The sequence below is a fragment of the Trachypithecus francoisi genome, unplaced genomic scaffold (assembly GCF_009764315.1).
Source record: "Trachypithecus francoisi isolate TF-2019V2 unplaced genomic scaffold, Tfra_2.0 Lachesis_group11, whole genome shotgun sequence".
In the NCBI taxonomy this organism is placed as follows: Eukaryota; Metazoa; Chordata; class Mammalia; order Primates; family Cercopithecidae; genus Trachypithecus; species Trachypithecus francoisi.
The window spans coordinates 39,890,581-39,962,669 of NW_022681456.1; the positions used below are offsets into that span (position 1 = coordinate 39,890,581).

At 40.8% G+C, this 72,089-nt stretch overlaps 1 protein-coding gene across 1 annotated transcript; it reads right to left on the reverse strand.

The window, feature by feature from the left end:
- Window positions 1–20,571: 20,571 nt before the first annotated feature.
- MRPL42 (mitochondrial ribosomal protein L42) lies at window positions 20,572–56,538 on the reverse strand. Its single transcript, XM_033221079.1, has 6 exons — window positions 56,458–56,538; window positions 54,338–54,499; window positions 47,974–48,037; window positions 45,386–45,470; window positions 36,574–36,737; window positions 20,572–21,898 (listed from the first exon to the last, which is right to left on the reverse strand). Exons 2-6 carry the CDS (start codon window positions 54,405–54,407, stop codon window positions 21,853–21,855), a joined length of 429 nt encoding a protein of 142 aa, XP_033076970.1. The 5' UTR covers window positions 54,408–54,499; window positions 56,458–56,538; the 3' UTR covers window positions 20,572–21,852.
- Window positions 56,539–72,089: the final 15,551 nt, after the last annotated feature.

Genomic DNA, 72,089 nt, shown 5'->3' on the forward strand with positions numbered 1-72,089 from the left:
ATAAATAAATAAATAAGTAAATAAATAAATCTAACAGACCAAAACTGGCTAATGTAATAGGAAGGCAAAGATTATCTTTAATCCATAGTTGGAAATAACAGAATTAAAATGACATAAAACAGAGGTTATGTCTTCAAAAAGATCATGGGCAAAATTATAGCAATGAAAGAGGATTTGAGGGCAGGAGGGTTAGCTTGTAGAATCACATGTAGGATCCTAAAGGGTCAACAAAATTTCAAAGGCACTTGCTGAAAGTTTAAAGGAAACACAGAATCTAAGCATTTTAGAGCTGGAAAGGACTCTCAGAGAACATTCCAGCCTACGCGTTTCACAGATGACGGGCAGAGGTAACGTAACCAACCAAATCACCCAGGAATATTTATAGCTAATATTTAACTGGCACTTTATCAAGTGTTTCCACATTTATTGCCTCATTTAATCTTCATGAAGTGCTGGCAAATAGCAATGATTAATTCCTCTTTCAAAAGAAGTTGGGGCTCAGAGTGAAGCCAAGCAAGCTAACATTCACCAGTGTTCAAGTTTCTCTTCTTCCAGGGCACACCGCTAGAGCATAGTTCCCAGCTCTCCTGCAGTTGCAGTGGTGAGCTTGCATAAAACTTGGTTCTGACCAATGGGATGTGAGTGGAAGTGATTTGAGTCCCCTCCAGGGCTGGCCACTGAAACCTTGAAACCTGGCGCATGATCCTCTGTTTTCCACATTCTTTTTTCCTTGCCGGCTGGCTGGGTGTCCTCAATCTAGTAGAGGAGCCCATGGTCCCAAAGGATGGGGAAGCCACCACTACTACTTGGAAGGAGGCTGTATCCCTGAATGGCACTGTGGAGCATACACATTTCTCCCCATTCATCGGCCAGAGGGAGACTGTAACAAAGGTGAGAAGTAAACATTTACTGTATGAAGGCACTGTGGTTTTGCTGGTTGTTGCAGCAGTTAGCCTAACTAAGAAAGGATAAGAAACTCATGCAAAATCCATATATAAGTTTATTTAAAGAAAGTTTATTGAGCACCTAGTATATGTGGCAGACACTGTGCTTGGCATTGGTCGTATGTCAATGAATTAAGACAGATCTGGGCCACACCCCGATGGGGCTTACCCTACATCTAGCTTAAGCTACATCTAGTAGTTCTCAGAGTTATGGACAGGGGTAGAATGCAGATGAACCTGCTAATGGTAAATTTCTTCCATTTTCTTCCAGTCCCAGCATAGGAGTTACAGGATGGGGTAAAATAGGTAGTGTTTATTATGTTCTCGAAGACCTAAGAAGGTCCAGCCATGGTAAAAACTCTCTTGTGCAGAGAAGTTTTTGTCAAGAAGGGATTTTCATCAAGAAGGGAAGGCATTGGAAAAACCATTGTTTTCATATATTTAATCTTTTAGTTATTTAAAGATTCAACCCTACATGTGTATTTCTATTATACTGTTGGAAATGGCATTACTAAGCAGTAGGTGATGTAACGCCTCCAGATCTAATACTCTGTAAGACTATGCATCTTTTTCTGATGACTGGCTTTAGCGCATCTCAAGGTCACTATTCAGAACAACTGTTTTATTGTAGTAGATTGTTGCCATAGAGATTGTAAGGGTCTGGGTTAAATCTCTCCAACTCTGGATGTCCCAAGACACTGACTGAATGTCTTAGAAGAAAATGCTCAGAGCCTTGTTTCTCTTTCCAGATAAATAATTATGGCAAACACATAGGTACAAGCTGATATGGCCAATAGATTCTGAGTTTTCATTCCTTTCTCAGATCTTATTCTTTTTAAAAAAAAAAAAACAGATACACATGTATTTATCCACTTTTTCTTCTTAATTGAATTTCACATGATAAGTATAACATCAGTTAAGAATCTTTTGGTTGTAAGTAACAAAGATCCATTTAGCAAAAAAGTCATTTTTTTGGCTTAGGTAATTAGCAAGTAATTAGGACCTGGTTTCCCTTTCTCTACCTCTCAGAAGACTTTTGGGCTGACTTCATTCTCAGATAATCTTTTCATGATCGTAAGATGGCTGCAGAAATGCCAGTCTCACAGTCCCTCAAGGTCATGTCCAGCAGAGAGAAAAAATGTATCTGTTGGTGGCATTCATAAAAGTCTTGAAATGTCCTCTAATTGTGCTGGTTTAGGTCATGTGCCCACTTAAGGAATACATGTGCAGGTTGTCTTGGCCCTGGGCCATGACTCTATTCCTAATGCAGGGGGTTAGAGTACCACTGAGATCTGACAGGAAATGGGGAAAGGGGGAATCCCAGGAGGAAATGGGAGACTGATTCTCTATGAAGGTATAGACAAAACAAAAAAACAAACCAAAAACTATTGGTGCAATGATTAACCCTGCTATTATAAGCAAACCCAGGATTCTTTTCAAAGAACAAAACCACTAACCAGCTTAGATAGCTGTCTTTGAAATTAGCACTTGTCTGGATAAACACAAGGATTAGGGTTTCTGCTTAACCTTAAGGACTTGGAAATCTGAAAGAGCAAATAGGGACAGTCCAATCTATTAAAATAAGTTGTGGTTAGAGATACTATAAGCTTGAGTAGGCATCTGGGAAATTATATGTAACTTAAGAGAAGAAAATAAGAAAGTATATGTACTTTTTCTGACAAATGATTTACTTCTTGTTGCTTTAGAGAAGAAAGTATTTGAATAAAGCGATAATATACATTCAGTGCAATCACGTAATAGGAAGGAGAGAAGTGGAGATACAATTTAGACTAAGGTGATCCACAAGAAAGAGATCCTTGGGGGTTACCTGGATAAATGTTCTAATATATTAGGTATAGATCAAACAAATTATTTTGAACAATTGCTGCTTTTATTAGGAAAAATGCATCAGCCATTTGTGGTCACTTTATTTCTTGGCGTTTGGGGTGGGATATTTGAGATACTTATCAAAAGGAAGTTAGCTTTTGACAATGTAAATTAAAACCAAGCTTATTTGAAGTCACTTTATGAGTGAGGTCTCTCTTTTTTGGTGAAATAAACTCGTGGAGGCCGAAAGGAATCTATGTTGGAACAGAGGTTCACATGATTCTGAGATGGCAAGAGCACACCTGAGCCTCACAGACCAGGAATCAGAGATTCGAACACTGCCTGGAATCTTCTCTCTCCATCTCTGTTTCTCTTGCACTGGCTTCTTCTAGGAACTATGCCACAAACAAACCTCATGTCCCCCGTCTCTCTTGGTTCTAGAAAAGAAATAAGCCTTTTGGGCCAGCTCTGGTTTTTCAAATCCTGAGAAAGGACCCTCACTGGCCTGGGGTGTGAGTCATGTGCTTACCAAGAAACAAAACACCATAAATGGCTCAGCCCTACTTAATGTGGTTACTGACCTCAGTCCGGTCTACCATGGCCAGGAGGAGGGAACGAGATGCATTTACAGTAGGAAAATGGGCATTTTCCAGAGCAAAAAAGGTTGGGGTGTTTCAACCTTCTTTGGAAGATTTTAGTTCAAATACTGGAACTAAAACATTCCATTATTTCCTTAATAATGAGAAATATTAAAGTCAATAAAAATAATTCTCACTTTAGTAAACAAAGTTATAATTGCTTTGTTTATACAAAGCTTATACACCAGGATAACATTCTTGGCACAGGTAGCTTTCCCAAACATTTCAGAGGTGATTTCAGGTTTTGCTTGGTGCCCAGCCTGGGCACATGGCCTCTTTCCTCTGCTGAGATCACTTCATGTGTATTGAGAAGCAGAGCTTCACCCACATTTCTTAAAAAACGAATCCTAACCTTAGGAGCTCTATTCGCTACTCTGGGACTCAAGGTCAAATAATCTTCAGACCTGCTTCTGACCTTAAGCTTCAGTTTGTTGTTGTTGTTGAGACAGCCTGTTGCCCAGGCTAGAGTACAGCAGCACAACGTTGGGTCACTGCAAACTCCGCCTCCCAGGCTCAAGCGATTCTCGTGCCTCGGCCTCCCGAGTAGCTGGGATTAGAGGCGTGCACCACCGTGCCAGGCTAATTTTTATATTTTTAGTAGAGACGGGTTTCACCATGTTGGCCAGACTGGTCTCCAACTCCTGACCTCAGGTGATCCGCCCAATTTGGCCTCCCAAAGTGTTGAGATTACAGAAGTGAGCCACCACGCCTGGCCTTAAGCTTCAGTTCTGATCATACTATCTCTGCTTCGAGTTTTGTTTGTTTGAGGCAGGGTTTCACTCTGTTGCCCCGGCTGAGTGCAGTAGCACACTCATGGGTCACAGCAACCTCAACCTCCCAGGCTGAGGGGATCCTCCCACCTCAGCCTCCTGAGTAGCTGGGACTACAGGTGCCTGCCACCATGCCTGGCTACTTTTTTATTTTTTTGTAGAGACAAGGTCTCTCTATGTTGCCCAGGCTGGTCTCAAACACCTGGGCTGAAGCAATCCTCCCACCTTGGCCTCCCAAAGTGCTGGGAGTACAGGCATGAGCCACCATGCCCAGCAATGTTTTGCTCATCTTTACCTGAGTCAGGTATCCCCTCTGTCCTTCCAGTCCCACGTGTGATCATACAGCCATAATCCTTCACGGACAAGCTTCTTAAAAGGAATACTATACCAGATCTTGTTTTCTAGACACGACTTTCCACTCCTTTGGAGTCCCCCAAAGGATACGGGACTCCTTAGAGAAATGGCTGGTTCCAGGGCTAGGACAGGAAAGTGTAAGAGGAGACTGAACATCTTCTTGTGCCAAAAAATAGAGGTGCTCGAAAAATGATAGGGCTATATATCAAATAGCTTGAAGGGCACTTTATCTTACTTGACTTTTTAGTAGCCTATGAAACTACTAATCTCATCCTCCTTCTTGAAACTCTCTCCTCTAACATCTGGTCTTCTGCTTCTGATCTTCTGCTTCTGATTATCTTTCCTCAATGACGGCTCCTTCTTCTTCTTCTTCTTTTTTTTTTTTTTGAGACGGAGTTATGCACTGTTGCCCAGGCTGGAGTGCAGTGGTGCGATCTCGGCTCACCGCAAGCTCCACCTCCCAGGTTCACGCCATTCTCCTGCCTCAGCCTCTGGAGTAGCAGGACTACAGGCGCCCGCCACCATGCCCAGCTAATTTTTTGTACTTTTAGTAGAGACGGGGTTTCACCGTGTTAGCCAGGATGGTCTCGATCTCCTGACCTCATGATCCGCCCACCTTGGCCTCCCAAAGTGTTGGGATTACAGGTGTGAGCCACTGCACCCGGCCAATGATGGCTCCTTCTAAGAGTCTTCTCTGGGTATCTCATTTTCTGCTCATCCCATAAGTATATGGGATATTCCTTGCTGCTCTGTCCTCAGCCCTTTTCTCATTGTTTTCCTTCTCTGGGTGCTCTTTGCCAGTCCTACAGCTTCAGCTATTATATACACAATGGGCCAGGCGCAGTGGCTCACACCTGTAATCCCAACACTTCGGGAGGCCGCGGCAGGCAGATTGCTTGAGCCCAGGGGTTCGAGACCAGCCTGGGCAACATGGTGAAACTCCATCTCTACTAAAAATACAAAAATCAGCTAGGTGTGATGGTATGTGCCTGTAGTCCCAGCTACTTGGGAAGTTGAGGCAGGAGGATTGCTTGGGCCCAGGAGGTCAAGGCTGCAGTGAGGCAAGATTGAGCCACTGCACTCCAGCCTCAGCAACAGTGTGAGATCCTGCCTCAAAAGAAAAAAAAAAGCTCTCAAATATATATATTTCTGAGTACATTATGTGTAGCTACAAGGTAGGTAGGTAGGTAGGTAGATGGATGATTGATTGATAGATAGACAGATAGATAGATAGATATAGCACAGACATCTCTCTTGAGCCCCCGGAGCCATAAATCCATCCAATTACTTCTTGGATATCTCCACTTGGAGTAACCCACTAATATCTCAAAGGTACCTTGTTAAAAACTGAAGACATTTTCTTCTTCTCCTCCAGTACTCTTTATCTCTGTTACTGGCAGTACTCACACCTGATTGTCCAAGCAAGAAAACTCTGAAATTCTTCTTAATGTCAATGCCCTTTAACCAGAGACCACTAGGAACACACCTCTAGTTAAACAAGTTGAGTTTATTACTCATTGCAGCAAAGAACACACAACATAGGGAACCATGGTGTGTCTCAGCAGGAGTGTTTAGAAGAACCTAGTATAGAATTTGGGATTGGGAGAAGGTCTAAGGAAACAGGGGTTTGCTCCAGATTGGATACTATCAGAAAGAAGAATTTCATGATTATCTCAATACATCTTCTCTACAGGAAAGGCAGACTAGAGCTGGGACAAAGCCGTCACTAGTAAAGTAGCAGTTGCTCATTTTAGCTGAGAGAGGGTGATTTTTGGTATTTTCTGGATGGCACCGTGACCCTCTTTTTGCCTGTGCTTAGACAAAATTACGAAGTGGACTTGTTTTTTCTCACTTTGTTAAGGTCTCAGAGTAATTTTGTTTAATGTTGGTATTCTGTGAGACTTATGCCCAACAGGAAAATAACATAGCCTAGCTGTGAATGCCAAGTCAGCTTTCAGATGTCAAGAGCAGTTTTTCTCCCCTGATTTTTCATTAATCACTCTCTGTCGTTCCATATAAATTAGTTGCCCACCCAGGTGCAGTGGCTCACGGCTGTAATCCCAGCACTTTGGGAGGCCGAGGAGGGCAAATCACTTGAGGTCAGGAGTTCGAGACCAGCCTGGCGAAACTCCATCTCTACTAAAAATACACAAATTACCTTGGAGTGGTGACGCACACCTATAGTCCCAGTTACTCAGGAGGTTGAGGCACGAGAATTGCTTGAACCCAGGAGGCAGAGGTTGCAGTGAGCCGAGATCACACCACTGCACTCCAGCCTGGGCGACACAGCAAGACTCTGTCTCAAAAAAAAAAAAAAAAAAAAATTAGTTGCCAAGGCCTATTAATTTTTACTCTCTATGTATCTCTGGCATCTCTTGGTCCCCTCTTCTCCTTCCTTAATCCAGGCCATTATCATTTCTCAGCTGAATGACTCCATCAGTCACTTAACAGTGTGCCCAGCATGCCATCCCGCTCCCGTTCCAGCCCCTCCTCCATGCTCCCTGTAGCCAGAATGAAGCCTGTGAATGCATCATCCCCTGCCAAAAATCTTCTTTGGTTACATTACCAGCTGTGTTTCTAACATTTAAATAGTAAAATTAAAAATCAGTGAGGTTAGCAATGAAAATAAACTTTTTTCTTTTCTCCCGAAAAGGAATCAAGAAGGGTGGAGAGTGTATTTGCAGAAGGAATCAGCTGAGTTTAGAGACTATTTTGATATCCTGATTCCCTCTTAAGAAATGATGACTCAATGCAAATCAACAGGGTGGCATGACTGCTAAAAAAAATGTAATGCATTATTGGCACCATTCGTAAAAGTATACTGTCCACAGTTTAAAAAAAAAAAAATGTTGTTCCGGGTAATACATTTTAAGAAATATATTATTAAAAGCATGTGCCTAGAGGAGGACAACCAGGATAGGGAGGGTTCTGGAAGCATGTCGTATGGATAATAAGAAAAAATAAAGCTTAAAGAAAAATAAGGAATATGATAAATATTTTTAAATAGGAGTAAATTTATTTCATACAGATTCAGGGGCAGAATCAAGTCTGAGGATTATAAACCATAAGCAGACTGATTTCCACTCAATATAAGGAAAGATTTTCCATTAAAACTGCCCAATAATGGCCAGATGCAGTGGCTCACACCTGTAATCCCAGCACTTTGGGAGGCCAAGGCAGTTGGATCACCTGAGGTCGAGAGTTCAACACCAGCCTGTTCAACATGGTGAAACCCTGTCTCTACCAAAAAAAAAAAATTAGCCAGATGTGGTGGTGTGTGCCTGTAATCCCAGCTACTCAGGAGTCTGAGGCACAAGAATCGCTTGAGCTCGGGAGGCAGAAGTTGCAATGAGCTGAGATCGACAGAGGAGATGCCATCTCAAAAAAAGAGAGAGAGAGAAAACTGTCCAATAATGGAGTTAGGTCCATGGAAACGTAGTGAACTCCTAGTTACTAAAAGAATTCAAGAGAAAGCTGAATAGCATTCCAGAAAGTACACTATAAAACAGGAGCTGGCTGGGCATGGTGGCTCACACCTGTAATCCCAGCACTTTGGGAGGCCAAGGCAGGTGGATCACGAGGTCAGGAGTTCGAGACCAGCCTGACCAACATGGTGAAACCCGGTCTCTACTAAAAATACAAAAATTAGCTGGGTGTGGTGGGGTGCACTTGTAGTCCCAGCTACTTGGGAGGCTGAAGCAGGAAAATCCCTTGAACCTGGGAGGCAGAGGTTGCAGACAGCCAAGGTCGCACCACTGCACTCTAGCTGGGGTGACTGAGCAAGCCTCGATCTAAAAAAAAAAAAAAAAATAGGAGATGTTGAACTATCTGTGATGAAAGGATAGTTCTTTAATCCATTGTGGTCCAGTACTTTTATAAATTATAAAATGAAACCAGTAGAATGAAAAGAGAAAACATTTTTTTAAATGCCCCACTTTTTAATTACCTTAATGGACATAAAATTAAATTTCAATAAATAGAATTGGAACATACATAAAAGGGAAAGAGAAAAAAGTATTAAAAAACGTTTTCACTGAAAATGTGAATTTAAGATTAATATAGAAAATTTCTATGACTCAACTTTTTGTCATTCTTCAATTATAACTGAAGATTATAATTGAAATAGTGATTCTGTTTATTAGACCATTAGATATACTTTGAATAAACACAGTACATATTAATATTTAAAAGTTTTTAGGTCAAGCGAGGTGGCTCACACCTGTAATCCCAACAATTGTGGGGGCCAAGACGGGAGGATCACTTGAGGCCAGGAGTTTGATACCAACCTGGGTAACACAGGGAGACTTGGTCTCTACAATTAATTAGCCAGGCATGATGGTAGACACCTGAAGTTCCAGCTGCAGGCTGAGGTGGGAGGACTGCTTGAGCCCAGAAGTTCAAGGTTACAGTGAGCTACAATTGCACCACCATACTCCAGCCTGGGCAATAAAATGAATGGGACCCTTTCTCAAAAAAAAGAAAAAAAAGTTCTAAAAGTCACAAATGAGCTGGTTTCTTTCTCGTTAAAATATGTAATCCAGGGTAGATTGACAATAATGCTACTCTGATGGATTGATATATATCTAAACTGTTTCCATGTTCTTTTTAAATATTATTCATAAGATGAAACCAGATTTACAAAGGGATAATAGTGGGAATGGGAAAAAAAGTTTTTAAAATAATTTCAGCATATTCAGAATATTCACTTTTAACTTTTATCCAAAATGAAGCAAGTGGTGTGCTATTTTCCAAATTCATTTTTAATTCTTCATTAGTTGCCAGTTAGAACAATGTATCATATAAGCTTACAATTAAATTTTAATTCTCTTTTGATGAAATAAATGGATTCCAGATCTATGAATTTGCCATATGTAGGTATTCTTGTTGGAAAATAAAACTTAAAGCATTCTATCAAATTCATAATAGTTTGATTACTTCTCACAGATGTGCAGTATCAAGATAATCACCAACTTCAATGACAATTGTTAAATTATGGAACATGTAATAACAATCTATAGAAACTCTGGTCTTTCAAGCTTCTACCTTTTGCTTTTGCTCTTTGATTTTATCTGCCATTGAAAAACAAGTTACATTCCTGCCTTGTATGAAAGAATTCTGAAGCTATCAGAACTATCTTCAGATAATTGATGGTAACTCTAGCTGGCCAATATGTATCTTTATTTTATTTTATTATTTTATTTTGAGGCAGAGTTTCACTCTTTTCATCCAGGCTGGAGTGCAGTGGCACAATCTTGGCTCACTGTAACCTCCACTTTCTGGGTTAAAGCTATTCTCCTGCCTCAGCCTCCCGAGTAGCTAGGAATACAGGTGTGCACCACCACACCCAGCTAATTTTTGTATTTTCAATAGAGATGGGGTTTCACCATGTTGGCCAGGCTGGTCTTGAATCTCTGACCTCAGGTGATCCGCCTGCGTTGGCCTCCCAAAGTGCTGGGATTACAGGCATGAGCCACTGTGTCTGGCCCAATGTATATCTTTATAAAGCTGGGACCAAACTGGCTTCTTGCAGCAATAATAAATGTTCAAATATGCTCAACAGAACTTTCCCTCTAGATAACCATCATATCTCTATCACAGTTGTTTAAGTTTTCCAAACTATTACATAATAAACAGAACAACCTCAAACTTACTGCATTAGCCTTTACACAAGTTATAGTCTTTACTAAGTCACTGAGCACACTGTACAGTTCAGTTGATACGCTTTTTCTACCAAGAATTTTTCAAATAAAGATATAGTATGTTGATTTACATTCTAGGGCAAGCTCCTTAACTTAGGTAATTATTCTGGAATGTCTTCTTACCACTGCAGCTATCCATCCAATCGTACTGCTACACAAAGCTTCAAATCACATTTATTGGCAAAGTAATTTATTCCACACTTTTTTATTGTTTAGACTTAGTTGTTCGTTGGCAATGAAGCAGAAAAAAGAGAATTCTTCCTTCATATTACTATCATATTCAAATAGCATATAAACTAATTGCCATATTAGTAATATCTATATATTAATGGCACATCAAACCAATTGCAAGAAAAGGTAATTTATTAGCTTTCTTTGTTCTATGGGTTGATCTTCCTGGATATTTCAAATTGTTGTGTGTTGGTAACTGGTAATTGAGGTACTTTTTTTGCCACACAGTCTCCCAACATTTTCTAAGAATCTTTGATGCAGTTTTTCACCATTGTCTTAATAATTGCATTTTTTTTTTTTTTAGTTTTAGCAATCTAAAGTTGCTTACTTTATAAGATGTCTAAAAAGCATTAATGTTTATTTGTGAAATACTGAATATCTGTGCTTTCAGTTTTTTAATTAGGTTTTTCTTTCAAAGCGATCTTCTGCTTTTGGACTTATCTCTTTACGTTCTGTATTTAAATGTTGATTTAGTTTTCATGATTTTATTGCTTATTTGCCAGAACTTCTCAGCAAATAACATGTTATGGTTTTCCCATGTCTTCATTTATGGCTAAAAAACTGAACTCAGTATATGAAGAATTACATTTATGAGTAAAACCAGAACAATTTCTTTTGGTTTTCATTTATTCAGAATCACTTTTATTGTCACCATTAGGTTTATAATACTGCTTCATTCAGAAAAGGTCTTTTCTTGATTAAAAAAAAAATGCCAATGAAGTTATTTTGCCACCCATAACATGGTGTTAAAGATAAATGAAACAAATTATCCCAAACCTTCACATCGATTGCATTCCCTGCCTGAAACGTGCTCTCCTTTCTCTTTAAACAGATCCAATCAACACTGGTCCCCCATAAAAATATTTCCAGTGCATATATCTGACAAAAGATTTATCCAAAATATTTAAAGAAATATTATAACTTCAATCATAAGAAAAAATAATAAGAGTAAATAGATGTTCCATATCACATATTATCAGGGAAATGCAAATTAAAATAACCATGATGTGGATGAGCTGAGTAGAGAAAAACAACACAAAACAAGTGAGACACCACTGCATACCTATTAGAATGGCCAAAATTCAGAACACTAACACCAAGTGCTGACAGGGATGTTGAGCAATAGGAACCCTTATTCATTGCTGGTGGGAATGCAAAATGGTATAGCCTCTCTGTAGGACAGTTTGGTGGTCTTTTACAAAACTAAACATTCTCTTACCATTCAATCCAACAATTGCGCTCTTTGGTATTTACCCAAAGGAGCTGACAGCTTAAATGCACACAAAAACCTACACATGGATATCTATAGCAATTTTATTCATAATTGCCAAAACTTGGAAGCAATCAACCAAGATGTCCTTCAGCAGGTGAATGGATAAACTGTCGTACACCCAGACAATGGAGTACTCGATGCTAAAAAGAAATGAGCTATCAAACTGTGAAAAGACATAGAGGAAACAAATGCATATTACCAAGTGAAAGAAACTTATGTGAAAAGGCTATATACTTTATTATTCCAACTGTATGGCGTTCTGAAAAAGGAAAAACTTATGGAGACAGTGAAAAGACCAGTGGTAGCCAGGGTTTAGTGGGGAGGACACGACGAACAGGCAGAGCCAAGGATTTTTAGGACAGTGTAGACTCTGCATGACACTATAAAGATGAATACATCGTTATACCTTTGTTCAAACCCATAGATTGTACAACACCAAGAGTGAACCCTAATGGAAACAATAAACTTTGGGTGATAATGATGTGTCACTGTAGGTTTATCAATTGTAACCAATGTGCCACTCTGCTGGGGGATGGTGATTAGGGAGGTTACGTATGGGGGAAGGGAGCATTGAGGATATATGTTATTTCTGTACCTTCCTCTCAATTTTGCTCAGAACCTAAAACTGCTTTTAAAATCTAAAGTAGTTTTTTTTTTTTTAAAGAGATGAGGGTCTCACTATGTTGCCCAGGCCACAGTGCAGTGGCTATTCACAGGTGTGATCTCACTACTGATCAGCACAGGAGTTTTGACCTCCATTTCTTTTTTTTTTTTTTTTGAGGCGGTGTCTCGCTCTGTGGCCCGGACTGGAGTGCAGTGGCCGGATCTCAGCTCACTGCAAGCTCCGCCTCCCGGGTTCACGCCATTCTCCTGCCTCAGCCTCCCAAGCAGCTGGGACTACAGGCGCCCGCCACCTCGCCCAGCTAGTTTTTTGTATTTTTAGTAGAGACGGGGTTTCACCGTGTTAGCCAGGATGGTCTCGATCTCCTGACCTCGTGATCCGCCCGTCTCGGCCTCCCAAAGTGCTGGGATTACAGGCTTGAGCCACCGCGCCCGGCCTGACCTCCATTTCTGACGTAGGCCAGTTCCCCCCTCCTTAGGCAACCCTGGGTCCCAGTGACCCAGGAGGTCACTATATTTATGCTGAACTTAGTGCAAACACCTGATTGGCATAGCTCACTACAAGCCAGAACTGGACTCAAGTGATCCTCCTGTCTTAGCCTCCTGAGTAGCTAGGTCTACAGGCATGTGCCACTATGCCTGGCAAAAAGTCTTTTTTAAGTGCTAAGAAAAAAAAAAAAATAAGAGCAAATGATTTGAATAGATATTTCACCAAAGATATGAGTGCCCAACATGAATCAAAACATAATGTTATTGATCAACAGAGAAATGCAAATTAAAACCATCAAATTATTACTATATATCCATTAGAATGGCTAAAACTAAAAATATTATTAAATGAGGACAAGAATATAGCAATTGGAACTTTCATTCATGGTGGTGAGAATATAAAATGGTACAACCACTTTGCAAAAAGCAGTTTGGCCGTTTTTTTGTTTTTTTTTTTTTTGAGATGGAATCTCATTTTGTCACCCAGGCTGGAGTGCCGTGGTGTGATCTTGGCCCACTGCAACCTCTGCCTCCCAGGTTCAAGGGATTCTCCTGCCTCAGCCTCCTGAGTAGCTAGGATTACAGATGCCCGCCACTACACCCAGCTAATTTTTGTATTTTTAGTAGAGACGGGATTTCACCATGTTGGCTAGGCTGGTCTTAAACTCTTGACCTCAAGTGATCCGCCCACCTCTGCCTCCTAGTTCTGGGATTACAGGTGTGAGCTACCACACCCAGCCCCCCAGCTCATTCTTAGCTATGTGTGTGAAAAAGAGACAGTGTTTTTAACTGATAAGGAAATGATCAGTGATTGAGCTTATCAATGAGTGCTCATTCAGGTAGAGATGGCTTATAAGTAAAAGTGTTTGGGGCTGCTTATGGGAAGAAAAAATAAAAGTTAGGGATTTCCTTTGGATGCTGGGAAACAAAACTCCAACTGGGTTCTGACAAACATACCATGTGCATTGTCCTATGGAGACATGACAATCTAAACCCATAAACAAATCAATTACGTTTTGCTGACTCCTATTATGAAGAGAATGGTCATAGTATTTGCTGCTTCTCCAATAGGTAGCATCTCTCCTCTCACTCCCTTGAATCTGAGATAGCCTTATGAAGTGATGTTGTGCCAGTTCTGAGACGAAGCCTCAAGAAGCCTTGAAGCTCCAATCTTGCACTTTTTGTTTTGATACAGGTGCTTGTTCTGTTGCCCAGCCTAGAGTGCAGTGGCACAATCATGGCTCACTACAGCCTCAATCTCCTGGGCTCAAGCAATCTTCCCATCTCAGCCTCCCAAATAGCCAGGACTACAGGCATGCAGCACCATTGCCCCACCCTCCCCACCCCCAGCTAATATTTTAAAATTTTTTTGTAGAAGACCAGGTGTGGTGGCTCACACCTGTAATCCCAGCACTTTGGGAAGCTGAGGCAGGCGGATCACCAGAGGTGAGGAATTCGAGACCAGCCTGACCAACATGGAGAAATCCTGTCTCTACTAAAAATACAAATTAGCCAGGCATGGTGGCCACGTGCCTGTAATCCCAGCTACTCAGGAGACTAAAGCAGGAGAATCGCTCAAACCCAAGAGGCGAAGGTTCCGGTGAGCTGAGATCATGCCATTGCACTCCAGCCTGGGTAACAAGAGCGAAACTCCATCCCCCAAAAAAAAAAAAAAAAAAAATTTTTTTTTTTTTTACAAATGGGCTCTCACTATGTTGCCCAGGCTGGTCTTGAACTCCTGGGCTCAAGAAATCCCCCAACCTTGGCCTCCCAAAGTTCTAGGATTACCAGTGTGAGTCATCATGCCCAGCCCTAATCTTATACTCTCGAAACCCTAAAGCCATGTGAATAATCCAGGCCTAGTTTGCTGGATGATGACACACAGTCCCCCTAATGCCCCAGCTGACAGTCACTCAATACCAGACATACAAGTGATGCCACCTAGGACCAGCCAGCCTCAACAACCCAACTAATGACCTCAGCTGCATGGGCAAGTTCAGCCAAGATAAGCTGAGCTGGATCCAGACAAGAATTACCTGGAAGAACACAAACTAATGAAAGATTGTTGTTTTAAGCCAATGAACTTTGGGGTGATTTATTAATTAGCAACAGATAACTGATATTCAAGGATTCATCCAAAGTTCCCTTAAAAGATAGAACCCATTAAGTCATTTTTAACACTTATTAACAAGTTATTAAATCCTTAAAAGAAACTGAAAGTTTCTAAGGTATAGTGGGTTGGAAAAAGGAACAGAAAAAGAAACTAAAAGTGAAGGTTGAGACTGACAAGTAAGGAGTTATTTCTCCCTGCAAATGTAATCAGAAAATAAGGTAAAGTGTCTCTGAATGCATAACTAGAACAAGTAAGGAAACGATCTAATGGTTTTAGTAGTAAATATATGATTTCAGGGGCACATCCAGTGGAATGGTGGTGTCAGTGCACACCGACTTGTAAGATCCAGTCATGGAAACTGGCAAACATTACAAGTTAGAACCAGTTGTTAAACCTTTATTAGTACATCACTGGAGACATCTATTGCTAAAGGCACATTTCATCAGTATGTATATGCATAAATATATATACAAAATATTCTTAATGTTTAAAAAAGACATTGGTTGGTTCTGCCACAATCTGTGATCTTGGGCAAGTCAATTAGTCTCTTTGGATCTGTTTCCATATCAGTGCCCAAAAATCATCTTTAAGATGCCTTTCAGCTTTACCATTCACCTTTTATGCTCTTATGGTAATTACACCTGGATGCAGCAATTGAAAAGTCCAATGGGATCAATCCAAATTGCCACACTTACCATGTTACTGACTACATACGTTACTCATCAGGACTATTATTCAAGTAGGTGGTATAATAGTAATTCAATGTACTTTGCATTACGAGTGAGGAAGAGATTAATTTTCACTAGAGGGGAAAAAAGGGATGGTCTGGGCAAGATATTTTGTCAATCAGGAATGAGGAGGGCTCATCTTTGAACCTACAGTGGCTTGAACTCTATAGGCGCTTAATAAAATTTGCCAAAAATATTACATGCTTGGAGACAATATTATAAAGAAGAGACATTCTTGGCCAGATGCGGTGGCTCATGCTTGTAACCCCAGCACTTCAGGAGGCCAAAGCGGGTGGATCACCTGAGGTCAGGAGTTCAAGACATGACCAGCGTGACCAACATGGAGAAACCCCGTCTCTACTAAATACAAAAATTAGCCGGATGTGGTGTTGCACGCCTGTAGTCCCAGCTACTTGGGAGGCTGAGGCAGGAGAATCGTTTGAACCCGGGAGGCGGAGGCTGCAGTGAGCTGAGATTGCGCCATTGCACTCCATCCAGGGCAACAACAGCAAGACTCTCTCAAAAAAATAAAAAGAGAGACATTCTTGCTGAAGACTCAGAAGAGGCTGGGCGTGGTGGCTCACCCTTGTAATCCTGGCATTTTGGGGGGCCAAGGTGGGCAGATGACCTAAGGTCAGGAGTTCGAGACCAGGCTGGCCAACATGGTGAAACCCCATCTCTACTAAAAATACAAAAAATTAGCCAGGCATGCTGGTGCATGCTCATAATCCCAGCTACTCAGGAGGCTGAGGCAGGAGAATCGCTTGAGCCCATGAGGCGGAGGTTGCAGTAGGCCGAGATCGTGCCACTGCACTGCACTCCAGCCAGGGTGACAAAAGTGAAATTCCAGCTCGAAAAAAAAAAAAAGACTCAGAAGTAATCATAAGGTTTCTACTTGCTATTCTCATATATAATTGTGAGACTCTGCCTCCATTTCTCCATCTAAAAACAGGAGCTCATTTACAAGCAACATGACAAGAATTCAAGCAGTCATGACTGTGAAGCATTTCTGCAGGAGGATATGCTTTATAAGTATGAGGTTGTTACTAAATCAAAATGAATGCCTTTGTGCAAAACGAGAAAGCACATTACATATTGTTCCTGAGTATTCCTTCCCAGTGCATTCAAAGTATTCTCACATTCAGAAGGTTAAATAGCACATTAAAAAATAGTAGGAGGCTGGCCCAGCGCGGTGGCTCAAGCCTGTAATTCTAGCACTTTGGGAGGCTGAGACGGGTGGATCACGAGGTCAGGAGATCGAGACCATCCTGGCTAACATGGTGAAACCCCGTCTCTACTAAAAAATACAAAAAAAAACCAGCCGGGCGAGGTGGCGGGCGCCTGTAGTCCCAGCCACTCGGGAGGCTGAGGCAGGAGAATGGCATGAACCCGGGAGGCAGAGCTTGCAGTGAGCTGAGATCCGGCCACTGCACTCCAGCCTGGGCAACAGAGCGAGACTCCGTCTCAAAAAAAAAAAAAAAACAGTAGGAGGCTGATGGCTGAGCTCAATTGGGAAGATCTTTCTTTGGTGTTAGAATGTTTGAAAATTATTTTGGGAAGACTACGAGCAAGTTATTTTGAACTTCTGGGGGAAAAAAATCTGCCTAAAAGCAACGGAGACATTTATTTATGCCTTTAGCAAATAAAAGTTTACTTACTACCAGTGTTTGTGGGCTGATATTCAACTTATCTTCTGGAAATTTTAAAAATACACACTGAACCTGAAAAAGTATTATTTGAGTAAGGGTTTACCTGAAGTGCCCAGAACCATTCAAAATGATGGCACATCATATCTTTTTTTTTTTTCTTAAAAATTTTTGGAATCTAATTGAAGATGCCTCTTAGAATATGTGGAAACCACATGTGCTATCTTGCATATCACTATCATTTCAGTTCTAATGTTATTAGGTGTTTAGCTACAGGCAAGTAGAATTACGGCATGATGTGATAGACTAATCAGTTGCTGAGAAACTACATACTCTATCCCCAGGAAAACACATATTCTCAAAAGTCTATATAATTTCAGGAATTTCATAGATACCTCCACCCCAAATCCCATTCATGAAATCCTTAGCTTAAAATCCTGTGCACTAGAGCAATGTATTTTACAAAACCATATTCGGATGCCTGTGAAGCAATGAATGTGCTAGGCAATGTTAGGCGGTAGGAACAGTGATACACCTAATCAGACAGGGTCCCTAGAAGTCATGGAGCTTATAGTCTAGTAGGGGAGATGGACATTTATCAAATAATCACACAAAAAGATGCCTAATTACAAACTCTGATTAAGTGCTATGGAGAGATATATAGTCTTGCATGTAACAATGGAATCTAAAGAAGTTACATTTTAGGGGGCATATAAAGAATGTTGTGCAGGGAAGGTAGAGGAAACACATTATGGTAAAGTGCTGCAAAGGAAATAAACCCATAATAAGGCCTCTTATAGGTTTAAGTTAGGACCTGAAACTTGTATACTTTATATACTTTGAAATGAGACATATACTAAATTTAAAGTGGCTGATCGAATTAAAATATTTTCCATTCCTTGCCTACTAAATTGATAAAGATTTTTTAAAATTTCAATAGAAGTAAAGAGAAAATATTTCCATCTACTGCTGTTAGGAGTATGCAGTTTAGGCTGGGCACGGAGGCTCACACCTATAATCCCACCCAGCACTTTAGGAGGCCGAGGTGGGTGGATCACTTAAGGTCAGGAGTTTGAGACCAGCCTGACCAACATGGTGAAACCCTGTCTCTACTAAAAATACAAAATTACCTGAGTATGGTGGTGCACACCTGTAATTCCAACTACTTAGGAGGCTGAGGCAGGGGAATCGCTTGAACCCAGGAGGCGGAGGTTGCAGTGAGCCAAGATCGCGCCATTGCATTCCAGCCTGGGCAGAGCAAACCTCCATCTCCAAAACCCAAAAAAGACACAGTTTAAACCACTGACTTTAAAAATGTACGTAAACATGGATGCCTTCTGATTCAATGATTGCACTTACAGAAACAAATCTAAGAAAATAGTAATGATCTTACCAGCTTCTGATGAGATTATAAGAAAAAAAAAGAAATTTAAAAAATAATAAAAAAAAAAACGGTAATAATCCACCAGGATGTTAATAACAGCATTATTTACAAGATGGAACAAACAGAAACAATGATTACGTCTAACAGCAGGGAGTTAATTAAATTATGACAAGCTAGATTATAGAAGAATATGCACCCATTAAATCAGAGTACTTACGGAAAAAATTCCTATTAAGTGAAAAAAGCATTCCAAAACGGCATACATTATAAGCTCTATTTTTATTTTTGAAATATATTTATGCGAGAAATACAAAGAAAGAAGGTATACAAAATGTTAATATTATCTTAAAAAGAATAATAAGGCTGGGCACAGTGGCTCACACCTGTAATCCCACACTTTTGGAGGCCAAGGCAGGTGGATTGCTTTGAGCCCAGGAGTTCAAGACCAGCCTGGGCAACATGGCAAAACCCCATCTCTATAAAAAAATTAAAACAATTAGCCAGGCGTGGCAGCACACATGTGTAGTGCCAGCAGCTCGGGAGGCTGCGGTAGGAGGATTGCTTGAGCCCAGGATATTGAGGTTGCACTGCAATGTGATTGTGCCACTGCACTCCATCCTGGACGACACAGCAAGATCTTCTCTTTAAAAAAAAAAAAAATCAGTTTTTGCTATTGGCCTACTCAGAATATTCCAGCACTTAATTTCACCATTACCATTTATTCTACTAGTCATTCTCAACTAATGAACATCCAAATTCTATGCTAATTAAGTGCGTTTTTTTTCTTTTTTTTTTTTTTTGAGGCAGAGTCTTGCTCTGTCGCCCGGACTAGAGTGCAGTGGCCGGATCTCAGCTCCTCTCCTGCCTCAGCCTCCCGAGTAGCTGGGACTACAGGAGCCCGCCACCTCGCCCGGCTAGTTTTTGTATTTTTAGTAGAGACGGGGTTTCACCATGTTAGCCAGGATGGTCTCGATCTCCTGACCTCGTGATCCGCCCGTCTCGGCCTCCCAAAGTGCTGGGATTACAGGCTTGAGCCACCGCGCCCGGCCTAATTAAGTGCTTTTAAAAGTCACTTTTGGGTGAGATGTTCAAATGAAGCCCTAGGTGAGAGTGCCCTCTGGTGGTTTCCAATAATGCTTGAACAATAACTGTGCAGTGAGTTTTCATGAAGCTAAATGTATTTAATTTAAAGAAGCATCCCATTTTACGAATTTTAAAAAGTCTGCAAAACAGAAATAAGTAGATCTTTCATAAAATGTTAGTGATGGTGGATAACAGGTTCTTATCCCTGGGGGGCAGGGGAGGAACAGAGGGCAAGTGATGCTGGTGATGGAATATGTGCTTATTTAGCAAAATTAAAAATCAGCAAACCATGAAAAGCAAAATCCCAGAAAGCACAGTGTTAATCTATACTTCCAGTACAATAAAGTCAAAGTTAATTCTCCAAAGCATTGACACATAAGTATGTGGATTTAGACGTCTTGGATAAATCCCTAATTTAGTAGAGCTTTCTACTTGGAAGAGAAGAAAATCTTCGTCATTATATTTTGATTTGTTTTTCACTTCTTTCTACATTTATAACATAGCTAAAAATGTGTAGGATTCTGGATATAAGTCAACCTGAAAGAAAACCAAACATTTTTCAAGAATACACCATCGACAAAGCTGGTAAATATTTCTGATGTATCAAGCTCAATCAAACTTTTGTTTTTTAATCTTTCCAAATGAAATTTACATTAACGGAAAAAGTAAACCACTTAAAAATATTTCCTTTGGGTAACAGAGGGTCAACATTATTATTTCTTTTACTCTCTCCTAGTCACTATTCCTCACACTTCACTGGCCACTTGAAACTTCAACTAGAGTTCCTTTATTAAAAGAACTAGATCAAACAATAGACTTTGAATGAGAAATTATTTTTCACATCAATTTTACAAATACTGTATCACAAACATTCTACAGTACAAATTTAAATAAAGCAAGCTTTCTACCTTATTAAAAGATTCCTGACTTCCTAAATAGACACTGAAGGGGAAGCAATGCTATTAAGGATCACATATAAGCTAATAGAGGCAGCAGAATTACCTATTAACATTCTCATAACACCAGTCTGGTGACCTTAACGTTTTAATCACAGAGCTGCAGCTGTTCGCATGTGTTCTAAAGCTAGCATAATCTTTAAGACAGCCAGGGAAAAAAACCCTCAAAACAAATTACATAATATTCTATCTAGAAAAATTTCTAGGAAAGCACATTCTTGGGTGAAAGAAAACCACCCCTTTGTCATTGTAATGCACTGAAAAAAAGCTTTGGAGCCTGATAGTTTGGCTCCTGGCTCTCCCACTTTTTTGGTAGGGTTCAAGTCACTGTAAAATGTAATTATACTCCTTCAAAGGATTATTTTGAGAATTTAATAAGAATGGATGGAAGGGGCCTAGCAGATAGTAAAACCTGATTAAAATATCACTAATTTAATTATTTCCTAGAAGACAACTGAAACATTACAACATTTATTTTCTTGGTAGACCGTATGAGTTTATTCTCAAAAGCAATTTAAAAATCTCCTTCATGAAAGCTATGCACCTTTTTATTAATCATATTTACACTACTAACAACGTTTTGCTGATGATTAAAAATACTTAAATCACAGTAGACACCCAAAAAGAGATGTTTCTCAACTTATGGTAGGGTTACATCCCAATAAACCTACTATCAGTTGAAAATATTGTAAATTGAAAATGCTAGCCTGTCTTAAATATGCTCAGAACACTTACAGTAGCCTACAGTTGAGCAAAATTATCTAACACAAAGCCCGTTTTATAGTAAAGTGTTGAATTTCTGATGTAATTTATTGAAATTCTACTGAACATGTATGGCTTTGGCACTACGGAAAAGTCCTAAATTGGAGACCGTACATAAATGAAAGACTAAAATCGAAAAAGAAAAAAAGAAAATAGGTTTCTCTAAATAAGAATGTCAAATCCAGAATTACTTTATATATAAGTACACATTCTAATATATGAAAAGATATTTTATCATTATTACTTTACTGTATATTAGTGAATACACCAGACTACATTTTCTCAAATGGCAAATGAGGCACATTTCTCTTTGATTCCCCCAGGAACCTCAGCATCATCTGTCTTTTGGAGGATTCAGATTCTTACGACGTCTGTGATACCTTGAAAAGAAGAAAATACTTGGAATAAGATGATTTTAATAAAAATCATTCCTGATAAAAATCTAACTTCTATGATTATTTTGCTATTGGAACTATTTTTTAAAAATCAATGAAACTATGTATCAGGCATTTCTTAATAATAAGCCACATTCTCCCACTGTGAAAATTTGTTTTCCTTTTTTTTTTTTTTTTTTTTTTTGAGGCGGAGTCTCGCTCTGTCGCCCGGACTGGAGTGCAGTGGCCAGATCTCAGCTCACTGCAAGCTCCGCCTCCCGGGTTTACGCCATTCTCCTGCCTCAGCCTCCCGAGCTGGGACTACAGGCGCCCGCCACCTCGCCCGGCTAGTTTTTTTTTTTTGTATTTTTAGTAGAGACGGGGTTTCACCGTGTTAGCCAGGATGGTCTCGATCTCCTGACCTCGTGATCTGCCCGTCTCGGCCTCCCAAAGTGCTGGGATTACAGGCTTGAGCCACCGCGCCCGGCCTTGTTTTCCTTTTTATACGTAATCATTTTTTTTTCTTTTCTAGAGACTGGGTCTTGCTTTATTGCCCAGGCTGAAGTGCAGAGGTTATTCATAAGTTCAACAATAGGGTACTACAGCCTCAAACTCCTGGCACAAGAGCTCCTCCTACCTTACCCTGCCTAGTAGCTGGGACTACAGGTACACCACCACATGTGGCTAAGTTGTTGACTATTAATTATATTAAGCATTTGAAATAGTTTTCTTTCATATCTTGAGGATAATTACAACATGGTAACCTAGATGACTGATTTTGAATTAAAAACTAATGGTTTTTTGTCTTAGTAGTAAAGCAATATCACATCTGGTGAGATTTAGGCTTCTAAAACATAAAAGAAACATCACATTGTGAACACGAATGTGTTCTGTTAAAGTTTTATTTACAAGGGGCTATTTTCCTCTAAATGGAGGTCTTTAAAATGCAAAATCATGTTTTAATATAAAATAAGATATAACTAGTAATATGTTTGTGGAAAAATGTATGATGTCATGAAAAATGGAGGAATTGCAAATCAGAACAGTGAGGAACCTTTTACTTGTTTTTGAGATCACAAACATGTTAAAAATCATAATGCCCAATCCAAGCCCAGGTGTGGTGAAATTAGCACCATCAGACCCAACTGGTTAAAAGTATAAACTTTTACTTCAAAATACTTTTAAAAAGCAATACGATAAGATGTATCAAAAAATATTCATAACTTTGACCTAGTAATTCCTCTTCTAGCACTCTGTCCCAAAGGAATATAGAAAAAGTAGTTAAAATATTCAGGAAGAACACAGGAGCAAATTGACATACACAGTATGATTATAACCATATAAAAATAAGCAAACTAACGAAACTTACGTATAGATATAAAGAAATGAAATGCATTGTTAGCAGTGATAGTTTTTGAGTGATTTCACCATGGAGAATTTTTTGTTTTGCTCCTCTGTATTTCCTTATTTTCTTCACTGATTTAAGAAAAATTTCTGCATAGAGTACATGTGCTTTTGTGATGAGTTATCTTCAAAAATTTCCTTCTGGTCAGATTTTGGCAAGTTGGTCACAAGTTAATTTTTGTTTTCAATTTTTTGCTAATGTGGAAATTCAGTTTTATACTATAAATGGTAAGACATGTACCCTGTGATCTTTAGTTGTTGTGATTAAGATAGCTAAAGCATTTTTTTACTTCAGGTTTCATAAAGGCAACTTCCTGACACACTTTTTTTTTTTTTTTTTTGGAAAATTTGCAAAATACAGGAACTAAATTGAAAAGAATGAATTACATCTGTATATATCAACATGGAACAGTAAGTTGTCAAAAAATACACACAGTAAAATACCATTTGCATAAACATTTCTACATGTACTTATGTTGGCATAGAGAAAATTCTGCTTTTTTTCTAAAAGGTTCCATTGACATACCAGATAATCAAGGTTGTACTAGTGCAATAGCGTCTCTGAAAGGCATTCTCTCAAAGCAAGGAGAATGGCCATCGGGAATAGCGAGCGGTTCTAGAAGGGGTTTGGGAAGTCAATAACCTCTTGAAATTATTTGTAAAAATTGTGAATATGTGTTTTTCTGGGCAGTGGACTGAAAACTTTTATCAGCTCTCAATGAAGTCTGAGACCTTCAAAATGCTAAGAACCATCCATTAAAAATGTCATTCAGCATACACTGTTCAACTGTATTTACTACTCAAAACTGAAAATGTTTGAGACTCTGATAGCCCTAAACTGAACAAAGTCAAGTTCTAAAATATGCTCAACAAATGTCAAATGGCATTTACAGATTTCTTATCATGCATGAATTTTAGTGTACACTACAATCACTAGCCAAAAGCAAGCACCTTAATTTTAGGATGACCTTATTCTATCATCCAGACTGGAAACCTTGCAAGCACTATTAATAATTAATACACAAGTTAAATTGAGATTGCTCCTGGCAAACCAAGTTATATTGTTACACTTCTTAAATTACACAATGACTCGGTGACATCTGGAACACTGGTCCACAGCTCTTAACCCAGAAAACTTTACCTCCTGGTTCATACTAAGCTAGGTAATCAAATCTGTTTCCTACTGATGGAAGTAGCTACTTTTTGTTGTCTCCATGGGAAAATATTAAAGTCGTTTCTTAAATGAAGTAGTACTATTATTCATGCATTTGTAAGATTGCCCTATATTTCAGAAATTTAAATTATTTTCTCCTTCCTTCATGCCCGTCTGCCTCCTGCCCTCCCCACACTCCCTCTCTTTTTCTCTCCTCCTTTCTTTCTTAGAGTCAGGGTCTTGCTCTGACACCCAGGATGGAGTGTAATGAAACAATCATAGCTCATTGCACCCTCAAACTCCTGGGCTCAAGTGATCCTCCCACCTCAGTCTTCTCAGTAGGTAGGACTACAGGTATACACCACCATGCCCAACTAATTTTTAAAAATTGTGGGGACTGGGCACAGTGGCTCATCCCTGTAATTCCAGCACTCTGGTAGGTCAAGGTGGGCAGATCAGTTGAGTCCAGGAGTTCGAGACCAGCCTGGGCAACATAGCAAAACCCCATCTCTACAAAAAATTTAAAAAGTAGCCAGGCATGGTGGTATGCATCTGTAGTCCCAGCTACTCAGGAGGCTGAGGCAGGAGAATCTCTTGAACCCGGGAAGTGGAGGTCGTAGTGCACTGAGATCAGGCCACACTGCATTCCAGTCTGGGTGACAGGGCAAGACCCTGTCTCAAAAAAAAAAAAAAAAAAAAACAGGTATTACGAGAATCAGAATCATTTATCCATTTTAAAATGTGTGAGCACCTACTATGTGTAGATTCTAATCATTCTGTAGTACACAAAACAAGATAAAAATCCGACTTTCATGGATCTTACATTCCAATACAGGAGATAGCAAAATAAGATAAATAAACTGGTCAGGGAAGGCTTCATTGAGTAAAACCCTGAAGGAAGTAAGAAAGCTAGCTTTACTGACACTGCGAGAAAGTGTGTTCTATGCAGACAAACAGCAAGTATAAAGGCCCTGAGGTGGAAGGAAGTGCATGTTCAAAAGCGAAAAAGAGGCCATCTAGCCAGAATACATGAACAAGGAAAAGACAGTAGTGCATGAGAGTAGAAAGGTAATGCAGGACCAAAGCATGTAGGTAGTTGTAGGCCAAGAGTATTTCTGAGTGAGATAGGAAGTTGTTTGAGAATTTCCTTTTTTTGGGGAGGGGGGAGACGGAGTCTTGCTCTGTCACCCAGACTGCCATGCAGTGGCACAATCTCAGCTCACTGCAAGCTCTGCCTCCCGAGTTCCTGCCATTCTCCTGCCTCAGCCTCCCGAGTGGCTGGGACTACAGGCGCCCGCCACCATGCCTGGCTAATTTTTTTTGTATTTTTAGTAGAGACGGGGTTTCACCGTGTTAGCCAGGATGGTCTTGATCTCCTGACTTTGTGATCCACCCGCCTCTGCCTCCCAAAGTGCTGGGATTACAGACGTGAGCCACCGTGCCCGGCCTGTTCGAGGATTTTCAACAGAAAAATTACAAGAACCAAGGGAAGTATTAACATGGTTACTCTGGCTGCTATGCTACAAACAGACTGCATCAAAGCAAAGGAAGCAGCTGGGAGACCAGTTAGGACGTTATTTCAACAAAACAGGCAAGAATGGTGATTTGGACTAGGATAGTGGCAGAGGGAATGGTGATAAGTAGTCACATCTGGATACATTTTAGAGATAGAGCTAACAAGATTTGCTAACAAACCAGATGTTGGGTATGAGAGGTTTTGCCCCAAGCAGCTAGAAGAACAGAACTAGCATTAACTGAGAGAGCAGGCTGCAGGAGAAGCTGGTTTGTGGAGGACCATCAGAAGCGCAGTTAGACACATACCAAGTTACGGATACCTACTACACATGTCAAGTAAGCAATTGGATATATAAGCCTACAGGTCAAGGGACAGGTCTTGACCACAGATGGATTTGGAAGCCATCATCACACAGATGGTATTTAATGCCATGGGACTGGATGAGATTCCTGTCCTAGAGAATGGAAGAGAAAAGTGGAGAGGTCCAAGGACTGATTCTTGGGGCACTCCAAAATCTAGAGACAAGGGAGATGAAAAGGAAGCACCAAGATAAATCAAGATAGTATATTAACTTTAGATACGTAAAAAGAATTTCAACAGTTACTAAGGTCGAATTAATGAGAAAAGTAACAGACACATTATCAGGAACCCTATAGAGATACAGGGTTCCCCAGAGAAACTCCGACCAGCCTGTGCACTGGGAAAATGGGGTAGAGCCTCGGGAAATTCGTGCTGTTTGCAGGGGAAAGGAGCCTGGCCTCTCATGATCTGGTGTGGTAACCTGGGGATTCAATCTGTGAGATGTGGGCCTGTTAATAGGAACCTCTCTCGCTTTGCTGAGTTTTTTCCTTTTCACCCAATAAACCCTGTCCTTTCTCACCCTTCAAATTGTCTGCAAGCATAATTTTTTGTGGTTGTGTGTCTTTAGCTGACCTAAGAAAAAAGTCCTACAACAATAATATTGCTCAAATGATGTGTTCTAGGAAGATTATATTAGAAGGAATACTTCATGACTTGATTTTTTTTCATGCCAACTTAGGAAGACTAAAGACTCAACCTCCTAAGTAGCTGGGACTACAGAAGCATACTACCATACCTGGCTGATTTTTTTTGTTGTTGTTCGCATTTTCTGGAGAGATGGGGTTTGCCATGTTGCCCATGCTGGTCTCCAACTGCTGGGCTCAAGCAATCTGTCCACCTCAGCCTCCCAAAGTGCTGGGATTACAAGCATGTAATCCTGGCCCACAGATTTAATAGTAAACACTTCAGATTTTCAGACATGAGATAATCTAATCAACGATACTTATTAGCCACTGGCCTATTCAGCGTTGATTCTTCAGTCATACAACTTACACTCCCAGTTCACCCACCTTGGGTGAGGCCAGTAATTAGACGCAGGTAGTTTCAAGACTGAATGAAGTGGGGCAACACCTTCAGATCATTAAGGATCTGCTGACCTTGATTAAGAATCTGATAATGAGGAACATCTTAACCCACCTGTGACCTACCTGGATAAAATGGAACTGGATAAACCCATATAACCTGGTAGCTGAACTCTGGAAATAAAACTTTCAAGAATCACTGGGAAATTTACCAGTGTATCCTCAAAACTACCATAAAGTACCATTTCAAAGAGGAACTAAACACCTTAAAGAAGCTGTGAAGACAATTAGGTGAGATAGTATTCCATCAGATAACAATTTAGTACCCATACATTATATTAAGGATACTGTGTTAGAATTCTTGTGGCAAATTACAAAACAAATGTTCAGGTTTTTTTGTTGTTGTTTTTTTTTGACACAGAGTCTTACTCTGTCACCCAGGCTGGTTGCATAATCTCAGCTAACTGCAGCCACCACCTCCTGAGTTCAAGCAATTCTCCTGCCTCAGCCTCCTGAGTAGCTGGGATTACAGGCATCCACCATCACACTCAGCTAATTTTTGTATTTTTAGTAGAGACAGGGTTTTGCCATGTTGGCCAGGCTGGTCTCGAACTCCCATCTCAAGTGATCCACCCACCTCGGCCTCCCAAAGTGCTGGGATTACAGGGATGAGCCACCACGCCCAACCACATCCTTGACAAAGAGAAAATAATCCAGAGAAGAAGATTTAACCAAAAAAAGTCACCTAAAAATATAAATATAACATTAACAGATACCTAATAATCTATAACTATATATAGTTGTGCTAAGAGGGACAGTAGACATTCAAAGTGAATATAAAGAAGTAAAATGTCATGAAGAAAGTAAGCTAAGAGCAAATAGCAGAGGAAGAGTAAAAGTGCTGAAAACTGAGGGATAAAGCATTTTAAATAGCTTGATGTTGAAATGAGATGGGGCACTGAGGTCAGATTAGGTGAGAACAAAAAAAAAGGCAAGCCCCAACTATATGCTGCCAATAAGAAATCCACTTTAAAAATAAAGACAGCCAGGTTAAAAGTAATACAGAAATGACAAAGGTGACATTACAACCAATCTCAGAGAAATACAACAGATTCTCACAGACTATTATTTTTGGGGGGGGGGCAGGGACGGAGTTTTGCTCTTGTCCCCCAGGCTGGAGTGCAATGGCGCACAATCTAGGCTCACTATAACCTCCGTCTCCCAGGTTCAAGAGATTCCTCAGAGACTATTATTACGAACACTTCCAAGCACACAAACTAGAAAATCTAGAGGCAATGGATAAATTCCTGAAAACGTACAACCTCCCATGATTGAATCAGGAAGAAACTGAAATCCTGAACAGATGAATAATGAGTTCCAAAACTGAATCAGTAATAAAAAACCAACAACCAAAAAGAGCTCTGGACCAGATAGATTCACAGCTGAATCCTACCAGATGTGCAAAAAGCCAGTACCAATCCTACTGAAACTATTCCCCCCAACAACAACAACAAAAAATCGAGGAGGAAGGACTCCTCCCCAACTAATTCTACAAAAACGGCATCATCCTGATACCCAAATCTGACAGAGACATAACAAAAAAACAAAACTATGGGCCAATATCCTGATAAACATGGATGCTAAAATCCTCAACAAAATACGAGCAAACCAAATCTAGCAGCACATCAAAAAATTAATTCACCACGATCAAGCAAGCTTTCTGCCTGGCATTGAGGGAACATACTTCAGAACAATAAGAGCCATTTATGACAAACCCACACCAACATACTGAACAAGCAAAAGCTGACAGCATTTCCTTTAAGAACACAAACAAGACAAGGATGCCCACTCTCACTACTCTGTTCAACATAGTACTGGGGAAGTCCTAGCCAGAGCAATCAGGCAAGAAAAAAAATAAAAGGCATCCATTCAGAAAAAGAAAAAGTCAAATAATCTCTCTTCACTGATAATATGATTCAATGCCTAGAAAACCCTAAAGATTCAGCCAAAAGGCTCCTAGACCTGATAAACAACTTCAGTCAAGTTTCAGGATACAAAATCAATGTACAAAAATCAGTAGTATTCCTATATACCAATAATGTTCAAGCTGAGAGCCTGAAGTCTACAATTACAGTTGCAGATTTCAACATTCCTCTCACAATAATTGATTAAATAAAAAATGAGTAAAGATAAAGAAAACAAACAACACTATCAACACAATCCCGTTTACAACAGCCACAAGAAAATGTAAAATGCCTAGGAATACATCTAACCAAGGAGGTGAAAGGGCTCTACAACAACTACAAAGCACAGCTGAAAGAAATCACAGGAGACGGCCGGAAGCTGTGGCTCACGCCTGTAATCCCAGAACTTTGGGAGGCCGAGGCAGGCAGATCATGAGGTCAGGATTTCAAGACCAGCCTGGCCAACATGGTGAAACCCCATCTTTACTAAAAATACAAAAATTAGCTAGGTGTGGTGGCATGCACCTGTAGTCCTAGCTATTCCGGAGGCTGAGGCAGGAGAATCGCTTGAACTCGGGCGGCAGAGGTTGTAGTGAGCCGAGACCATGACATTGCACTCCAGCCTGGGTGACAGAGTAAGACTCCATCTCAAAAATCAATCAATCAATCAATCACAGATGACACAAATGGACAAACATTCCATGCTCATGGGTTGGAAAAACCAATATTGTTAAAATGTCTATACTGCCCAAAGCAACCTACAGATTCAATGCTATTCCTATCAGACTACCAACATCATTTCACATAATTAGAAAAAAACTATTCTAGGCCGGGCACTGTGGCTCACACCTGTAATCCCAGCACTTTGGGAGGCTGAGACAGGTGGATCACCTGAGGTCAGGAGTTTGAGAGCAGCCTGACCACATGGTGAAACCCTGTATCTATTAATAATACAAAACTTAGCCAGGTGTGGTGGCGCATGCCTGTAATCCCAGCTACCCAGAAGGTTGAGGCAGGAGAATTGCTTGAACCCAGGAGGCAAAGGCTGCAGTGAGCCAAGATCATGCCATTGTGTTCCAGTCTGGGCAACAAGAGCGAAATTCTGTCTCCAAAAAACAAGGAAAAAATTATTCTAAAATTCATATGGAACCAAAAAAGAGTCCAAATAGCCAAAGCAATTCTAAGCAAAAAGAAAGAAGCCAGAAACATCACATTACTTGACTTCAAACTATACTACAAGGCTACAGTAATCAAAACAGCATGGTAGTGATAAAAAAGAGACACAGAGATAAATGGAACAAAATAATAAACCCAAAAATAAAGCCATACACCTACAACCAAGTGATCTTTGACAAATGGTGCCAGGATAACTGGCTAACCATATGCAAAAGAATAAAACTGGACCCTTACCTACCACCATATATAAAAAACAACTGAAGACAGATTAAAGACTTAAATATAAGACCTCAAGCTACAAAAATCCTAGAAGAAAACCTAGGAAATATTATTCTGCTTACATTTTTCTTTTCTTTCAAAGAAAAAAACAAAAGCTACATTCAAAGAAACACCATGCTGGACACTGGTCTTGGTAAATAATTTATGACTAAGTACTCAAAAGTGATTGCAAAAAAACACAAAAACTGACAAGTGGGACTTAATTAAAACAAAGAGTTGGCCAAGCACAGTGGCTCACACCTGTATTCCCAACACTTTGGGAGGCCAAGGCGGGTGGATCACCTGAGGTCGGGAGTTCGAGAGCAGCCTGACCAACATGGAGAAACCCCATCTCTACTAAAAATACAAATTTAGTTGGGCATGATGGTGCATGCTTGTAATCCCAGCTACTCGGGAGGCTGAGGCAGGAGAATCACTTCAACCCAGGAGGCGGAGGTTGTGGTGAGCCAAGATCATGACATTGCACTCCAGTCTGGGCAACAAGAGCAAAACTCCATCTCAAAAATAAATAAATAAATAAATAAATAAAGCAAAGAGCTTCTGCCCAGCAAAAAAAAACTATCAACAGAGTAAACAGACAACTTACAGAATATAAGATATTCACAAAGTATGCATCCAACAAAGGTCTACTATCCGAAATCTATAAGGAACTTAAGCAAAAAACAAATAACTCCACTAAAAAGTGGGCAAGGGAACATGAACAGATACTTCTCAAAAGAAGACATACAAGCAGCCAATAAACATATGAAAAAATGCTCAACATGACTAATCATCAGAGAAATGCAAATAAAAATCACAGTGTGATACCAGCTGACATTAGTTAGAATGGCTATTATTAAAAACAGAAAAAAATAACAAATGTTGGCAAGGCTGCAAAGAAAAGCGAATGCTTACATACTGTTGGTGGGAATGTAAATTAGTTCAGCCACTGTGGAAAGCAATTGGAGATTTCTCAAAGAACTAAAAACAGAATTGCCATTCGACCCACCAATCCTGTTACTAGGTAAATACCCAAAGGAATATAAATTGTTCCACCAAAAAGACACATGTAATTATATGTTCACTGTAGCACTACTCACAACAGCAAAGACAGGGAATCAATCTAGGTGCCTGTCAATGGTGAACTGGATAAAGAAAATGTGGTACATATACACCATGGAATACTATACAGACATAAAAAAGAACAAAATCATGTCCTTTGCAGCAGCACAGATGCAGCTGGAAGCCATTATTCTAAGCGAATTAACACAGAAACGGAAAACCAAATACTACATGTTCTCATTTATAAGTGGGAGCCAAACATTGGGTACACATGGACATAAAGATGGAAACAAAAAACACTGGGGACAACAGGCAGGAGGGAAAGAGGTGAGAGAAGGCTGAAGAACTACCTATTGGGCACTATCTCACTGCCTGGATGATGGGTTCAATCATACTCCAAACCTCAGCATCACACAATATATCCTTGTGTACCCCCCTGAAGCTAAAAATTGAAATAAAATAACAACAATAAAAAAATCCTTATCTTAGGGTCTCCTAGGAAACCACATCTAAGACAGTATCTATTAAAATACATACATACATACATTAAACATACATAGTGAAAAGCAAGCTTAGATAACAAAATTTACAAAGCATATAGCTCATATACCACTTTGGTCTGTTAAGTTTTATACCTTAATAAGACACCCAATTTGCTTTTTAAAAAATAGACAAAATATTTCTACAGATACTTAACTGAAAACAAACAAAAACCAAAACCCAAACATACGAATGGCCAATAAGCACATGAAAAGATGTTCAACATCTAGGTAGGTTAACCTCTACCTCTAAGAATAGCCCTACCTCATATTATACCCAATTCCCTAAGGGAAACATAGAAATAGAGAACACTTCCATTTTATATTTTAAATACTTCTGCATAGTTTGAAAATACTTTTTAAAAATGTGTGTTTTGGCCAGGCATGGTGGCTCACACCTGTAATCCCAGCACTGTGGGAGGCCAACGCAGGGGGATCACTTGAGGTCAGGAGTTTGAGACCAGCCTGGCCAACATGGTGAAAGCCCGTCTCTACTAAAAACACACAAAAAAGCCAGGCATGGTGGTGTGCACCTGTAGTCCCAGCTACTTGGGAAGTTGAGGCACTAGAATTGCTTGAACCCAGGAGGCAGAGGTTGCAGTGAGCCGAGATGGCACCACTGCACACCAGACTGGGCAACAAACAAGACTCTGTCTCAGAAAAATAAAAATAAAAATAAAAATAAAATGTGTTTTAAACCTTTTAATAAAAACTTATTTAAGAAGTTATATAGCCCCAGTTAATAAATTCATAATGAGTCCCATTCTTTTGACTGCTGTAACTTAAGAACTGTGAAATATTTAGTAAATCATCCTTCTATATATTAAATGAGGTTTAAAAAGAAATAGTCTGACTAGGGAAAACAAGCTGAGAATGAATGAATGAATCAATGGATGAATGGATGGATGGACAGATGGACAGACGGACAGACAGATAGATGGATAGAAAAAAAGAGGCCGGGCGCGGTGGCTCAAGCCTGTAATCTCAGCACTTTGGGAGGCCGAGACGGGCGGATCACGAGGTCAGGAGATCGAGACCATCCTGGCTAACACGGTGAAACCTCGTCTCTACTAAAAGAATACAAAAAAACTAGCCGGGCGAGGTAGCGGGCGCCTGTAGTCCCAGCTACTCGGGAGGCTGAGGCAGGAGAATGGCGTAAACCCGGGAGGCGGAGCTTGCAGTGAGCTGAGATCCGGCCACTGCACTCCAGCCTGGGTGGCAGAGCGAGACTCCGTCTCAAAAAAAAAAAAAAAAAAAAAAAAAAGAAAGAAAGAAATGGTCACTGACATCCAGAAACTAACACCTGAAAATGACTCATATTAACCCAAAATATATATGTAGATACCAAATAAATATGTGTTGAACGACAAGTGATTACACATAGGCTTATTTAAAATTCAGCAAGATGATACATCTACAAGGACAAGGCCTATAGATAAAATTTCTCTTTACACACATAAACTAGTCTCTGGGGTTTTTCTGCCAAGCTCTTTATTAGGATAGATATTGGGACAATCAAGTCCCTCTAATTAAAGTTAATTTACAATAAAAAATGCCTAGTAATTTTGATGGGAAAAAAAAATCAGGAGATTAAACTAACTAGCAGTCAAAAGCTGATTAGCAGTAAGATTAAGTAAATAAGATTAAACATAGTTAGGGTACTAGACACAAATGTCTAAAGATAACATGCTTGGTTTTAAGACTCCTAATTATTCTCCCTGTCTTCAGTCTTGTCTCTGTCAGGTTATACACCTTTACAATGATTTGGTTCTGAATGCTTGAAACAGATTGTAGCAATATGGAACATGCAGGAAAGAAACAGGTACGGAAAGCCATTACAGAAGACGTTGAAACAAGGTTTGAACTCAAATATCTGGATAATGTGATACAAGTCAAAAATAAACATGAGAGATGTTAAGAATTATAAAAAGAAATCTCAGAATATAATGAGATTTAACGATTTAAGATACAGGGCTATCAGATGGTTCCCTAATTTGTTTGCACATATCCTAACTTTACAATTAAAAATATAAGGAAAAATCCAGATAGCATGCATAAACAAAGTGGGTATTAAATAAGAAGGAAGGCCAGAGGAGTGGCTCACGCCTGTAATCCCAGCACTTTGGGAGGCCAAGGTGGGCAGATCACCTGAGGTCAGGAGTTCGAGACCAGCTTGGCCAACATGGTGAAACCTCATCTCTACTAAAAATACAAAACATTCATTCGCCAGGTATGGTGGCACATGCCTATAGTCCCAGCTATTTGGGAGGCTGAGGCAGGAGAATCACTTGAACCTGGGAAACAGAGGTTGCAGTGAGCTGAGATCACACCACTGCACTCTAGCCTAGGCGACAGAGTGAGACTATGTCTCAAAAAATAAATTAATTAATTAAATAAAATAAATAAGAAGGAAAAATCAAGGAAGGAGATACAAAAGAGAAGCAGGAATTGAAAGACCATGTTGGCCCCACCCCCGCAAAAAAAAAATCAATATTTTTCCTTGGGAAAATGATATAAAAAATCACTTTTATTATAGAGATTATTAAGAAAGGGGCTTCTTAAGACAGAAAACAATGGGCTATGTTTTGTTATAATAAATTAATATTCTGGGTGCCATAATCTGACCTACTAGTAATTTCCCCCACACACTTTATCAGAAATGCTGTTTCCTCTGCCTGTGAAGTTTACCCCTCATTCTCAATGGGTTAACTCCTAACCCTCCTTCAAGGCTCAATTACATTTGATATAACCGTTTATTTACTCCACTATCTTCCCTCCTTGACTATAAACAATTTGTAAGTGGGGATTATGTTTTGCATTAACCAGCACTTAGAGCAGCTCGATGAATGTATACTCATTAATTCTCTAAATGTACCCAGCCCAGTGCTAGTTACTGAGTTAAACAAGTAAGAACAAAGTTTTGTTCAAACTAGCTGGGCGTGGCAGAGTGTGCCTGTAATCCCAGCTACTTAGGAGGCTGAGGAAGGAGGATTGCTTGAGCCCAGGAATTCAAGATCAGCCTGGGTAACATAGTGAGACTTCCTTTTCAAAAAAAAAAAGGTTTGTTCAAATATAAACAACAAAAACATCTTATAGTTTGGTATGGAAGAAGACAGATACAAAAGAAAAAAATCAAAAAAAGGAAAACTAATGAATGCCAGAGTCAAATGGCAGGTAAGAATTGATGGAAAATGTGAGTGTTTGTGAACATCAGGGCAATTATAGTTTCTAAGGGAACTGAGAACATATGCTGCCCAATCATTTGCTGTAACCCAATGTTTTTTGCAGTAACTCAAAATCTGATAAAGAAATTAATAAAGGGCTGAAGACATAATCAATTACTTACCAGGAAAATGAACAAAAACAACATATTAAATGAATACATCATAGAATGTAAAAATTTTCAAGAACTCTTACAAAATTCACTGAAAGCTCTGGTTACATTCCTCCATTAAAATAAAGAAAAAAAGTACTATTTCATTTTAGCTAAATTATATGTAAACTTAAAAGTACAGTGGCAGTGGCTCATGCTTATAATCCCAGCTGAGGGAGGAGGATCACTTGAGTCCAGGAGTTTAAAACCAGCCTGGGTAACACAGTAAGTGAGCTCTTGCCTCTACAAAAGAAAAAAAATGAGCCAGGCTCGGTGGCTCATGCCCATAATCTCAGCACTTTGGGAGGCCAAGGCAGGAGGATCACAAGGTCAGGAGTTTGAGACCATCCTAACACGGTAAAACCCTATCTCTATTGAAAATACAAAAAATTAGTCAGGTGTGGTGGCACGTGCCTGTAGTCCCAGGTACTCAGGAGGCTGAAGCAGGAGAATTGTTTGAACCTGGGAGGTGGAGGTTGCAGCGAAACGAGATTGCGTCACTGCACTCCAGCCTGGTTGACAGAGCAAGAGTCAAAAAAAAAGAACACAACTAGCCAGGTGTGGTGGCACATGCCTGTAGTCCTAGCTACTCAGAATGCTAAAGTGGAAAGATCACTTGAGCACTGGAGGTTGAGGCTGCAGTGAGCTGAGACTGTGGCACTGCACTCCAGTCTGGGTGACAAAGTGAGATCCTGTCTCAGAAAAGAAAAAAAAAAGTACAAAATAGTAGGTGAATATACTTGGGGTTAATTTCTTCATGCAAAATACCACTTCAGAAGTTGGTTTCTGCAAGAAAATCAATGTGTTCCTTTACTGTATCTAGTAGGGATTGAAGAAAAGAAAAGAAAACTTACTGTCCATGAGGATACCAACGGTGCTTAGTAGTAAAGAACATTTTGCTAAGTTGTTCTATCATAGGTCCTTCCTCAAGGTGTTCAACTTTTTCTTCCAGTCTGGTTTTCAGCACTTGCTCATGTGTTTCTTCATTGTTATGCACAGGATCTGGCCGAGGGATAGGCTGCAAAATAATCAGTAACAAACATCATGAAGATGTGGGAATGTTAGCCAGCATTTGTTCGAGATTACAATAAAACAATTACAATACTCAGTAATTCACTATAGTACTTTAGGGTGGGGAAATAAGTTATCAAAACAAAGTTTCACTTAGTTGCATTATTCATTAGTCAGAAATATTTTTCTTCTCACACCAAATTTTAGGTTTCTTTTCTAATAAAAAAAGTTCTTATTTAGGCCAGGTGCAGTGAGTGGCTCATGCCTGTAATCCCAGCACTTTGGGAAACCAAGACAGGAGAATCGCTTGAGCCCAGGAGTTCCAAAACATGGGACCAGCTTGGATAACATGGTCAGACAACAAAATTTAAAAACTCTCTAGGCGTGACGACATGCACCTGTAGTCCCAGCTACTCGAGAGGCTGAAGTGGGAGGATCACTTGAGACCAGGAGGTCGAAGCTACCTGTGATCACACTAATGCATTCCAGCCTGGGTGACAGAGTGAAACCCTGTCTCAAAAAAAAGAGAAAGAAAAATAGAAAGTCCGGGTGTGGTGGCTCATGCCTGTACTTCCAGCACTTTGGGAGGCCAAGGTGGGAGGATCACTTCAGTTCAAGAGTTCAAGACCAGCCTGGGCAACACAGCGAGACCTTGTCTCTACTACAAAGAGAAAAAAAAAAGAAAACCCCCATTTAACATTCTTATTTTCCGCAGTAATAAAGTACTTATTACTTTAGTTTCTGTTTCTCAAAGGTATAAATTATGTCTATTATTATTTTTTAACTTAAAAGTTTACCATTTACTTTATATATCATTAAGGTGAGAAACAATGAAAAACTTTTCATTGAAAATGACATTTTTTGGCTGGCCGCAGTGGCTCACGCCTGTAATCCCAGCACTTTGGGAGGCCGAGGCGGGTGGATCACCTGAGGTCAGGAGTTCAAGACCAGCCTGGCCAACAGGGTGAAACCCTGTCTCTACTAAAAATACAAAACTTAGCTTGGTGCGGTAGCTCATGCCTGTAATCCCAGCTACTTGGGAGGCTGAGGAAGGAGAATCGCTTTAGCCCGGGAGGCAGAGGTTGCAGTGAGCCAAGATTGCACCTTTGCACTCCAGCCTGGGTGACACAACAAGACTTCGTCTCAAAAACAAAAAAAAGAAAGAAAATGACATTTCTTATATCCAATGGAAGCAGAAAAATGTTCAACATTTTCATTTCAGGTGACTAAAATGCCACCAAACAGTGCTTTATTGTTATTTAAATACCTTTCCCCCAAAGTTAATGATTACTAAAAATCTCATCTCCTCAGCACACATGAATGATATGCAATATATTCCACCAGTAACAGTGGCTCGCTAAAGACTTTAAGAATCACTGTCTTGGCCAGCCATGCGGCTCACATCTTGTAATCCCAGCACTTTCAGAGGCCAAGGTGGGAGGACCATTTGAGCCCAGGAGTTTGAAACCAGCCTGGCCAACATAGTGAGACCTCATCTCTACAAAAAATGTAAAAACAAAAAATAAATTAGCCAGGCGTGGTGGTGTACGGTTGCAGTCCCAGCTTCTTGGGGTCTGAGGCAGGATGATCCTTTGAGCCCAGGAGTTCAAGGCTGCAGTGAGCCATGACTGCACAGTACCCTCCTGCCTAAGCAAGAAAGAGACCCTGTCTCAAAACAAAACAAAATGGAAAACAAAAGGAATCACTATCTTGGAGGGTCAAGTTACCTATATTTTAAATATTAAGTGATATTAAGGTATGTAGCAAAGATTGTAACATTCAATACTATATAAAGCTATCATAATGAAAGTAATTATTCAATAATAATATATATGTAACAAGACTGTAACACCGCCTTGCTTTAAAATAACAATATATATGTATTATAATACAATGAAAATCTGAATTTACAACCAGTAAGAAACAATTCAAACAGATATTTTCTTTACATCCATACACTATTAGTGACAACTACATTCTACCACTGTATTAAATATTATAGCATACATTTATATCTAGTTTATGCACATGAAACAAGACCTCTTTAAAAGGCAATGTGGTCAGGTGCGGTGGCTCACATGTGTTAACCCTAGCACTTTGGGAGGCTGAGGCAGGCAGATCACTTGAGTTCAGGAGTTGGAGACTCCATCTCTACAAAAAATACAAAAAATTAGCCAGGCATGGTAGCTCATGCCTGTAGTCCCAGCTACTGAGGAGGCTGAAATGGGAGGATCACTTAAGCCCGGGAAGCAGAGGCTGCAGTGAGCCAAGATCGCGCCACTGCATTCCAGTCTGGGCGACACAGATAGACCGTGTCTCAATTAAAAAAAAAAAAAAAAAAGGCAACGTGGACCACGTGCAGTGGCTCACACCTGCAATCCCAGCACTTAGGAAGGTCAAAGTGGCAAAGGAATGATTCCGCCTAGGAGTTCGAGACCAGCCTGGGCACCGTGGTGAGACCCCCCGCCATCTCTATTTTTATATATATGTTTTTTAAAAAGCAATGGAGGTGGCACAATTAAGTAAAGTCATGGACTGCATAAGAATGTTTTGAGGCTGGGCGCAGTGACACACGCCTGTAATCCCAGCACTTTGGGAGGCTGCAGTGGGCGGATCACATGAGGTCAGGAGTTCAAGACCAGCCTGGCCAACATGGTGAAACTCTTTGTCTCTACTGAAAATACAAAAATTAGCCAGGTATGGTGGTGCATGCCTGTAATCCCGGCTACTTGGGAGGCTGAGACAGGAGAATTGCTTGAACCCAGGAGGCAAAGGTTTCAGTGAACCGAGATCATGCCACTGCATTCCACCCTGGGTGACGGGGGAGATTCTGTCTGAAATAATAACAATGTTTTGGTCAACAATGTACAGTGATGAAGGACAGTGTATACTACAGTGGTCCCATAAGATTATCATGAAGCTAAAAAAATTCCTGTCACCTAGTGATGGTGCAGAAAGCCATAGTGCAATGCATTGCTTACATGTTTGTGGTGGTGCTAATGTAAACAAACTGACTGCATTGCCAGCTGTATAAAAGTATAGCACATACAATATATATAGCACATAATACCTGATAATAATAATAAATAACGGCAGGGTACAGTGGCTCACGCCTGTAATCCCAGCACTTTGTGAGGCTTGAGCTTAGGAGTTCAAAACCAGCCAAAGCAACATGTAGTGAGACCCTGTCTCAACCAAAATAATTTAAAAATAATAATAATAATAATAAATTACTAGGCAACTGGTTTATGCATTTACTATACTATACTTTTCATCATTAGAGTGTACTCCTTCTACTTTTTAAAAAAGTCAATTGTAAAACAGCCTCAGGCAAGCCCTTCAGGAGGTATTCCAGAAGAAGGCATTGTTATCATAGGAGATGACAGCTCCAGGCATGTTATTGTCCCTGAAGACCTTCCAGTGGGACAAAATGTGGAGGTAGAAGACAGTAATATTGATCATCCTGACCCTGTGTGGGCCTAGACTGTGTATGTGTCTTAGTTTTCACAAAAAAAGTTTAAAAAGTGCAAATAAAAATTGCAACACAAAAAAGTTTATAGAATAAGGATATAAAGAAAATATTTATGTATAGCTGTACACAATATTTTAAGCTAAGTGTTATTACAAAAGAGTAAAAAAGTATTAAAAATGTTTTGGCTGGGCGCAGTGGCTCACGCCTGTAATCCTAGCGTGATTGGGAGGCCGAGACGGGCGGATCACGAGGTCAGGAGATCGAGACCATCCTGGCTAACACAGTGAAACCCCATCTCTACTAAAAATATAAAAAAAGTAGCCAGCCGTAGTGGCGGGCGCCTGTAGTCCCAGCTACTCGGGAGGCTGAAGCAGGAGAATGGCATGAACCTGGGAGGCGGAGCTTGCAGTGAGCTGAGATAGCGCCACCACACTCCAGCCTGGGCGACTGAGCAAGACTCTATCTCAAAAAAAAAAAAAAAAAAAAAAATTTTTAAGTTTATCAAGTTTAAAAGTGACAGCAACCTAAGGTTAATTTATTATTAAAGAAAGAAAAATATTTTTAAAAATATTTAGTGTAGCCTAAACATATAGTGTTTGTTTATAAAGTATACAGCAGTGTACAATAATGTACTAGGCCTTCACACTCACTGACTCACCCAGGGCAACTTCCAGTCCTGTAAGCTCCATTTTTGGCTAAGTACCCTATACAGATATATTACATTTTATCTTTTATATCACATTTTCACTGTGCCTTTTCTATGTTTAAATACGTTTAGATACATAAATATTTACCACTGTGTTACAATTGCCTATAGTATTCACTACAGTAATATGTTGTATACATTTGTAGCCTGGGAGCAATAGGCTATACCATAAAGTCTGGGTGTGTAGTAGCCTACACCATCTGGGTTTGCGTAAGTAACACTCTATGATGTTCACATAACAATGAAATTGCCTAATGATGCATTTCTCAGAACATATCCCCATCAGTAAGCAATGCATGACTGTACTACAGAAATGCAAAGTAACAAAGATATCAGTGAAAAGTAGAAAGGGAGCCAAGTTAGAGCTTTGTCAAAAAGACCAGAATGGGGCCAGGTATGGTGGCTCATGCCTGTAATCCCAGCACTTTGGGAGGCCAAGGCAGGTAGATCACTTGAGGCCAGGAGTTAGAGACCAGCCTGGCCAACATGGCAAAACCCCCTCTCCACTAAAAACACAAGAATTAGCTGGGCGTGGTCACGAGTGCCTGTAATCCCAGCTATTTGGGTGGCTGAGGCATTAGAATCCCTTGAACCTGGAGAGGCATGGAGGTTGCAATGAGACAAGATCACACCACTGCATTCTAGCCTGGCTGACAGAGACTCTGTCTCAAAAAAAAAAAAAAAAAAAAAAAAAACAGATTGGGCAAGGTACAGTGGCTCACGCCTGTAAGCCCAGCACTTTGGGAAGCCAAGATGAGAGGACTGCTTGGGTCCAGGAATTCCTTATTGGTTTGGACAACATAGTGAGACCCTGTCTACAAAAATTTTAAAAATTAGCTGGGCATGGTGGTGTGTGTCTATAGTCCCAGCTACTCAGGATGCTAAAGTGGGAGGATTGCTTGAGCCCATGTTACTATTATTCTAATAGTAACATGTTCTCAAGAACGTTTCTTATTTTGCAGCCCAATCTACAATTTATTGCTTGACAAACAAAAAACTTTCCCTGCTTTCTCATGTGAATGTCTGCTAGCCCTAAAACATAAAACCCTTAGGCATGAAGAGGAAGGAACAACTTCATTCACTTAACAGAAAAATATTTATTGTGCATCTACCAAGTTCAAAGTGCTATTCCAGGTGCTGAAGACTAAGCATGAGAAAAAAACACACAAGGCCCTGTCCTCATCGAGCTTACATTTTAGTGATGGGAGACAGCCAGAAAACATCCACTATGCTAGAAATAATAAATGCTATTGAGAAAAGTAAAGCGTGTAGGAGCAAAGGTACAATTTGAAATGCAGTAGCCAAGGAAGGCCACACAAGATAACAGATAAGGAAAAAGACCTTAAGGAAAGGGAGTAAACTATGAGGTAAAAGCATTCCAGGCAAAGGAAGCAGGAAATACAAAAGCTCTGAGTGGGGGGCTCGCCTAATACAGCTGAAAAACAGCTGCAGTAGTGGTAAGTATGGTGGCAGTAGAGTGATTTACTTGAAAACTTGTAGGAGTGATTACTTCCCTAAACTAGAGATGAATATTGATGATGTGGCAGAGAAGATAATTGTCAAAACAAAGGAAACACAACAAAGAAAGAGGATGCAGGGAAGGTGGGCATGTATACAGAGGAATGATGATAATGATAAACCATGATACGAATCTGTGCTGGGTAAGGAGGGAGTGAGAATGTGTGAGATACATGAGGGACTGTGAAAAAGTGGTTGGATCAATGGATGTAGGTTACAAAGAGGGAATGAATAATTCTTGGAGCTGGGAGACCAAGAGGGACTGGTAGTTAATTATTGGACTTATTTAGATTGGAAAAGAGGAGTAGCAATTATTGGTAATTAGAATATCTCTAGGGAATCCTCCCATGGAAATGGGTGGCTGACGTAGTGAGAGATCAAGAAGTGAGACATCACAGTATAAGATCATCTACATGGATATTGAAGTAACAAAGAATGAGGGTAAAACAGTATTGGAGAAAGTGTGACAGCAAGCTTAGAAAATTCAAGAAAGTGCAGAGTGGTGGAGGAGGAGAAATAACCTGGCAGTTGGTAGATAACAGCAACAAAAAAAGATAGTAAATGATGTAGTTGGATGATACAAGCTACAAAGCCAGAAATTGTTAGGAAGGAAGAGAAATGATCTAGATTTGACAATGAGGAGCTACAGGGATACCTTCCCCATCTTTAGACTCAGTGGTAAAAGAGTATGAGAGAGAAAACAGCAACTACTTAAAAGAACTGCTGGGGAAGTAATGTCTCCAGGGTACAGGCAGGTTTCTACTAGAGTCAGAAGGTGAAGGCAACATTCTGGAATAGGTTAAGGTTGTAAGAGATTTTGCCAAGGGTGGTAAGTTCTACAAGTACAGTGGGAAAGTTTTGACAGTTGAGGAGGGTCAGATGCAGAGATATAAAGAGCCATTTGGGGATAAGAGTCTGGATGATGTGAAATGATCTGGCATTCTTAGTATAATTGCTAAAACAGGACAAATAAACCGAAGATATTCAACAAAATAACAATGGACAAAGGTACAACATAGTGTGACCTGGAGGGTTTACAGGCCAGAACTCAGTGATGTAGGCCTATTTTTCTAAACGTTGCCCAAATAAGTGATACAAAAGAGGCACTGGATTAGTACCTATGATACCTGGCTTTTGTTTCCTAACAAAGCAGGGAGACAAAATGGTGAGTTTAAAAAGGAATATAGAAATTATTTGTTGGTCAGGCGCAGTGGCTCATGCCTGTAATCCCAGCGCTTTGGGAGGCTGAGGCAGGCAGATTATGAGGTCAAGAGATTGAGACCATCCTGCCCAACATGGTGAAACCCTGTCTCTACTAAAAATACAAAAATTAGCCGGGTGTGGTGGGGCATGCCTGTAGTCCCAGTTACTCAGGAGGCTGAGACAGGAGAATCGCTTGAACCCAGGAGGCAGAGGCTGCTGTGAGCCGAGATCGCGCCATTGCACTCCAGCCTGGGCAACAGAGCAAGACTCGGTCTCACAAAAAAAAAAAAAAGGAAAGAAATTATTTGTCAAATCAACCAGCACCCTGACCTTAATGATGATTTTTTAAAATAAGTACCACTAAATATATCATGTGATGACCTAAACCATCTAATTATTTTCTCCTCAAAAAGCAAGTCAAGGCTGGGCACAGTGGCTCATGCCTGTAATCCCAGCATTTTGGGAGGCTGAGGCAGGCAGATCACCTGAGCTTGGGAGTTTGAGATCAGCGTGGGCAACATGGTGAAACACCATCTCTACTAAAAATACAAAAATTTAAAAAAATAAAAAAATTAGCCGGGCGTAGTGGCAGGTGCCTGTAGTCCCAGGTACTTGGGAGGCTGGGACAGGAGAATAGCTTGAACCCAGGAGGTGGAGGTTGCAGTGAGCCGGATCACGCCACTGCACTCCTGCCTGGGCGACAGAGTGAGACCCTGTCTCAAAAAAAAAAAAAAAAAAAAAAAAGCAAATCAAACATTACCTAGTAGAAGGAGGCTTAAAGAAATAGGAAAAAGCATTTCAAATACAAAACTAAAAAAAGACTTGGGTCAAACTAAAAATAAATTATATTAAAAACAATACAAAATCCTCTTCTGTCTAGTACTTGATTTTTTTAAAAAATAGGGAAAGAAATCTAACTGAGCCATTCAAAATACATACCTATGTTGTCCCATTAAAAAATAAAAATAGGCCGGGCACGGTGGCTCAAGCCTGTAATCCCAGCACTTTGGGAGGCCGAGGCGGGTGGATCACGAGGTCAGGAGATCAAGACCATCCTGGCTAACATGGTGAAACCCCGTCTCTACTAAAAATCCAAAAAACTAGCGGGGCGTGGTGGCGGGCGCCTGTAGTCCCAGCTACTCGGAGGCTGAGGCGGGAGAATGGCGTGAACCCGGGAGGCGGAGCTTGCAGTGTGCCGAGATCGCACCACTGCACTCCAGCCTGGGTGACACAGCGAGACTCTGTCTCAAAAAAAAATAAAAAATAAAAATAAAAATAAAAAAAACAAATTCACCAAATGTTAAAAAAAAAACCTGTCAGAACCAACAGTAAAAAAGTAGTTGTAATCCCAGCACTCTAAAATACAACTTTTATTTGTAACAGCACTCTAAAATACAACTTTTTCATAATTTTCTAGATTATAATATGGGGCAGTATGGGACAATGCATTTTATAATTTTATATTAGATGTATCTGATCCTTAATCAGAAATCTACCCAAATTTTTAGACCAGAAAACTGATGCCATAATTGTGTTTAAATGGTTCACTTTGTATTCTGAAAAAAAAAAAAAAAAAGACTATAAAGAAAGCAGATGAAAAACAAATAAGAGAAAAATCAAAATAGTAAAATTAAAAAGCCAAAAGAAAATCTAAAACAAGGAAAATCAGACGACTCCCTTCTTTATGGATACTATAAAGAAGTGCAAACATTTCTAACAGCAAATTAAAAACTACAAGAAATTTTCTCATACATACTTTTGTGTGTTCATATGGAATGTCCACAGAAGGGTGGTAGCATACTATTGTCCTGCCATCAGAAGTCAGAGCAAGCTCTACGTTGCTAAAAAAGAATGTTTTAGAAATAAAGTTATACTGTATTCACGGCAAAATGATTATTCTTTTTTTTTTTTTTTTTTGAGATGGAATCTCACTGTGTCACCCAGGCTGGAGTGCAATGGGCACTTCAGGTTAAAGCTAAAATTAGTGCCTGGCCTAATTTTAGCTTTAAGAATAATCATTCTGGGCCCAGCGTGGTGGCTCATGCCTGTAATCCCAGCACTTTGTAAGGCCGAGGTGGGCAGATTGCTTGAGGTCAGGAGTTCAAGACCAGTCTAGCAAAACCCCGTCTCTACTAAAAATACAAATATTAGCCAGGTGTAGTAGCACACACTTGTACTCCCAGCTACGCAGGAGGCTGAGGCAGGAGAATCACTTGAACCCAGGAGGCGGAGGCTGCAGTGAGTCAAGATCATGCCACTGCACTCCAGCCTGGGCAACAGAATGAGACTCCATCTCAAAAAAAAAAAAAAAAAAAGGCTAAACTTAATTAATCACAAATTGCTGAAGAGAAGATACTACATCACTGGATTGGCAAACCTGGTACCCAAAACACAGGAGACAACTGAAGACCATCCCACAGAATATGTCAGCTTAAATACCACAACAAAATAATTTGTAGGTAACAGAGAATAGGCAATAGATTGTTTCACCATGGTTGCAAGATTGAATACCATAACACGGCTACAGTGAACATTTAATCTGTCAAATGATTTCTTCATAAGAAGATAGTTTTATATAATGCAAAACACGTATATGACTCAATCTTTCCAGGTTCAAAAAATGTTACCTACTCCAGTTTCATCACTATCATAGTACTCATTAGATGTACAATTAGTGTCAAGGCCAGGTGTGGTAGCTCACATCTGTAATCCTTACACTTTGGGAGGCCAAGGCGGGAGGATCACTTGAGCTCAGGAGTTTGAGACCAGCCTGGGTAACATGGCAAAATCCTGTCTCTACAAAAAATAAAAAAAATTAGCCGGGTGTGGTGGTACACACCTATAGTTCCAGTTACTTGGGGGCGCTGAGGCAGGAGGATAGCTTGAACCTGGGAGGTTGAGGCTGCAGTGAGCTGACAAAGCGTCACTGAACTCCAGTCTGGGTGACAAAGTGAGACCCTGTCTCAAAAATAAAAATAAAAGGCCAACCATGATGGCTCACACCTGTAATCCTTGCATGCTAGAAGGCCGAGGGAGGCAGATTGCTTGAGCTCAGGAGTTTAAGATCAGCCTGGGCAACATGCTGAAACCCCGTTTCTATAAAAAATACAGAATTAGCTGGGTGTGGTGGCACACACCTGTAGTCCCAGCTGCTTGGGGGGCTGAGGCAAGAGGATTACTTGAACCTCGCAAGTTGAGGCTGCAGTGAGCTGAGATAGCGCCACTGCATTCCAGCCTGGGTGACAAAGTGAGAACCTGTCTCAAAAAAATAAAAGGTCAGTTGCAGTGCCTCACGCCTGTAATTCCAGCATTTTGGGAGGCCCAGGTGGGCAGATTACCTGAGGTAAGGACTTTGAGACCAGCCTGGCTAACATGGTGAAACCCCATCTCTACTAAAAATACAAAAATTAGCCAGGCATGGTGGCATGCGCCTATAGTCTCAGCTACTCAGGAGGCTGAGGCTGGAAAATCGCCTGAACACGGGAGGTAGAGGTTGCAGTGAGCCAAGATCACACCACTGCTATCCAGCCTGGGCAACAGAACAAGACCCCATCTCAGGTTGCAGTGAGCCAAGATCACACCACTGCTCTCCAGCCTGGGTGACAGAACAAGACCCCATCTCAGGTTGCAGTGAGCCAAGATCACACCACTGCTCTCCAGCCTGGGTGACAGAACAAGACCCCATCTCAGGTTGCAGTGAGCGAAGATCACACCACTGCTCGCCAGCCTGGGCGACAGAACAAGACCCCATCTCAAAAACAAAATAAAAATAAAACTAGTGTCAAGACAGAAGAAAAAATATTTTTATTATCATTTTGTAATAAAAACAACACAGATTAAGAAAATAGGTAGCAGTTTCTGTGTATCAGACTCTGCTGCAGAGGAAAAAGACAATGTCATATGTTATTCCTAGTTCTTATCATAGTGACTAAATTGAATAAGTACCAAATAAATGGTGGTTAAATTAAGTATGTGTTATTTAGGATTATTCAATATCAAACAAAAGAAAAGATAAATAATAGCTTAAGCTAACAGATACGAACCCTATAAAAACTAATTAACTTTTCCAAAAAGCTAAAGCATGCTTCAGAAAGGACAGCAGTTCTAAACAGCATGTCTGTCTTACAACAAATATTCAATGAAACACAATGATAATAATTTTTATTTAAAATGTTTATAAGCTCAGATACTGGATAAATAAAATCATTAAAATAATTTTTAAAAACAAAATTAAGGAAAGAATAATGAGAAATGAAAGCATAAGACATCAAAACAAGAAATAAAATTAAATTATTTCAGATATAGCTAAGACTATTATGTTTTCAATTGAGTTTTAATACATACCAATTATAGTCATCTGGTAGAGGAGAATACGTAGATTTATGACAAACACAATATAAAGCTCCATCTGCAAAAACCCCAAACAGTAAAATAGATTTAGTTAATTTGAGCATATTTTCTCCATAAATTTGAAGCTAGTTTTACTCATTCAATCAACATTTACTGTTTACTATGAAACAGGCCTGTGCTAGGGGCTAGGGATTCAACAACAAACAAAACTCAGTCCCAACCCTCAAAAGGGTACAGTCTGCTTGTGAGAGAGAAAGACAAACAATTACAACATAGAGGATAAGCACTGTTAGGACTGGTAAACACTGGCAAAGATGGGTCACACAGAAAGGCTACCAAACAAATTGTGCAGGTTCAAGAAAGCCTTTTCAGTGGAGATGATATCCAAGGTGCTCTAAAGAATGAGAAAATAAGACTTGATAAGAGATAAAAACAATGTTTCTAGCAGAGGGAGTAACAGGTGCAAGGACTCCAGGTAAAATAAAAAAAGTGTTTGGGTACTCCAGCCTTTCCAAGAAAGAACTTAAAGTATTTGGGGCCAGTTGCAGTGGCTCACGCCTGTAATCCCAACACTTTGGGAGACCAAGGCGGGCAGATCACCTAAGGTCAAGGAGTTTGAGATCAGCCTGACCAACATGGTGAAACCTTGTCTCTACTAAAAATACAAAATTAGCCAGGCGTGGTCAGCTACTCAGGAGGCTGAGGCAGGAGAATTGCTTGAACCCAGGAGGCAGAGGTTGCAGTGAGCCGAGATCATGCCATTGCACTCCAGCCTGAGCAACAAGAGCGAAACTCCGTCTCAAAAAAATAAATAAATAAAAATAAAGCACTTTGGGTTTTCCAAGGTGCAGAGTTTATAAGGCAGTGATGAAGTGATGAAATATGAAATAATAGGTTCAAAATTAACTTTTCTTAATCAAAATGCTTACATTTTAAAGCATATTTTCCTTTTTCAGAATACCTGCAAATTCAAGAGCCATAATTGCTTTTTTTTTTTTTTTTTGAGATCGAGTCTCGCTCTGCTGCCCAGGCTGGAGTGCAGTGGCGCGATCTCGGCTCACTGCAAGCTCTGCCTCCCGGGTTCACGCCATTCTCCTGCCTCAGCCTCCTGAGTAGCTAGGAGTACAAGCACCCGCCACCACGCCAGGCTAATTTTTTGTATTTTTAGTAGAGATGGGGTTTCACCGTGTTAGCCAGGATGGTCTTAGTCTCCTGACCTCGTGATCCACCTGCCTCAGCCTCCCAAAGTGCTGGGATTACAGGTGTGAGCCACTGTGCCCGGCCATAATTGCTTTTTTAAAAGCTTTTGAAAGGTTCTCCTATGTTCAAAAAAAGGATATTCTTTTAATACAAAAAAAAAAATTTAAAAGTAATTCAATATAGTTAAAAGCAAGTTTTGAATGCATCTTGATTAATGCCAAGAATCAAAGTCAGAGCCTCTTGTTCCTGTGATATAGGACTGTAACCTATCCTGCCTTCCCTATCTCCATGCCTTCACCATATCCTCAGTATGGAATTCCATCCCCATTTTGTTCAAATACCCCTCATCCTTAAAAGTCTAACACTTGCCAGGCACAGTGGCTCATTCCTGTAATCCCAGCACTTCGGGAGGCCAGGCCAGGTAGATCATTTGAGGTCAGGAATTCGAGACCAGCCTGGCCAACATGGTGAAACCCCCTCTCTACTAAAAATACAAAAAACTGGCCAGGCATGTTGATGCATGCCTGTAATCCCAAGAGTGAAACTCCATCTCAAAAATAAATAAACAAATAAATAATCAGACATGGTGGTGCACATCTGTAGTCTTGCTTACTTGGAAGACTGAGATAGTAGGATCATCTGAGCCCAGGGAGGTCAAGGCTGCAGGGGGCCAAGACTGCGCCACTGCACTCCAGCCTGGGCAACAGAGTGAGACCTACCTCGAAAAAAAAAAAAACAACATTCATTACCTGACATTTTACCAATGGAAGTTCTGGATATAGAATTAGCAGAAGCTCTAAATACATAATTAGGACTAATGCCAAAGTTAACACCAATCAAGCCAAAGCAACTCAATGTGCCAAAATAATTTCAATTAACAATAATTTCTGTAATTTATGAGTTATTCTTATTACATATATGTTTAATTACATTTTGAAAAGAGCTATGAAAGCTAAAAGTTGTCCCATCTTCAAATGCTCAGTATTTTACCTTGCTACAGAAAAGGAAGTACAGTAGAAAGTGTACTGGACAAAGTAAGGTGGGGAGATTCAGATTTTGGTCACAGTTCTCAGTTACCAAATATGTGACCCTGGTTAAATTTATGAGGGCCACAGAACTCAAGTTTCTTTACCTTCATAAAGAGGATAATACTACATGGGTTACCAAAATCAAAACTGTTATAAGGATCAAATGGCTTAACATGCTTTGAAAACTGTAAAGTGGTCTACATTCCCAGGCTGACTGACCATTTGGGAAATTTTAAAATATTCCTTCTAGAATATAGGGAAGCCTTTTTATTTTTGCTTATTGAACTTTCTTCCTTAATCATGATTTCGCTTTGCCTCTAATCTTAATGTCCTTCCCTTTTTTATTAAACATCAATAATAACAGTAATGAAACTTTATTTAATTTTAATTTTTTATTTTTGAGACAGGGTATCACTCTATCTCCCAGGCTGGAGTGCAATGGCACAATCACAGCCTCGAACTCCTGGGCTCAAGCAGTCTTCCTACTTCAGCCTCCTGAGTAGGCTGCCTCCCTCCTGGACCACAGGCGCACACCACCTCAGAAATTAGCCCCGCTAATTTCTGTAACTTTTGTAGAAATGGCATTTTGTCACATTACCCAGCCTGGTCTCAAACTTCGGAGCCTGCCTCACTCCCAAAGTGCTGGTATTACAGGTGTGAGCCACCATGCCCAGCCCTTTACTTTCAGTAATAGTAGTAATAGGAACTTTGCAGTATAAGGGACTTTTAGGACATAAGAAGTTAGGTCACTGAGTATTAGGATGACTGATAACGGAATGATTTTCTAGGGTAACCTAATTCTTAGTTAACTAGATATTTTGAGAGTAACTCTAATCCATTCAGATTACTTCAACAAACACTGATATATCTCCTATCATGAATGAGAGGCACCAGAGACACCAAAATGAATTAGATACAGTGCAAACTTAGTGGGAAATCCAGTGGGGAAAAAGATATATAAACAATTTTCAATTATCCAGGGACACATTAATTGGTTTTCTGATGGGCCTGTGTGAGAACTAATTGTTTCAAAACATAGACTATGTAAAAACTGATTGGATCTGACTTCCCATTAGTCTAGGAGCTGGGTTCCTGCAAGGCAAAGAGTAGGCTAGGAAGTAAGGGTCTTTCTCCCAATTCTCACAACAAAAGTGCTCCTAGATAATCAAATGCTGATTGTAGTTTTGTTGTGACTTATTTTAGTTTATATCCAAAGTCTCTTAAGCAATCTCCTGTTCCATTTACTGAATTCTAAGTTGATTTTACTTTGAATATAATGTAATAAATGTTATTATGTTTAGGGCCCTACAAAAGGGGAGAGTGGGGCAAGCAAGGAAGCAGGGATGGAAAGCTTCCTATAAGAGCAGGATTTGGTGGTCAGGTGCGATGGCTCATGCCTATAATTCCAGCACTCTGGGAGGCTGAGGTGGCAGACCACTTGAGGTCAGGAGTTTGAGACCAGTCTTGACTACATGGTGAAACCCCTTCCCTACTAAAAATACAAAAACTAGGACAGGCGCAATGGCTCACACCTGCAATCCCAGCACTTTGGGAGGCCAAGGCAGGCAGATCATTTGAGGTTGGCATTTCGAGACCAGCCTGGCCAACACGGTGAAACTCTACCTCTACTAAAAATACAAATATTAACCAGGCATAGTGGTAGGTGCCTATAATCCCAGCTACTTGGGAGGCTGAGGCAGGAGAATCACTTGAACCCGGGAAACAGAGGCTGCCATGTGCCAAGATCATGCCTCTGCACTCCAGCCTGAACAATGGAGCAAGATTCACTCTCAAAAAACAAAATAAAATAAAATAGAGTAAGATCTGGCAAACTTTTGAGCATTCTATTCAACAAAGGTGTTTACTGAGTAAAATATTTTCCCCGCCTCGACCATAACAAATTGCCTATTTATTACTTTACTTTTACTCTATTCTTCAAATAGCTCTTTTCTCCTTAATTCAATAAACAAACTTTCAATTACAAATGGTGGTAAATAGGAAATAAGATAGAAGAGACAACAGTCAAGGTCAAGTAGAGTTGTATTTACAAAGTCAGCTGCATCCCAGGCGCGATGGCTCACACGCCTGTAATCCCAGCACTTTGGGAGGCTGAGGCAGGCGGATCACCTGAGGTTGGGAGTTCGAGACCAGTCTGACCAACGTGGAGAAACCCCCGTCTCTACTGAAAATACAAAATTAGCTGGGTGTGGTGGCCTGTAATCCCAGCTGCTTGGGAAGTTGAGGCAGGAGAATTGCTTGAACCCAGGAGGCAGAGGTTGCAGTGAGCCGGAGACCATACCATTGCACTCCAGCCTGGGCAACAAGAACAAAACTCCATCTCAAAAAAAAAAAAAAAAAGTCAGCTGCACTTGCATGTTTATCAGAGCACTATTCATAATAGCAAAGACATGGAAACAAGCTCATCAACGGCAGACTGGATAAATAATATGTGGTATATATGTACACCATGGATTATTACCCAGACATTAAAACAAATAAAATCACGTCCTTTCCAGCAACATAGATGCAGCTGGAGGCCATTATCCTAAGTGAATTAATACAAAAACAGCCAAATACTACACGTTCTCACTTACATGTAGGAGGTAAACATTGCATACATATGGACACACAAATGGGAACAATAAACACTGGCGACTCAAAACAGAAGGGAGGGATGGAGGGAAGGGTTGAAAAACTAACTATTGGGTACTATGTTCACTATTCGGGTGATGGGTTGAGTTGAAGCCCAAACCTCAGTATGTATAATATATACATGTAACAAACCTGCATATGTACCCCCTGAATCTAAAATAAAAAATAAAAATAAAAAGTTGGCTGACATAGTTAAATATAAAAAGGCAAACCTACCATAGCCTCTATACATGTCTACTTTAGAAATGGGAGAACAGGGCCGGGCGCGGTGGCTCAAGCCTGTAATCCCAGCACTTTGGGAGGCCGAGACGGGCGGATCACGAGGTCAGGAGATCGAGACCATCCTGGCTAACATGGTGAAACCCCGTCTCTACTAAAAAATACAAAAAACTAGCCGGGCGACATGGCGGGCGCCTGTAGTCCCAGCTGCTTGGGAGGCTGAGGCAGGAGAATGGCGTAAACCCAGGAGGCGGAGCTTGCAGTGAGCTGAGACCCGGCCACTGCACTCCAGCTGGGCGGCAGAGCGAGACTCCGTCTCAAAAAAAAAAAAAAAAAAAAAAGAAATGGGAGAACAGAGTTTACAAACAGGAAAAGAAAAAAGAAAGCACAGTTGGCTGAGAAAAAAGACTTTAATATTCTATTTACTTATTTGGGTCCATGCTTTAACTGTCAAACATGTATTAACAAGCTTTCGAGAAAAAATTAACTATATACAGTTCTTTAGAAAAGGCAGAAATTACATTTCATATTTTTAAAATGGCTAGGTACATAGAAAAAACACAATGAGAATCCACCAAAATATTAACAATGATTATCTCTGGAATATGGAACTGTGAATTTACCCTTTATACATACGTTTTAAGAACTACTAAAATAGTAATACATGTAATTGAACAAGAGAAAGTTACCCTTGACCAGTCCCTTACTCCTGCCCTCAGCTAAATCCCGAGTGGGCTACACAGATAGCCACTGTTTGGTCCAGACCTTTTACCTCTGCATTTATGCATATGCACATATGCATATAATGGATCATCTTTTAAACATACAAATAAGATCATATGATAGATACATACAGATATAATTCTGACACGCTTTTTTTTGTTTCTATTTATAGATCTTTCCATGTCAGTAACAGCTGCATGATAGTCACAGTTAAGATGTACCATAATTTATCCATTCCCCTCCCCAATTTACATTTCTTTTAGAGATGGGGGTCTTGCTATGTCGCCCAGGCTGGTCTCAAACTCCTGGCCTCAAGCAGTCCTCCCACCTCAGCCTCCCAAAGTGCTGGGATTACAGGCATGAGACACCACATCTGACCTATCCATTCCCCTTTTGACTGACATTTAGGTTTCCTCCCACTTTCCATTACTGCAAACACTCCTGCAAATTACAGGCGTATACAATAACTAAATGCTTTAAATTTTCTACATTCTTAAAAGTTTAAAACTTTTTAAACATTAAAAAAATTTACTTACTTTGAATTGGAAATAAATGTTTCAAGATAGTTCTCTTTGACATCACCCATTTTACTGCAGCTACAGCCATGGTGTTTCAAGATGCTTATCAAGTGGTATGAAAAGATGTTCTGAAGAGAAACTGCTTTTAACATCTGCTTCTAGGCATACCAATTTCTACTCCTGTTGAAGAGATAAAGAAAAATCAGTGCTACCTATGGTAAACTTAAGTTATATTAAACACCACAAGAACAAGGTAAGAATCACTGCCTAGAAGTCAACTGAAGCAATGCTTTTAAACAACTTGGCAATTCACATGATTTAACAACAGGACGAAGAGCAACATGGTCAAAATACAAGATCAGAACCACTGGAACTATGTCCATTACTATTTATCCTAGATGCAAACTTCTCTGCACCCAGTGTTGGGGTCCGCGTGTTTCCTAAACAAAGGAATGAACACACAAGACAACACAAGACAAGACAAACATGGCGGCCGCGCCGAACGACACGCTCCGCTTTATTTTATAGTCGTTTGTGGAATGTTACCAAGTCACAAGACACATTGTTGTTTTTCTGACCTTTCCCTGACTTTCTGGATTTTCAAGATGTTTACACATAAACAAGCACCCAGGGTCTGCTGTTTGCAGCTGGCTCCTATCGGGAACGCCCTGCTTCCTTTGCAAGAGCAGGACTTATTGGGAACGTCTCGTTTGCAAGCACGTAGTCCTCTACACCCAGTGCAGCTCCTTCTACTTACTGAATACTCAGTAAATGTGTAATTACTCTTGAAACAGTCATTCACAAATGGTACACAGAGTATTCATTCTCATAATGCTAGTGTGTCTGTGTACAACCTCTAAGGTTCCATACACAAGATACTACATCACTTACAGTACTATCCTGTTTCTGAATAAATGAAATATTTCTGTCTGCCCTGAGCCATTAATATAATAATAAAGAAATATCAAACAGGAAGGCCTATCCTTAGCCTATTAAATACTCAATTGGAGGAACTCATACAAATGCCCTCAAGTCCCAGATAAAATTTCACCTTCTTATATGTGTATAAGGTCTTTAACTTTCCAAGGTACTTTCGTCACCATTTCATTTTGCTCTCGTATTAATCATGTGAGGTATCTTTATTCTGATTCATGAAGAAACTAAAGCATAAAATTTAAAAGTCTTGCTTCCAAGGACTTTAAAGTCAGTCACTGCCAAACTGGGAAACTTTAAACAAGTCATTAAACGATCCTCAGTTTCTCCAATGACAAAATGGGGAAAACCACAATCTTCATGGGCTGTTGTGAATAAATGACAAACAACCATTGTTAAACCTTGTTTTTAATAGTCTTCAACGACTATCCGTGCCCTTCCCCCAATAGTGATAAAAGGGAATTAGGACACAGGCCCTCTTATTTGCTAGGCTAAATCACTCACACTGATACCTTGCACTGCCAGTACATTAACACTGCTAACCGTGAGCTCATAAGTGTGCTTTTTAGTTTACAATCCACTTTCACATACAATATGTGCTCTGACTTTCACAAGTCTGTGAAGCAGGCATCTCCATTTCACAGATTAAGAACAAAGGCTCAGAGAGGTCAATCGATTACTTGACCAGTATATGGCTGCTTAATAGGTGACATGCGTGGGACGTAAACCCATGACCTCTGACCACGAACAAAACATCTTGGAGGAAATTAGGTCCCCTCTGTCCGAAAGCCAGAGGCAAGCACACCCTGCTGGAAGTCAGATTATTCACCCCAGGAAGATCATTTCAGAGGTCAAGTCCCTTGGCCCGGAATTCAACCCCCAAACAAAAGCTACATAGCCTCTGCGGGTCAGAGGTTTGAGGAGCAGGCTACCAGGAGCTCACGGACTCTTCGACCTAAAGAAGTCCCTAGAGCCACAAGCTGCATCAGCCACCCCCAGGCGTCCGCCAGGGAACGAAGGGGGCGTTATAGGAAGCGCGCGGCCACATGCCGGCCCTTCTGCAGGAAGGACAAAGGCTGGGGATGCAGGCAGCCTCGCCCTGCCGGGAACGACAGGCGGGAGACCTCGACACCTGCAGACAAACACTGTGGGCCTGCCCAGCTTCCAGGGAGTCCTCGACAGGAGGACTAGAGGGAAGCGGTTACCTTGACAGCTTCTCACCACGAGCCCGCCATCTTGTTTCAATCCGGGTCCCACGAAACAGCGCCGCGCGCGCCCTCCCGGCCGCGGGGCATTCTGGGAAATGTAGTCTCCGTGGGAAAGCGGCCTGGGCGCAGAGGGAAAGCGGAGTCGTTGCTATGCACGCTTGCCTTTATTTGTAGCAGCATGGCCGCAACGTTATCAAGGTGCCCAGAAAAACAAAATCACTGCCCCACACACATACCCTTAGAAAGTAACAAGCATTTTTGTGTGTGTGTGAGGCAGTCTCATTCTGTCAGCCAGACTGGAGTGCAATGGCTCCATTACGGCTCACTGCAGCCTCTACCTCCTGGGCCCATGAGATCCTCCCACCTCAGCGTCCTGAGTAGCTGGTACTACAGGCGCACACCACCACACCTGGCTAATTTTTTAATATTTTTGTAGAGACGGGGTCTTGCTATATTGCCCACGCTGGTCTCAAGCAATCTTCCCACCTCGACCTCCCAAAGTGCTGAAATTACAGGCCTGAGCCATCATGCAAGCCTACAAGTACTTTTTAAAAAATTATGTTAATATTCAAAGAAATCGTAGATTGCCCTTTAGTAAATGAGTTAAAGTTTCTCAGGGGAAGAGACATTCCAGAGAAGCCCTGAAATGTGGAGGTTAGGAATTGGACGTTTGGAATCAACCTGAAGAGGCCCTCTGCTCAGAGAACCTGGCACTGTGCCCTCAGAACTGTGCTGGCTACCTATTATGGGAGGAAGTAAATATGCAGAATCTTGGACCTTGCCTTCCATCTTAGGAGGAAGGAAAGTCCCCTGGGCCTTTGCACTCTCTGTTCCCATTGCCAACAGTGCGCTTCTCTCACCTCTTCTCTTGACCTTACTGTATACAGGCCTTTCTCAAATATCATTTTAGAAAGGACCACTCCATTAAAATAGCCTCACCCACCCTTATTCCACGCCCCCCTTTATTTTCCTTCAGAACATTTACCATTACCTGACTTTATATTGATTATTTGTTTGCTCGTTTAATGTCTCTTTTTTTTTTTTTTTTTTTTTTTTGAGGCAGAGTCTCACTCTGTCGCCCAGGCTGGAGTGCAGTGGCATGATCTTGGCTCACTGCAACCTCCGCCTCTCAGCTTCAAGCGATTCTCCTTCCTCAGCCTCCCGAGTAGCTGGGATTACAGTTGCCCACCACCACATCCAGCTAATTTTTGTATTTTTAGTAGACATGGGGCTTTGCCATGTTCTCCGGACTGATCTTGAACTCCTTACCTCAGGTGATCTGCCCGCCTCTGCCTCCCAAAGTGCTGGGATTACAGGTGTGCGCCACTGCACCCAGCCTCGTTTAATGTCTCTTATGCTGGGTAATGTAAGCTCCGTGAAGGCAGAGACATATGTCTATCTTGTTCTTCACCATATGCAAACCCAGCATCTCAGACTATGCTTGGCCTCATTATAGGTCTCCAGTAAGTGTTTGCTGAACAAATGAAAAGACTAGATAGTGTTGCAAGTATCCAAGACAGCAGATGATTGGCTGGTAAAGCAGAAGTGGTTGCCTAGAAATTCCCTTTTCCTATGATTTGCAAAATTTTGCTTTTGTATATTTTTCTAAGAAAGAATCTATAGCTTTTAGTATGTATTCCAGGGAATTGATAAACCTCTCAACAAGTTAAGAACCATATTCCTGAAGTGACACATATTGAAAGTAAGTGAACACAGATCACATAGTAAAGAAAACTGAATATGGGCTGTGTAGTATGTTTCCTTATTTCCCAGGGAACATCAGGAGGCTAATCTTTGCTCTTGTAGAAGCCCACAGAGGGCCCATCTGTGTCCTTTCCAATCGTGTCCATCCTCCAAAGCTACCCATGAAGTCTTTCTGGACTATGCAATAGGAAGGGAGAGAGAGGAGAAACAGATTTGAATGAGCAGTCAACTGGACTGGTTGAACATTCCCTGCGTAAAGTGTAAGAAGAATGGATCAAAGATGATTCCAGATGTCAAGTCTTGATGGTTGTGAGCAGAGTGGGACCAGTCCCCAATAGGGAGACTCACTTAGTGGGACCAGGGAAGGTCTCACAAAGCTGAGACCGGAAAAGAAACCAACATTTTTTGGGGAAGAAAGAGGAGAGACAAGTTTAGGCTAAGTGAGGGAACAACTTACACAAAAACTTTAATGTGGTGGAAATAGCTTACCATATACTGGAGTAGGGTGGACAGTGTGGAGAAGAGTGGCAGGAGATGAGGAGAGTTGGAGCCAGGTCATGTTGGGCTTCATAAGCCTTGGAGGGGTTAACATGGAGTTAGGACACAGGACATATATAGAGATTAAATGGAGTAGGTGGTGCTGTGTGCCTGTAGTCCTAGCTACCCTGGGAGTAGGAGGCTGAAGTGGGAGGATTGCTTGGCCCAAGAGGTCAAGGTGGCAGTGAGCTATGATCGTGCCATGCACTCCCGCCTGGGTGACAGAGTGAGCCCCTGTCTCTTGAGATTTTTACACAAAAGAAGTGACATAATTTGATTTCTATTTTTAAAAGGTTACTCTGGCTGCCCTGGGAGGAGTGGTTTGGAGAGTGGCAAGACCGCAGGCAAGTCTAGCAAGGAAGCTACTGCAGTTCTGCAGTCAATAAATCATGTGATGGAGGGTGGTGGCAGTGGAGATGGAGAGAGAGAAAGAGTCCAGATGTATTTTAAAATTGGAAGTAATGACTTAACTTGCTGATGGACTGATTGAGAGAGAGGAAGACACTTCAGGTGGATGCTTTGATGACTAGCTTGACAATGGCGCCATTCATAAGACAAGGAAAACTGAGAGAGGAGCAGGTTTGGGGAGTCTGATGAGGGCGGAAATGCATACTTCTGTTTGGGAGTTGTTGAGTTTGAGATGGCTCTGAGACACTCCAGTGGAGATACAAAACGAGGCAGCAGCCTGGGCAACATAGTGAGTGAGGCCTTGTCTCTACAAAAAATCCACAAAATTAGTCAGCCTGATGGTGCGCACCTGTGATCCCAGCTACTAAGGAGGCTGAGGTAGGAGGATCATTTGAGCCCTGGAGGTTGAGGCTGCAGTGAGCTGTGGTCGTGCCACTGCACTCCAGCCTGAGTAACAGAGTGAGACCCCCATCCCCCAAAAAACAAAAAACAAAAGGCAGGTACTTGAAGAGGTGTGTTTGGAGAGTAGAGGTTGGACTAGGTATAGAAAAAAAGATAAAGGGCCTGGAAGCTGGCCCCAGGGAATTCCAACACTTAGAAATCAGATAGAGGAGGATAACCTTGAGCACGGGTCTCCCAAGAGTGGCAGTAAGAAAGGTAGAAGGAAAACAAATACAATGATGTCAGAGTAGTTAAGAGAGGCCACGTCACAAAGTGTTCCTAATTTAAGAGTTCAGTGCTAGCAACTTATAAAGTATAATTTCCAAAAATACAAACTTGAAATACCAGCAAATAACTTATATTGACCTACGTAAAAGTGCTTTATTTTATTTTATTTATTTATTTTTTTAAGACAGTGTCCCGCTCTGTCACCCAGGCTGGAGTGCAGTGATGTTATCTTGGCTCACTGCAACCTCCACCTCCTGGGTAAAAGTGACTCTCCTGCCTCAGCCTCCTGAGTAGCTGGGATTACAGGTGCCCGCCACAATGCCCAGCTAATTTTTGAATTTTAGTAGAGACAGAGTTTCACCATGTTGGCCAGACTGGTCTTGAACTCCTGACCTAAAGTGATCCGCCCACCTCAAGTGATCCACCCACCTCAACCTTCCAAAGTGCTGGAATTATAGGCGTGAGCCACTGTGCTCAGCTACAAATACTTTGAATTCATGCTAGTAAAATGACAAAACAGACAAAATTCTAGGACTTTCGAATTGGCATCAAATGACTTCCGTTTAAAAGGGGATTGCCTTTTCTTCTGTAACTTCCCAGAAAAAAAAGTCAGTCTTTGTATCAATCAGAGAGCAGATTCCAGAGCAATCTTACAACCAAACTATTAGAATGATCTTTCTGGCCAGGTGCAGTGGCTCACGCCTGTAATCCCAACACTTTGGGAGGCCGAGGCAGGCGGATCACGAGGTCAGGAGTTCCAGACCAGCCTGACCAACATGGTGAAACCCCGTCTCTACTAAAAATACAAAAATTAGCTGGGCATGTTGGCACATGCCTGTAATTCTAGCTACTCAGGAGGCTGAGGCAGGAGTATCGCTTGTACCTGGGAGGTAGAGGTTGCAGTGAACTAAGATCACACCACTGCACTCCAGCCTGGGCAACAGAGTAAAACTCTGTCTCAGAAAAAAAAAAAAAAGATCTTTCTAAACACTTAATTATTGTGACTGTCATTTTACAAACAGAAGTGACAGAGGCACAGAGAGGTTAACAACTTGTTCAAAGTCACACAAGTTACTGTGCTTTGAACCCAGGAACTACTATTACCAGTGCTCATGAACCTGACCTCTGTGCCAGACTGAGCCATGCTTATTTCAAAATACAAAATATAGATGAGACTAGGTACTGTGGAGTGCACCTGCAATCCCAGGTACTCAAGAGACTGAGCGGGGAGGATTGACTGAGCCAATGAGTTCAAAACCAGCCTGAGCAACACAGCAAGATCCCATCTCAACAACAAATAAAACAGATTTTTTAAAAAATGAATGCACATTTAAAAAACAAAACCTAAGAGATAATCACTGCTAACATTTTGACGTATAACTTTTCACTTGACATTTCTTTTCTTCTTTTTCTTTGAGACAGGGTCTTGCTGTAGTGCCCAGGTTGGTCTGAAACTCCTGGCCTCAAGCAATCCTTCTGCCTCATCCTCCTGAGTAATTGGGATTACAGGCTTGAGCCACAGAACCTAGCTGTCTTCTTATATCTATATTATGATAATAGCTAACATTTATCGAGCACATTATGTGTACTATTCTGAAGTTCTATGGCAAATAAATGGTGGAGCTGAGATGTGAACTAGATAGCCTTATTCTCCTTCAGTCTCCCTTTCTTTCACACGAACACATTATTTTTAGGTTTTCTCCTATTACTGTTAATATGAATATATAAATAAGTATACATATACATGTATGCACATATTTTTTTCCTATGAACACCCTAAATATTGTCAGTGCAGAACTACAAGTCTCCTAGAGATCATCAGGACTTAAAGGGTTATTTTGATTATTAAAGATCTTTGCATTGGTTATGATGGCTCATGCCTGTAATCCCAGCATTATCAGAGGCCAAGGCAGGAAGATCTCTTGAGCGCAGGAGTTTAAGACCAGGGTGGGCCACATAGTGAGACCCTAAAACTTAAAATTTTGTTTTTTAAAAATGAAGTCTGGGGCCAGGTGCGGTGGCTTATGCCTGTAATCCCAGCACTTTGGGAGGCCAAAGCAGGCAGATCATGAGGTCAGGAGTTCAAGACCAGCCTGGCCAACGTGGTGAAACCTCGTCTCTACTAAAAATACAAAATTAGCTGGGCATGGTGGCGGGTGCCTGTAATCCCAGATACTCGGGAGGCTGAGGCAGGAGAATCATTTGAAGCTGGACGGCGGAGATTGCAGTGAGCCGAGATTGTGCCATCACACTCCAGCCTGGGTGACAGGGCAAGACTCCATCTCAAAAAAAAAAAAAAAGAAATCCGGAAGTCTGGGCATGGTGGCTCACACCTGTAATCCCAGCACTTTGGGAGGCCAAGGCAAGAGAATTGCTTGAGCCCAGGAGTTCGAGACCAGCATGGGTGACATACTGAGGCCCCTATTTCTACAAAAAAATTTTTAAAAATTAGCCAGGTGTGGTGGCATATGCCTCTAGTCCCACCTACTCAGGAGGCTGAGGTGGGAGGATCACTTGAGCCCAGAAGGTTGAGGCTGCAGTGAGTCATGATTGCGCCACTGCACTCCAGCTTGGGCAACATAGCGAGACCCTGTCAAAAAAAAAGAAAAGAAAGAGAGAGAAATCCTTACAATGTAACTCTCATCTTTTTTTCTGAGATGGGATCTTGTTGTTTTGCCCAGCCTGGACTCAAACTCCTGGGCTCAAGCAATTCTCTTTCCTCAGCCTCCCAAGATGACAGTTTTCATTTTAAAGTTAATTCATTGTTAGGTGCTTTCCTGCAACTCCTAGATTTTTAATTTATTCTAATTCATTTATTTATCTAATAAATATTTATTGAGGACCTATTATATGTACCAGACACCAGAGCAGCAGTTTGTCTTCACAGATTATATCGTCAGAGGGTGACAGATACTAAATATATACTGATGGTATTAATTATTGTATGACAATTTTGTTGAGTGTCTCAGAGGAAAGGGATGTCAGGGAGCATATACCAGGAACATTTGACTAGTGTATTCAGGACAGGAAAGGCTTTCCTGAGGAAGTGAATTTAAGTGGAAATGTGAAGGAAGAGAAGTTAGGTAGAGGAAGAGGGCCGGAGGGAGCAGCCTGTGTGAAGGTGCTGAAATAGGAAGTAGTATGATTCTTCTAAGAAACAAAAGAGCCGGAGTGGTGGCTCAACCTGTAATCCCAGCAACTGGTGGTAGGGGTGGGGGCATGGTAAGGCAGGAGGATCGCTTAAAACCAGGAGTTCGAGACCAGCCTGGGAAGCACAGCAAGACCCTGTCTCTAAATAAATAAATAAATAAATAAATAATAAATAAATAAGGCCTATGTGACTAGAATATAGGGTGCTAGCAAAAGCAATGAGGCTGACGGCAAATTTATTTTCATGTTATTCCTGACAGCCAACACTTAAAAACTGGCTGTTTCAAGTGCAACGGGGTTTACAACTCATTGATCATAACCAGTTACAGATTTCTTTGTTCCTTCTCCACTCCCGCTGCTTCACTTGACTGGCCTAAAAAAATAAATAACAAATAAAGCTTTCTAGGAGACCACATCATTTCAAACTTAACCAAAAATCAAGACCCTGTTTTTCTAGTAAGCACTAAGTGTTCTCTTTAAGAAGTGCTTGTTTTTTCTTGTTACGATAAATGTTATACCTAAAATCATAGGGATTGATGTTCCCACTACAAACTGAGAAATCTGTAGCAGAAACTGCAAGCTATCCCCTAACAGATGTTTCTCCCCTTCCTCTGTATTAACAGAATCCCTAATTCAGGGGTATGTGGTTACTCACAATTATAAAATTCACACTTTTTTTTTTTTTTTTTTTTTTTACAAAAAATTAGCCTGGCATGGTGGCACGTGCCTGTAATCCCAGCTACTCAGGAGGCTGAGGCACAAGAACTGCCTGAACCTGCAAGGCAGAGGTTTGGCAGTGAGCCAAAATTGTGCCACTACACTCCAGCCCAGGTGATAGACCGAGAGCCTGTCTCAAAAAAAAAAAAAAAAAAAAAAAATTTACATTTTTCAGCTTCCCTTGCAATCCTAGATGTGGTCATGTGACTTCCTTAAAGCCAACTGGTATGCACCCTTTGCTCCCTACTTCATCCTTCCTCTTGGAGGGTGGATTTAATGGTCATTATTGTAGAATCCCAGGATGGCCTTGACCTTGGAATGATGGAGCAGTCAGCTGGAAAGAGTCTGGATTTTTGATGACTTTGTAGACAAGGTTCCTGAGATTTTTACAAAAGAGAGAAGTAAACTTTTATCGTGTTTAAGCTGCTGTTACAGTGATTGCGGTTTTTGCCATTTACAGTAATGGCAAAAGTTAGTGCAAAAGTAATTGCACCAATTTTCCCCAGACACCAGAGCAGCAGTCTTCACAGATTACATAGTCAGAGGGTGACAGATATTAAGTATATAATGATGGGATTAATTATTTTATGACAATTGTGTTGAGTGTCTCAGAGGAAAGGGATGTCATGGAGCACATACCAGGAACATCAGACTAGTGTACTCAGGACAGGAAAGGCTTTCCTGAGGAAATGAATATAATTTGCCATATAATCTGTGAAGACAAACTGCTGCTCTGTTAGTAAAAGACAAAGTATTAGCCTGCTGCACAGCAACCTAATACTTTGTCTTTTACTAACAGTGGAAACTAATCCTAACTGAAATGACAGAATCAAAATAATTCAAATCAGAAATAATTCAAGAAAAATATCTATAAAGGATTAGTAATGATAAAAATGTAAGGTCCTCTAGTCTACTGAGTACAATACAGATAACAAGTTATAAACTACTTTTCCTTCAAGAGTTTTCTTATGAACATTCCAAACGAGTTTTACACTTAACGTCTTCTCTATCCTTAAGATCTTAAAGGGTTCCCCATGTGTAGGACCATCTTATTTCTTTTTTTAATAGGATTTTTTTAAATTATTGTTTTTTAAATTTTCGAGACAGGGTCCTGTGCTGTCACCCAGGCTGGAATGCATTGGTGCGATTTCAGCCCACTGCAACCTCTGCTTCCTAAGCTTAAGCAATCCTCCCACCTCAGCCTCCCTAGTGGCTGGGACTACAGGAACAAACCACCACCCCTGGCTAATTTTTTGTACTTTTTGTAAAGACTGAGTTTCGTCATGTTGCCCAGGCTGGTCTCAAACTCCTTGCCTCAAGTGATCCACCCACCTCAGCCTCTCCAAGTGCTTGGATTACAGGCATGAGCCACTGTGCCCAGCCAGGACCATCTTAATCATTTTCTTTATAGCTCCTGGAGGCTCAACATAATGTTAGGTAGGCAGTAGAGTACAGAGGTTAAGAAATGGAGTCTGAGAATCTAGCTGCCTAAATTTGAATCTCCCCTTCCTTCTTAATTATGTTATTGGGGGTAATTTAATTACTTAATATTTTTGAGTCACAGTTTATCCTTTGTAAAAGTAGGATACTATGTTTTCTGGCTGGGTGCGGTGGTTCACACCTGTAATCTACTTTATAGAATTGTTGAGTGGAATAAATAACAGAAAGTGAGCAAAAATCTTAGCAAAGTACCTAGCAGGTAGTAAGCACTCAATCAAAGCTAACCATAATCATATCTTATAGATGCTTAACAAAATCTTGTCTATTAACTTTTGTGAAAATCTATACCAAGGAGATGACTTATTTCTTAGGCATTAAAATAAAAGCCTTCCCTTTTGACTACCAAGAATAATCTAATGAATGTAACTAAAAATGAAAAAATAAATCTGGTCTAAAATGAACAATTATGGCCAGGCACAGTGGCTCATTCCTGTAATTTCAGCACTGTAGGAGGCTGAGGTGGGTGGATCACCCGAGGTCAGGAGTTGGAGACCAGCCTGATGAACATGGCAAAATCCCATCTCTACTACAAATACAAAAATTAGCAGGGCATGGTGGCACGCACCTATAGTCCCAGCTACTTGGGAGGCTGAAGCAGGAGAATCGCTTGAATCCAGGAGGTGGAGGTTGCAATGAGCCAAGATCACGCCATTGCACTCCATTCTGGGCAACAGAGGGAGACTCTGTCTAAACAAAAATGAAAACAAAAAGATTGCTATATCTGTTAGGGTCCCAGAAGAAAACAGTTGACTTACTCAAATCGGGATGGTTTCAGGAGGGTTTGTTTACAGAAGGTGTCTTCACAGAAGTGTGAGTGGTATGTAGGGGAATCACAGGATCACAGGTAGTAGCAGTAGTAGTAGTAGTAGTAGTAGTAGTAGTAGTAGCAGCAGTAATAGTAGTAGTAGTAGTAGTAGTAGTAGCAGTAGCAGCAGTATAGTAGTAGTAGTAGTAGTAGTAGTAGCAGTAGTAGTAGTAGTAGTAGTAGTAGTAGTAGTAGTAGTAGCAGTAGTAGTAGTAGTAGCAGTGGTAGCAGAAGACGAAGAATTTGGGCTTAGTAAAACTAGCTGTTCCTTCATGCCCCTCCAGGCCTGAAGGTACAAAGAGAGGGAGCAGTTATCAGAGCCCAGAAAAAGAGAGTCCTGTAGCAGCTACCCTGAGAGGGGCAGTAACCTTTAAATGAAGGGCATAGCCAGCCTGAGGTAACCTTGAAGGAGTAACCCAGAGTAATAATTACCCTGACCTCTCCATCTTTCCCATCTCCCATGGGTTAAAGGCCCAGTCTCATAAGACACAAGACTGTCCCCTGCCACTGCAGATGCCAATCTGTGATGTAGACATGCGTGTGTGTGTGTGCTTGTGCGTGTATACTGGAAAATAGCACTCTAGGTGGATCTGGTTTATTTCACTACAGATATATATGTGTGTGTGTATATATGTCTATGTGTGAATATATGTGTACACATCATATATAATATATGGTATGTACATATATACACATCATATATTACTATATATATGATTTGTGTGTATGTATTCTATATGTAAGTCCTTAGAATATATTAGATTCACTTTGTGGCCTATTAGTTTATCTTTGTAATTCTGATTTTTTTTTCAGATGGGGTCTCACTCTGTCATCCAGGGTGGAGGGCAGTGGTACCATCACGGCTCACTGCAGCCTTGACATTCTGGACTCAAGTGATCCCCCCATCTCAGCCTCCCAAGTAGCTGGAACCATAGGTGCACCACCATGCAAAGCTATTTTTTTAAATGTATATATGGGGGTCTCACCGTGTTGCTCAGGCTTGTCTCAAACTCCTGGGTTCAAGACATCCTCCCACCTTATTCTCCCCAAATGCTGAGAGTACAGGTATGAGCCACTGTGCCTGACCTATGATTCTAATTTTTAAAGACTTATTACAGAACATTTCAGACATATTCAAAATTAGAAAGAATAGTATAGTAAACCACCAGATACCTCTCATTCAGCTTCAACAATGATAACTCATGGCCAATTGTATTTTATCTGTACTCCCACCTTGTACCTTCTCCTATACTATTTTGAAGCAAATCACACATAGCCTGTAATTTCATCTATAACTATCTCAGTAAGAAACACTAGTAGGTAATAACTCTTTTCTTCTAACATAACCATATGTAATTATACAATTTTTTAAAATTGACATGGATTATTTAACATTCTCAAATATCCAGTGAATATACAGCTTTCCAGATGGTTCATAAATGTCGTATTTTAAATTTGCTTTGCTTGTTTGAATCAGAATCCAAATTAGATCCATGCATTTTAACTGTTTAATATCACTTTTAAGTTTCTTTAATTTACAAGTTCCTCCTCGATTCCTCTCTCTCTCTCTCTCTTTTTTTTTTCCTTGCATTTATTTGTCAAATAAACCAGGTTGTTTGCCCTGAAGAGATTCTTACAGTCTGGACTTTGCTGAGTGCATCCTTGGGGCAAACTTTAACATGTTCCCAGGTCCTTTGTATCTTCTGTAATTTGTGATCCCAATTTAAAAAAAAAAATGATTTCCTTAGAAATCATTACATTAAAAAGGACAGTTGCACTCATATGTTTATCACAGCACTAGTCACAATAGCAAAGTCATGAAACCAACCTAAGTGTATATCAACAGTTGGCTGGATAAAGAAAATGTGAGATAGATAGATAGATAGATAGATATCTCATGGAACACTATGCAGCCATAAAAAAGAATGAAGTCATGTCCTTTGCAGCAACATGGATAGGGCTGAGACTATTATTCTAAGTGATCTAATTCAGAAACAGGAAATCAAATACCCCATGTTCTCACTTATAAGTGGTAGCTTGACAATGGACATAAAGATGGAAATAATAGACACCCAAGGGAGGAAGGTTGCAGGGGACTAGGGTTCAAAAATTACCTATCAGGTACAATGTTCACTATTTGGATAAGGATACACTAGAACCCCAATCCATCCCCACCAATATGAAATACAGTCATGTAGCAGACATACACATGTACTCCTTGAATCTAAAACTAAATTCAATTTTAAATAAATTTTAAAAATTTATCTTCAGGTAGCTAACTTAGACTTGTAAGTCTATGTAGGAGGGTGTAAAAAATTGTATTGGGTTTGGAAGCATTATTAGAGTATTTAATAGGTGAGTTGCCATATTCAGTTTTTTTTAATTTATGAGAATTATTTCAGTACTTGAGAATATTTAGCAGCCAGAAAATTGAAGGGCTGGAAAAGAAAATCATATATGCTAGATTTATGAATGCAATTTTAAATGTTTAAATGACCAGGCATGGTGACTCATGCCTATAATCCCAGCACATTGGGAGGCTAACACAGGAAGATCGCTTGAGCCCAGGAGTTCACGACCAGCCTAGGCAACATGGTGAGACCCTGTCTTAAAAAAAAGAAAAAAAATTAATATTTAAATGTATTTAACTTACTCAAGTATTATTTTAGCTGCTAGTCTATAAATAGAATAGTAAGAACTATTACAGCCATAAAAAAAGAATGAGTTCATGTCCTTTGCAGGTACATGGATGAAGCTTGAAGCCATCATTCTCAGCAAACTAACACAGAAACAGAAAACCACACACCTCATGTTCACACTCATAAGTGGGAGTTGGACATTGAGAACACATGGACACAGGGAGGGGAACATCACACACAGGGGCTTATCGGGTGTCGGGGGAAAGGGGAGGGAGAGCATTAGGAAAAACACCTAATGCATGTGGGGTGTAAACCCTAGATGACCAGCTGATAGGTGCCGCAAACCACAATGGCACATGTATTCCTATGTAACAAACCTGTGCATTCTATATATGTATACCAGAACTTAAAGTTAAAAAAAAAAAGAATAATAAGAACTATAAATCAAACTTGAAAGTTTGAGGAAAAACTATACTTCACTGTTACTTCAATCAATTTAATGGTAATTTTTTAAATCTGTGAATGACCAGGCATGGTGGCTCACGCCTGTAATCCCAGCACTTTGAGAGGCCGAGGCAGGCAGATCACCTGAGGTCAAAAGTTCAAGATCAGCCTGGCCCACATGGTGAAACCCCATCTCTACTAAAAATATAAAAATTAGGGCAGGCACAGTGGCTCGTGCCTATAATCCCAGCACTTTGGGAGGGCAAGGCAGGTGGATCATTTGAGGTTGGGAGTTCCAGACCAGCCTGGCCAACATGGTGAAACCCCATCTCTACTAAAAAATACAAAAATTAGCCTGGCATGGTGGCAGATGCCTGTAATCCCAGCTACTCAGGAGGCTGAGGCAGGAGAATCGTTTCAATCTGGGAACGTGGGAGGCGAAGGTTGCAGTGAGCTGAGACTATGCCACTGCACTGGGTGACAGAGTGAGACCCCGACTCAAAAAAAAAAAAAAAAATTCTGTGAATAATCTTGTGCCTCAAAGACAACAAAATACATGAACTTAAAGATGTTTTTGCCCTCATCTCTCAAAAATCACACCCAAACAACAATGAGAACAAAAATGGAAGCCAACAGAAACAGGAATACCTGACTTGGTAGAGCAAAGTCAAGCACGCAAGTTGCACCAAGGCTCAGGAATTGGTGGTATCAAATATTTAGGAAGGCAGGAGAGATGAGGGGGCTGAAAAGTGATGGAGTATTTGAAAATCAGCATAAAGCACAATTAGACCTCAGACTCCCATATCTAATAGCCTACCCCAGTTGGAAATGGAAATGCAAATCCCAAAGGTTCTGGATTTAGGAAAGTTATACCTAGAAGAGGGCAGAGAAGAAGAGTCCAGTGGAAAACTGGGGAGGTGGCTGGGATGGTGGTTCACACCTGTAACACCAGCACTTTCGAGGTCCAAGTGGGAGGATTGCTTGAGGCCAGGAGTTAGATACTAGCCTGGGTAACATAGTGAGGTGCTATCGGCACAAAAAAGAAAAAGAAAAATTAGCCGGCTCGGCCGGGCGCGGTGGCTCAAGCCTGTAATCCCAGCACTTTGGGAGGCCGAGGCGGGTGGATCACGAGGTCAGGAGATCGAGACCCTCCTGGCTAACACAGTGAAACCCCGTCTCTACTAAAAATACAAAAAACTAGCCGGGCGCGGTGGCGGACGCCTGTAGTCCCAGCTACTCGGAGGCTGAGGCAGGAGAATGGCGGGAACCTGGGAGGCGGAGCTTGCAGTGAGCCGAGATCGCGCCACTGCACTCCAGCCTGGGCGGCACAGCAAGACTCTGTCTCAAAAAAAAAAAAAAAAAATTAGCCGGCTGTGGTGGTGCATCTGTAGTCCCAGCTACTCAGGAGGCTGAAGCTGAGGTTGCAGGATTGCTTGAGCCCAGGAGTTTGAGGGTTTAGTGAGTTATGATCTTACCACTGTACTCCAGCCTGGGTGGCACAGCAAGACCCTGTCTCTAAAAAAAGGAAAAAAAAGAAAACAGAAAACTTGGGAGGAGGAATGCCAGGTCTTTTTTGAGCCTAGTCTGCAGCCTTTCCTGTGATCATGTGAACCTCCCCATGTCCTCCCAGTGAATTCCTTTTCTGTTTTAAGTCAGCGTAAGTCAGTTTCCATGCCTGTAACCACGAACCCTGACTAACATAATATTTTGCACTTACTTGGTGACAATTCTATTAACATTATGTTTCCACCCCCCATAAACCCATAAGGGTAGTTTATTTTCCTGCAACCTCTGCCTCCCGGGTTTGAGCGATTCTCATGCCTCAGCCTCCTGAGTAGCTGGGATTACAGGCATATGGTCAGCTCGGTTTTATATTTTAAAGTAGAGATGGTGTTTCACTGTGTTGGCCAGGCTGGTCTTGAACTCCTGACTTAAAGTAATTCACCTGTCTCGGCCTCCCAAAGTGCTGGGATTACAGGTGTGAGTCACCATGCCTAGCCCCATAAGAGTAGTTCTTCATCTGATTTTGCTAATAATTTTACTTGCAGAGTCTAGTATAGTGTCTGGCACTTAGTGGGCACTAACCAATTAAATGTTTTGGGGTTTTTTTTGTTATTTTTTGTTTTTTTGAGACAGAGTCTCGCTCTGTCACCTAAGCCAGAGTGCAATGGCGTGATCTCAGCTTACTGCAACCTCCCACTCCTGGAGTCAAGCAATCCTCCTGTCTCAGCCTCCTGAGTAGCTGGGATTACAGGCACCTGCCACCATGCCTGGCTAATTTTTGTATTTTCAGTAGAAACAGGGTTTCACTATGTTGGTCAGACTGGTCTCGAACTCCTGACCTCCGGAGATCCACCCGCCTCAGCCTCCCAAAGTGCTGGGGTTACAGGTGTGAGCCACCGAGGCTGGGATAAATGTTTATTGAATAACTGAATGGATGAGGAAGCCTTCTCTGGGTCTTCTATATACTCCTCATTGCACCTTCTATATCTCAGTTTGACAACTTGTCACATCAAATTATATTAGTTTTTTAATGTCTGTTTCATCTATTAGAATGTAAGTTCAAGCCAGGAGTGGTGGCTTACACCTGTAATCCCAGCACTTTGGGAAGCTGAGGCGGGCAGATCACCTGAGGTCAGGAGTTTGAGACCAGCCTGACTAACATGGTGAAACCCTGTCTCTACTAAAAATACAAAATTAGCCAGGTGTGATGGTTCATGCCTATAATCCCAGCTACTTGGGAGGCTAAGGCAGGAGAATTGCTTGAGCCTGGGAGGCGGAGGTTGCAGTGAGCCAAGATCGCACTATCGCACTCCAGCCTGAGCAACAAGGGCAAAACTCCATCTCAAAAAAAAAAAAAAAAAAAGTACATTCAAGATCAGAGAGCCTACCTTGTTCATTAAAAAAACTACTTCCTAGGCCAGGTGTGGTGACTCATGCCTGTGAACCCAGCACTTTGGGAGGTCAAGGCCAGATGATTGCTTGAGCTTGGGAGTTTGAGACCAGCCTGGGCAACATAGCAAGACCCCTCCCTATCTTGAAAAAAAATTTTTTTT

Bases quoted from the DNA above. Each gene is read 5' to 3' on its own strand.
- MRPL42 (XM_033221079.1), bottom strand. From the start codon at position 54,407: ATGGCTGTAGCTGCAGTAAAATGGGTGATGTCAAAGAGAACTATCTTG. The intron at 48,038-54,337 runs GTAAGTAAATTT...GGGTTTTTGCAG, and splicing joins ACATTTATTTCCAATTCAAA to ATGGAGCTTTATATTGTGTT. The intron at 45,471-47,973 runs GTATGTATTAAA...ATTCTTTTTTAG, and splicing joins CTACCAGATGACTATAATTG to CAACGTAGAGCTTGCTCTGA.